The 72,089-nt window shown below is 38.2% G+C and overlaps 5 protein-coding genes across 5 annotated transcripts in view; 3 read left to right on the top strand and 2 right to left on the bottom strand.

Moving 5' to 3' along the window:
• Window positions 1-4,330: 4,330 nt before the first annotated feature.
• Window positions 4,331-5,357, bottom strand: LOC116521585 (60S ribosomal protein L32-like). Its single transcript, XM_032236242.1, is given in 3 exon segments — window positions 4,331-4,398; window positions 4,401-4,698; window positions 5,349-5,357. Coding segments are annotated over 3 exon segments (375 nt in total).
• Window positions 5,358-5,710: 353 nt separating this feature from the next.
• Window positions 5,711-10,391, top strand: LOC116521587 (vomeronasal type-2 receptor 26-like). The gene is made up of 2 exons (XM_032236244.1): window positions 5,711-5,867; window positions 9,490-10,391. Exons 1-2 carry the CDS (start codon window positions 5,711-5,713, stop codon window positions 10,389-10,391), a joined length of 1,059 nt encoding a protein of 352 aa, XP_032092135.1.
• A 4,366-nt stretch (window positions 10,392-14,757) lies between these two features.
• On the top strand, window positions 14,758-30,116 carry LOC116521588 (vomeronasal type-2 receptor 26-like). The gene is made up of 6 exons (XM_032236245.1): window positions 14,758-14,933; window positions 16,335-16,626; window positions 17,545-18,384; window positions 24,111-24,338; window positions 28,066-28,192; window positions 29,218-30,116. Exons 1-6 carry the CDS (start codon window positions 14,758-14,760, stop codon window positions 30,114-30,116), a joined length of 2,562 nt encoding a protein of 853 aa, XP_032092136.1.
• Window positions 30,117-38,007: 7,891 nt separating this feature from the next.
• On the top strand, window positions 38,008-58,789 carry LOC116521589 (serine protease 27-like). The gene is made up of 8 exons (XM_032236246.1): window positions 38,008-38,104; window positions 47,863-47,995; window positions 48,659-48,783; window positions 50,845-50,871; window positions 51,625-51,787; window positions 57,031-57,302; window positions 57,954-58,123; window positions 58,502-58,789. The coding sequence occupies exons 1-8, from the start codon at window positions 38,008-38,010 to the stop codon at window positions 58,787-58,789; spliced, it is 1,275 nt and encodes a 424-aa protein (XP_032092137.1).
• A 6,883-nt stretch (window positions 58,790-65,672) lies between these two features.
• Window positions 65,673-72,089, bottom strand: part of LOC116520396 (serine protease 33-like) — a 7,739-nt gene continuing 1,322 nt past the window's right edge. Inside the window, exons 2-4 of the mRNA XM_032234564.1 lie at window positions 71,994-72,089; window positions 68,789-68,958; window positions 65,673-67,778 (exon numbers count right to left, since the gene is read on the bottom strand). The exon at window positions 71,994-72,089 is cut by the window's right edge and continues 176 nt beyond it. Coding sequence (XP_032090455.1) covers window positions 67,494-67,778; window positions 68,789-68,958; window positions 71,994-72,089 — 551 coding nt within the window. The 3' untranslated portion in view covers window positions 65,673-67,493. The remainder of the gene's footprint in view (window positions 67,779-68,788; window positions 68,959-71,993) is intronic.

Below are 72,089 nucleotides of genomic sequence, written 5' to 3' on the forward strand. Positions count from 1 at the left end.
TGGACTGAATTGTTCATGACTCCATACATTTTATTCCCATGAAAGGAACAATGCTTTCTATTTTCACTAAAGTGACCCCACATTTACATAAAATGGAGTTCTGGCCATGCTGATTTCTTTGATCATCCAAAGTTGTCACCTATTATCAAAATGGCAGCTGCAAAACATATCTTCAAATTAGTTTACGAAGTTCTGAAGCAGATCTCTTGGCATCACCACTATCAAACTTTCCTTAAAATATTAATGACATTTTACCACTCAAATATTCCCGTTCCTGATCCTTGCCAAATGTCGTACTTCCTATAATAATAATAGGAGAGAAAACGAAATAGTTATATACAAAAAATGGTTTCTTCGGGACTTCTCTACGGAACTGAATTCTGACTTAATAATTACCTTCTTGTTTGTATATCTAAATTGCTATTTTTCAATTCTGCTCCGGCTTGAAATACCACTAAATTTCAGGCTCCTTTAGGAAAAGAAAGACTGATGTAACATGTTGACTCTCCCCCCTTTCTCTTAAAATATCAATAATATTTAAAGTAAGAGAGAGATATGGCAGGCTTATGGATAGGTAAGGATAGCCAAGTCTAATCTTTGAAGAGCTTCAATTCATGGTAGACACTGTTGACTACTAATGATCATGATGTACAAATAATTAAAGCCTCTGTGAAATCTGTCCTTTTGATGTGGGTGGCAACTCTACTAGTCTGGCTGCTAGTGCTGCTCCCTCACATGGGGTGCAAAACTCACATATGCAGCATTCTTCATCTATATCCACCATCTCACAAGTCTCATCAGCCAGGAGATCTTATGGTGGGAGCCATTTCTTCTCAACTTGCTCCCATCTCGGATGAAGTCACCTTCGAAGAATACCCCCCACCAGTGCTACAGCATTTGTAAGGAACAAATTACTGCTATTGTTTTATATTTTATACATTTCTAATGTCTGAAATAATCCATCATATCACTGTCATCAAAGAATAATAGATGATTGACTGGAGTTAATATCAGTAGATGCTAACAAACATGCTCTTTTCTCAACCACGAGACATAATTTGTGGACTTATGGTGAATGGAGAAGCCCATCTATGTGGTGATGCTCAATGTTTAAATCACACTTCCCAAATCAGGGCATTGTCACATGGATGGGATTCCAATCTTCCATTATTCTCCACTATTGCCATCTGATTGGAGAGCACTTTGTGCTGACAAACACTCAGCTAAGGATTACACAGATTGAGGAATGTTGATTTAAAGTTCTTTTGTTTTTTTTTTCATTGTCTTCCTGAATAAGCAAGTTCATTGTTGCCTTATATCTAAACAATAACCCATCAAATTCTAATCCATAACACAGTCATTGCCTGACTCAAAAGGAAAATTATTCAAAGAATGTCAAACAAAGGGCCTGACTCTTTGCCAAATATCTGACTATATTTCTTTTGGGAAGACAAAAAACATACATGATATATGTGGATTCCAGATATTCACTATGCCCTGTGTTTGAAATTCTTTGCACAAGTTTCCTTTTGAAATGTCTGTGTTATGCATATATTAATTCAGATACAGAAGGGACATCATTTATACTAACAGAGATATGAGACAACTTGATGAAACTACCTACTGAATTTATTTATTTGTATAACTACTGATTAGAATATAAGAACTGGTAAAATATACTTCTGACAGGGAACTCTCGTTGTAGTGGTGTTCCAAAGAATTACCAGCACATCCTGGCTTTGGCATTTGCAGTAAAGGAAATCAATGAAAACACACAAATCCTATCCAATCTCACCCTGGGCTTCAATATTTATGATAGTTATAACAATGCTCAAAAAACCTATCACACCACTATGCTACTACTATCAGCAATTGAGAGACTGGTCTCCAACTATCTATGTAACATCCGGAATGTCATAAGTATTATTGGAGGACTGGATGCACAAATCTCCTTTTTTGTGGCTACTATTGTAGATATCTATAAGATTCCACAGGTAAGATATCCATATAAATTTCATGCTAGTTTTATTGTCCTATTTTCACAAGACAATTTAATATTGCAATTTTAAGTATACTCAAGTAGCACAGATGAAAAAAAACTTCTGAAAATTCTAGAATCAAATATTGAGAAAGTGATCCATTTGTTACACAACATTACATCATTTATATGGAACTAAATCCCTTGAACCTAGCAGAATGTACTGTATATAACAAGACATATGAGTTTTCTTATTACTTCTCTAACTTCTGTAGGATTCCAAAATTCAATCCAAAATTGTTGGGTGGTTCTAAACAACCGCCTTTCTGGGACTAAAATGCTATATAATGAACTACATATAATGTAGTTCAGTGACTTGTCCAAAACTCAGACTTTACTTTAAGCAAAATAAATAGCCTAAATCATGCGTTATATTTAGCAATAATATAGTTCATATTTATGGATGTAACATGTTTATAAACTTTGTAACTGGGATTTGTTAATCCGAATTTACCTTTAAGTATGTAGCATAAACTCAGCAATGAGATAAAAGTGAAATCAGTATGAGACATAACTCTCAAAAATTTATGATTCACTATTACCAAAGCAACCAATTTGCAAATTAATGTACATTGATATTAGCATGGTTTTCATTGATAAATTCTAAGATAAATTCAACCACCTATCTTGTTTACCTTAATCTAGATGAATCAAACCACTAAATATAGATATAATTTCACTACACTCATACCATTACGAGAAACTATTGTTGCAGAAAAAATGTATAACTATAAATTTTAATTATATATTAATAACCAACAATCCTCAATTACATATAAAATTTACAAAATAGTAACAACTGTTTGTGAACTGATTTCCAAATGTCCCTTCATATAGAAATTAAACAATGATATTACCCATCCCCTAGCAGCTACTGCTTCATTTAAATGAGGTCATAATTCTATAATATTCTATTAGAAATTCCTCCTGATTAATAGCAACACTGAAATGCAATTCAACAAACTTCCAACAACTTCCATTCCATTGTGATTTCTAGAATTACAAATTTCAGGAATAGAAATTCAAAGAATTTTTCAATATGGCAAGCAAAATTCTTTTAAAGCATTGGTAGAAGATGAATAATGAAATATATGTTGATTACTATGAACACTTAAATGTGTTATCTAGATGCTGCTCTTATCTTTTTTCTTCTGCTTCTCTCTAGCTCATTTATGGCTCTGCTCCAATAATGAATGATAAAACTCCAGGCCTTTCCTTTTATCAGATGGTTCCTCCAGACGAACTTCAGCATAATGGGATTATCTCTCTGCTGCTGCATTTTAACTGGACATGGATTGGAATCCTTATTGTGGACAATGAGCACAGTGAAAAATTTCTAAAAACAGCTATTCCTCTTTTTTCCAAAAATGGTATTTGCATCTCTTTCATTGGACATTTTCTCAGAGTAACAGAGGTCATTAAGATTGATGGGGTGCTTCAACAGGGGGCAAAAATGTATGATCAAATTATGGATAGTAAGGCAAATGCAGTGGTGTATAATGGAGAATCTTTTGCAATGGGAAATTTGTTATGGCTTCAGTATATTCCAAATCTAGAAGAGGTGAAAAGTAAACCAAAAGGTATTGTTTGGATTATGACTGCACAGATGGAGTTCAGTTTCATCCCTGTTCAACGTGCTTTTGATCTCAAAATAATAGATGGTGCCCTTTCCTTCACCATGCATTCCACTCCTTTACCAGAGTTCAGATCATTTGCTGAAAAACAAAATCCCTTTGGCACAAAGAAAGATGGATTTCTCAGACAGTTCTGGCAAGAAGCCTTTGACTGTGCATTCGCAGATCCAACTCTGACTAATGAGCATGAAAATATTTGCAATGGAAAAGAGAATTTAGGGAGCCTTCCTGGGACCTTTTTTGAAATGGAGATGACTGGCCACAGCTACAGTGTCTACAATGCCATTTATGCCATAGCTCATGCTTCACATGCTCTGTTCTCCTCTAGAAATACTGAGAGATCAATGGTGACTAGAATAGGAAGGAAGATTCCTCATCAAGACTTCTGGCAGGTAATAGCCTCACTAGGCAGAATAATATGACTCTAAGGTTGATGGGAAACCTGAATCATTATTTGGGTTGACTTCCCACACGGAGTTTCTGGTGCTTTTTGAGATTGGTTGTTTTCTGGCAGGAGTTTCATTATCCAGTTAGGTAACATCATCAATGCTAAAAGGAGTGGGATCTAACAGAAAGCTATTCCCCATGAATATCTGTTTTCCTATGTCTTTTTTCCCAAAAAATTTATACTTTATTAAATATACTTGCCCAAAACAAACTATTCATTTTCTTCACTGCGCAGTCTGGCATTTGTACTGGTAACATTGATAGCAAGTTGAGCTCCCCAATTATCATCCTGTTATTTGATAAAATGTTATGAGCAATTTCTGTGCAAAATGACTTGTTGCTCATCTTTAGCACCTCCAGTTTATTGACATTATGAACAAGAAACTTCTGGAATCCCAAGGACAACATGTGTTCTGTTTTCTTATTGCTCCTATAGCCAATATTGGGCATCAACATCTGGCCTTTAAATCTTCTGCGAACTCTGTTGTCAATACTTCTTGATTTGTGCCAGTTATGCTTGATTTTGACATAGCAATCAGATTGATGACCAATGAACTTCTTGGTCCTCTTTTTGAGGACCTATATCTTTTTAACTAGCTTACTTGTGAACATCTTTAATTTGGTAAAGATTTTTTCCATTAAGCAATATATTGAGGGGGAGGTATCAATTCCTTTCATTTATTTCATTTTTCACCAAAAAATAATCTCCTCTTACTGATTATTTTAATTCGTATCCTTGGTTCCAATTTTCTCTTTAATTGAAATACTGTCAGTAAAAAAAATGCATAGAATGCAAAAGTCTGATTTTCTGATCTAAATATTATCACCAGGGGGGCTAGCAATTTAGTCTCCCTAAAGTGTTTCCTTTTCCTTTCAATTTAGCTCCACTACTTTCTGAGAAATGTTGCTTTTAACAATGGTGCTGAGGAACAGGTCTCCTTTGATCAGAATGGGATTGTAGCTGCTGGCTTTGATATTATCAACTTGATGACTTTCCCAAACAATTCATTTCTTCATGTGAAAGTTGGAAATGTGGACCATTCAGCTCCTCCAGATAAAATATTAACCATCAACGATGAGATGATTACCTGGCATAGCTGGTTTAACCAGGTAGAGTTTAATTATTGTCCTTGATTCTGAATAAAGCAGGCTTTCTCTAATTTGATATGTAAGTTCATCATATTGGAAAAAAGGACATTATTACATAAAGTTATCTCCCTGTAACTAACCAGCAGCATATTATCATATCTGAATATTTGTAAGCATTAACAGTTTTTAAGTAAAAGTGGGGCATCATTACTTCATCATATAATATAGTTATATAATAAAACATTTAAGCAATATTTGTCTCAGCTCACCATAGGCCTATGATAAACTTATTATTCAGTCCAGATTTTTCTTTCTTTTCTGATCTCATGATTTCACTTGTTTCTTTTAAAACATTTATTTTTAACATATTTAATTGAGATTTATATTATTGCTTTTACAATGTAAACCTCTTTCCCAAATTATTGTTTCTATTCCTAAACTGGAAAGATGCCCATGCCATATTTGTATCACTTCAAATGTGGACACTTGACCAAAAGCATCCATGTGCATAAGTTTCATCTTTAATTACCAGGTGATACCTGTTTCTGTCTGCAGTGAGAGCTGTTATCCTGGTTATAACAAAAAAGTGAAGGAGGGAGAGCCATTTTGCTGTTATGACTGCCTCCCATGCCCAATGGGGAGGGTTTCAACTGAGAATGGTAAGAGATATTCATCTACTAATTAACATATTTTCATTAAATTCAACATGGTGTGGGATGAATCATTTCTGCTTTCTGGAATATTCTGGCATAAATTTATCCTTACTTTTGATAGTAATGATGAAGAAATTAAGTTATCAGATCTTTGTTGACACCTGTAAGAGATTTCATGTTGCAAAGAAGGATGAAGAAGAATGAAACAAGGCAGGGGGTGTGGAGCCACATCCCTTTATTAACCTTCTTTCCAACTCTATTCTCCACTGCATATGTAGGACAACAAAAACAGTCTGTGGGACTTTAGTAAAAAAAATAGTTCAGATTTTCCAACCTCTCTGGATCGGGAGGCACTTCATACGGTCACTCATGCCCTCGTCACCTCAAGACTTGACTACTGTAATGCACTCTACATGGGGCTGCCCCTGAAAAGAGTTTGGAGACTACAATTAGTCCAGAATGCAGCCGTGCAAGCGATACTGGGTATACCAAGGTACAGCCACATTACACCTATTCTCTGCGAGCTGCACTGGCTCCCTATTGGTCTCTGAGCGCGATTCAAGGTGCTGGTTATTACCTTTAAAGCCCTACATGGCCTAGGACCCGGATATCTGCGAGACCATCTTCTGACGCATACCTCCCAACGACGATAAGATCACACAGGGTGGGCCTTCTCCAGGTGCCGTCAGCCGGACAATGTCGGCTGGCGGCTCCCCGGGGGAGGGCCTTCTCTGTAGCCGCTCCAAACCTATGAAATGAACTACCCCCAGAGATCCGGACCCTGCCCACTCTCATGGCCTTCCGAAAGGCTATCAAAACCTGGCTATGCCGGCAGGCCTGGGGCTGTTGACCTCATGACCGAGGTCCAGCCCCGATTAGACTGGGTTCATGATGTAGCTTTTTAATCTGTTTTTCCTCCGTTTTTAACTTTACACTTTTTAAAATTTATTCTCTGTAAGCTGCCTGGAGTCCTTCGGGATTGGGCAGCCTATAAATTCATTAAATCAAATCAAATCACAAAACAAAAATATCTCACAAAGTTGGAAGGTCCGAACTATTTTTTTTTACTGTGGTCCCACAGACTACTGGTATTTTTCTTGCCCTGCATGTGGCAGTGGAGAACAGAGCTGGAAAGTGAAGAGATGTGGCATGTGTGTGGAGAGAGAGAAAGAGCACACATCACCACCAGCCATGGATAACCTGGGTAACGAGATTAGATCAGATATCACGCGCAAACGCATGCACACATGCACACACATACACACCTGCTTTCCAGCTCCATTCTCAGCTGCACAGGCAGAGCAAAAAAACTACCATTAGTCTGTGGGACTACAGTAAAAAAAAATAGTTCAGACCTTCCAACTTCTCATGAAAAAAAAAAGATCTTGCGAACTTAGAAGGTCTGGTTTTTTTACCATAGTCCCACAGATTACCAGTACTTTTCTTGCCCTATATGTGGCAGCAGAAAACAGAGCCATTAAGCAGGTTAGTGAAGGGATGTGGCTGCCCTTGTGGGGTGAGGACATGAGGTAGCGTTGATCCTATGTGCACTCACTGCCTCTTGCGCTGGTCACGCCCATCCTCCAGCCTTATATTCAGGGTAGGGCTTATTTTCAGGATGGGTCTTATTTTTGGGGAAGCATGGTACTGATTTTTTTCTAAAGAAAACTATACAATAATTAATACATTTTGATTCAATTCAACATGATTTGGATATGGAGAACATGCTTTCCAAATCTGAAGATTAATCATTTCTGCTCTCTGGAATTGTCAATACAAACTGATCATTAATTTTCAGTAATAATGATGACTTAATTAAGTTATCAAATCTTCATTTACACCAGGGGTGGGTTGCTGCCGGTTTTACTACTGGTTCGTAACCTGCAAGTGCATTAGATGCGCGCTGCATGCGCTGTTCAATGTAAATTGTTCTTTGTACATATGTAGAACAATTTACAATGAACTGCACATGCGCAGTCACTAAAAACCAAAATGCAGGCGGCCCAGAAGCAGCGAGGGAACCACTTTGGGAGTGTGGCAGGCCTGGGTAGCTGCCAGTTCTGAGATCCAGGCCTGAATTCCACTACCAGTTCAGCCAAACTGGGCCAAATCATGACCAACCCACCTCTGATTTACACTCTAAAAACTATTATCAAGTCATCTATGAAGCATTATTGAAATAATGTATCTATTATGAACACTATTAAACCTTTTTCCCCTTCTTTTACTGTCCAGTTCTGTTAGGGTACAATTCCTGTCATATCCATTTAATATAAAATAAATAAATAACTGAAGTCCAATAGCTCTGGAGTATAAGAAAGTTCAAGAGGAGCTATCACAGAACTTTAGTCATTTTGCTCCTACAACTTTCAGTCAACTAATTTAGAAAACAAGCTAGAAGAAGTGTACAGTGCATGCTTTTACACTTTTTTCCATTTTTTTTCTGAAAATAGTTCCAAGTCAGAAGACATGGGCAAGGAGTTATCCTTATTCTGGCTGGCTTCCCCACTGCATTTTCCTTAGTAGTGAATTGAATGAGTTTATAGCCTAATCCCCAGTCCCTTTTTAAACTGGATCTTCCTTTTTGTATCTTCTATCTTCACACCAAAATGAGACTCATTTTGTGGAGTTTTCAGATATATATCTTGCTCAGGACAGGAGCAAAGAACCCTGAGTTCTTTTCTTTGGTTTTTTTCTTCTCCTAATCACTTTCCATTGGATTTGAAAGAATTAAAAGAAAAATATTTTAAAAGTTTCCTTTTGTTTTGACTTACATATAGAATTTTTCAGAAGTAACTTGTACCATGAAGTGTTTTATAATCAAACAACAACTGTTTATCACAAATAAATGAGAATTATTCATACCTATGTAGGAAGGGTGAAAGAATAAGACCTAACATTTTTAAACTGGTGAGAGTTCAGGAGAGAAAACACAAAGTATTTCATATGGTTCCCAAGCTCTATGTAACTTAAATTTATTTAAGTAAAAACGATGTTATTTTAAAATGTATTAAAATAAATATACAATATATATCTAGTCTATTAAAGTCCCTATTTTAGGTGATATAGTCTATCTTGGCCACCTTTATCATGTATTGTTTACTTGGTATCAGTAATATGTTTTCTTTTGGTATTTGTTGGCTTTGACATTTCTTCTTTCTTTTATGTCACCAAGACTGTCATAGCTTCAGAATAGTAGCCATCATTAAATAAAGAAATATAAATATTGGCAAATGGGTCAGAGCACATGAACATCTATCATTGCTTCAGATTATAAACTTTTAATATCCACAGACTACCTGGAGAAAGGAGGGAGGGAGGGAGGGAGGGAAAGATAGACAGACAGACGGACAGATAGGTAGGTAGGTAGATAAATAGATGGTAGGTAGGTAGATAGGTAGATAGATAATATTGTTAATTTAAACAAAGTAATTACTATTAAATGAAATAAAACTTGCATGCCAATTAAATTTAGCAGGAATCATGGTAATTATATAAAGATTATAAAAAATCTAATCTTTCTAACTTTATAATCATAAATTAGATTTATTGCTGTAATATGATGAAAAGGTCATACTCAACAGATTTACATAACCTATATGAGAATAACATCATCTTTTTTTTCCAGATAGAAATGAATGTTCCAGATGTGAAGACAAATTCTATCCAAACAAGAAACGTGATTTTTGTATTCCCAAAACTATTACATTCCTGACTTATAGAGAACCATTAGGGATCACTTTAGCCTGTCTTGCTCTTTCTTTTTCTTTGTCTACTCTTCTTGTGCTTGGAGCATTTATGAGGCACCACAACACTCCCATCGTTATAGCCAACAACCGGGACCTCTCCTATACACTCCTCATTGCTCTCCTGCTCTGCTTCCTTTTGGCACTGCTCTTCATTGGCCAACCAGGAAGATTTACCTGCCTCCTCCGACAAACAACTTTTGGTGTGGTTTTCTCAGTGGCTGTTTCTTCAATCTTGGCAAAGACCATCACAGTGATTCTGGCTTTTATGGCCACCAAACCAGGATCCAGAATGAGAAAATGGGTGGGGAAAAAATTAACTAATTCCATTGTTGTTAGCTGTTCCCTGATCCAAGCAGGCATTTGTACTCTCTGGCTATCAATTAACCCTCCATTTGCAGATGTTGATATGTTTTCAATTACTGAAGAAATTATCCTGCAGTGTAATGAAGGCTCTGTGACCATGTTTTATTCTGTTCTTGGCTACATGGGTTTCCTGGCTCTTATCAGTTTCATCACAGCTTTTCTTGCCAGGAAATTACCTGACAGTTTCAATGAAGCTAAGTTCATCACCTTCAGCATGTTGGTCTTTTGCAGTGTTTGGTTGTCCTTTCTCCCAGCATACTTGAGCTCCAAGGGAAAATACATGGTAGCTGTGGAGATCTTTTCTATCTTAGCTTCAGGTGCTGGACTTTTGGGTTGCATCTTTTCCCCCAAATATTATATCATTGTGTTTCGGCCAGACCTGAACAACAAGGAACAACTAATGAGAAGAAAGGACTGATCAATATAATCACTCTTTTATTCTCTTTCAAAATTTAATATAGATGTTTCATTGCTATACAATATAGAATATTCATTGAAAAAGGTTTCAAAAGGTTTAATTTTAAATTCTACTCTATCATTTCTACTAATTCTGTAAGAATCAACTATAAAGTACAGCTAGCATGCCTAAAATATAATAAAGATAGGCAATCTCATGGTGTTTCTCCTTGTCTCAGTGATAGCTAGACAGCTGTGCAATGCCTCAGCAGCAACACTAGGTCTCCATTTCATAGGCAGTAATTTAAAGGAACTGGCATCTTGTTCTCAATTCAAAGAGGCTGCCAATCATTATCATTCAGATAGCTATCCACCATTGCTACAACCTCAAACAGTTATGCAAATGGGCCTCTTGTCTACAATTCAGCATCATCTGGCTGTACAGATAGATCAAAATCATCCACTTGTATAAAGCAAGCTGCACTTGCAACTAAGGGAGCTGCAATATGGGACATTAACTACTGTTCCTTAAGAGTTCAATATTAGCCTTTATTTTAATAAATTGTATTGATTGGTTGCTAATCATATTTTTATTTCTGGGCTCCCCTAATTATATATCTCCTTAAAAATCCATGTCATTTGATGCTATTTGTACTGTCACTGTAAAAGACCTTAATTCATTCCTGAAATGAGGAATGGTGAATAATACATTTTTTGAAATACATTTCCATTCTCACATGAAGTTGGAAATTGACTGACATGAGTGGAATGTCAACTTTGATTACAATCATGGAAATCACTAAAACGATAAGTAAAGCCAGGCAACAAAAACTAACACACCAAGGCATTTGTCTATAATTGATTGCCAAGCAGTGTCCCCCCTTCCATCCATGAGACATTTCACATATCTGGTAGAATTAGAAATATATTGGGTAGTAATCAAAATCAGCAAGCAACAGGACCACCAAAGGGTTAACAGATAAAGAAATGGAAACTTTTTTATTAGCTATGTCCTAAGCGGAGATAGGATGTCTAAGTTGGATAGAATGGCTAAAATACAACGAACAAAAACTATGTCTCTATGGAACTCATACAATTGATGACATTGTCCAAGTGACACAAAAGTAGCCACAAGTGCCCCCTCCAGCTCTAAATGATAGATTACCACGCTGCCCAGTCCAATTGCTGGGTACTGGTAGAGTTCTCCCATTTTGTTATGTTGAAGGGGTTCATCACAACTTCCCCTGTTTAATTATTCTGATTTATCCAAGATTCTATGATCACAAACAACCACAGACATACCAAACTAATCAAGGGCCTTACTGTGATGCTTCCCCAGATACTTGGAGAACAAGGAAGTGCCAGCTCCAGGAACTTCAGAGGGAGGAAAGGAGGAGCATCAGGAAGATAACAAGTCCTCCAAGGCAGGAGTAGAAGGGATAGAGGAAGAAGTGAGGCTGGAAGCCTTGAAAGAGGCCTCAGAAGAACAAGCATCTGGCTGGAGAGGAAAGGGGTGAAATGCAGATGGTTTGGTTAGAACAGGGTGTCAAATTCATATCATCACAGTGGTGTCACATGACATATCATGACTTTTTTCCCTTTGCTAAACTGGGCATGGGTGTGGCCAGTGTGTGATGCTGGGAATTTGATACCCCTGGGTTAGATGTTCAAGTTGAACAATCATAGCTGCAACTGGTCAACAGGTCTAAGGAGGAATTGCCTCCTTCAATGGATCTCAGAACATAGAGCTGAATGGAGGGAGGTGCAATGGAGGTCAATGAGGGTACACGCAAGGGGGCAACCTTGCCCCTCCTGATGAGTTTCATCAATACATGCCTACTTAGCCTGACACATAGAGCAACACAATGTTGCTCCCATTTTCTCTGCCATGTGTGCGCTCCAACTCCATGACTCTGATTATCATGACTTTGTACATGTGCTTTATGTGACATCATGTTTGGATTTTGGACCTACATCTTGGACTTTGGACCTCTACCTTGGCTTGGATTTACTATTATGGACTCTAATCTGTGTCTGGATTTTGGACTGTATGTGTAGACTTGTAAACTTGTGCCTTTAGCTGTGGACTTTGCAACTCTGTGCCTAGGCTGAACAGACATGGATACAGTAGCTGATGTGAGTGGAACCTGGAGAATACTAAAGAGGACTTGTGGTTCTTAATAAAGTCTTTAAAGCTCCCCATGTGTGTGGACTGGAACAGGACACCTACACATGTCAGAGGACACACACAATATCTAATTTATCTCCATGCCCTATGTTAATGAACTTCACCCATTCACATGCAGATCTGAAATCAGAATGGCCTCTCTAATTCACTGCTATCATTTGATTTGAGGTCAAGGAGATGAGATAAAGCAATCTAGATAAAGCAATCACTTGAAGATTTGTACAAGTGCATGTATGAGAAGACAGTGATAATAACACTAGCAAAAATAAATATTTTGCACTCTTATTGCATTGACTGAATGCCACTCAGCTGTCTTTCTTAAGGTGATTGTCTCCTTAAAATAAGGATGTTCAAAAAAAATCACAATGCCAAGAAGAATTCTCAAAGATTTGGTGGACAAAACCATTCAGTTTCATGAGAATCTCAACTTTAGACAGACAGCAGCAATGGAGATGATTGGAGTCTCATCTAATAAAATGAATTTAGAATATTTTGAATCTTTGGGTTCCAAGGAAATGGCTAGCAACCTCCTCAATTTTTTATTTATATATTGTTTAATTAAATGGATTTGTTTCTCTACCCAGCTCATAGATGCAACACATTAAAAAATAGAATATGAACAATTGAAAGCTATGATAAACAACCCCAAAAAAACTTTTCTTCTAGATATGCTAACAGGTCAGTGATGGATAGAATAGAAAGGAAAATTCATAATCAAGATTTCTGGCAGGTAATAGATCAAGAAAATCTTCATTCTTCTGGTTTTAATATATTATTATATATTATAATGTAGATGTAATATATTATAATGTAGATCGTATATTTTGTGTATGTAAATGCACTGTATATCATTTAATGAAAAGAAGGACTAGGAGTAAGATAATAGCAATATTCCAATATCTAAGGGGCTGCAACAAAAAAGACAGGGTTTCCTGCCTGATCAGGGGGTTGGACTAGAAGACCTCCAAGGACATTTCCAGCTGTGTTATTCTGTATATTCTATCTATATCTCTACTTCCTTCCCTCCTGAATCCCCTGTGGAAATATATCTATGTATGATTGTATGATTATCTGACTCCAAAAGTCGGAAAATGTCCAATCATTTTTTTTATAATAACTATGATTAAAAGTTACTGGGGGAAATGCACAGTAGTGGAATTCATTCTGTCCATCTCTTTTGAACCAACAGTATTTTGGTTTCTTCTACTAATCTTTTAACATGTGTCTCACTTCCTCTTTAATTTCATATGGATGACTTAATGACCCATTGGGTCATTCTTTTTTCATATTATATAACCTTGTGCCAGTTCCTCTATCTTCACAACTCTCAAAAAATCCCCAGTGAAGAGTTCTCATCCTCCCTCTCCTCAGCTGATCCATTGAACTGCTTTCCATTTTGCTAGGAGAAAAGAAAGCTATGGGAACCAAAAATCATGAGGAAAATTACATTTCCATTCCCCAATTGAGCATATCCCCAGAGGCCCCTTCCCCTAGAGAAAAAGAGGACTCACCCAGCAACAACAGGAAGTCCAGCTGTATCTCACCAGCATTCTCACAGGAGTCATGGGTCTAAGCATTCTGTACATTAACCTATCTGAGTTACCTTGGTTCAATAATATTTGTTGCACACTTTCAAATTTTTCCCAGTTGAATGTTACAAACAAAGAAACACAGGGTTTTAGTAATATGTAGATATAAGAAAAAGAAAATTGCTTAGAAGACAAGTTAAGTTAAACTGAACAGAAACTGATCAAATACTTTTGTTTGATGATTAGAGGCAATTTCACTTGTGACAAATCCCTGTTAATTTTCAATTGTCCTGTAGAGAAATTGAAATTATGGATTGCTGATTTTCTCGGTCTGTAATTATCTAAGGACAAGTAATTTTCTTGCTTCTCCAAACCTCTACTGAATTTCAGTAAACAATATCAAAATTACAAAGAAAAATAAGGATGTTATTAATATAACCCACACAGTTTACAGTTGGAATGATTATGAAAGTGCTCTTGTATGTTGCTCTTACTATGATTAATTGTATTTTTCAGTCCTCTGAGTAATAGAGATTTGACTGATATAAGCCTGCAGACAAAACTAAGAGTATTGCAGATGAAAATAGATGGATATGTGTATTGAAAGAGGATTTGTATTTGTATTGAGGATGTTAATTTTAGTGATTTTGATAGTGGGTTGTTTTCCAAATATGGTAGGCAGAGCTCACAATTTAAAATGCAATATCCATGATCTTCACCCTCCACTCCATAAATATCATAAGCAAGGAGATCTTATCATTGGTGGTGTACCTACTCTTTCTGGCTTGCTCCCAGTGTCAATAGGCTTCAGAAAACTACCACCTGTGGCATTGTCTGAAGAAATTCTGTAAGGATTTAAAATTTTGAATATGTTTATTTGGCTTTCTTATGTCCTTGGAAGAATCCATTTTAGAGCTCCAAATAAATACTAGAGCTGAAAAACATCCCATGCAAGATATGTCCCTAAAAGTTATATTCGTCAGATTTGGCTATTTTGACTCAGGATGCAAATCATGTTTTTAGTATTGAAGTAATATTGAAAAGGAGGAAAGAAACACTCAAGAAAACGTATTTCAGCCCATTTGTGTAACTTGTAACTGAATAGTCTTCAGTTTGTTTCTTTCAGTACTTCATTCTTTGACATCACAATCTTCCATTTTGTCCGCTCCACTCATCTTGTAACTCATTTTTTTTGACTGCATTGAACAATTCGTATTATCAGCTGTTTCCATTATAAATAATGTCACACAAGCATTATTTTCTCTTCAGAGTCACGGGAGTGTTTCCTATGAACATAGCTCCTATGTACTGTCATACTGAAATATAATCTATTGATGTTCTTTGCGAAATCTATGAAATTAAGTCTACTTAATTTTCTGGACATTTTAGAATTTTTTAAAAGAATAAGATAGTTGGACTGGACCATGCTCAGGCAGGAAACCCTATGCTATTTCAGACAAAGTGTTGTCCATCCTCTTCCTTAAAATGCCCAGTGTTATAGCATTCACAACTTCTGGAAACAAGACTTCTGGTGGATAATTTTGAGTTTATTGATGCCAGATAGCAAAGTTGCCAATAGTTTTTTTTTTTAAAACTGCCTATTTCTCCATTTATACTCATATTTTCTTACCTAAGTACACCTTGAAGTAAGGAGTTTCTTCATATCTTCCCTTGAGATGGAATGAAATTATAGGAAATCAAGAATAGGGAAGATGTTCAGGAGATAAGATGTTCTGCACATTCACCCTCTTAGCCTAAAGCAAAATAAGAGCTTCCCACAGCCTTGAGAAAATCTTCCTAATTTTCTTCTACTTTGAAGAACAAAACATTTTCTAGCAACTACATTGGCATTTAAAAAAAACAACCCACATAATTTTGTGAGAAAGAAATTGTATTTGATGAAAATATGTTATGGTTTTATATGGAATTACTACAAACTGCAAAGATCAATTATTCATGGGAACTCTTCTCCAAATCCTGAGACTAAGGCTCTACTTAAAGATCACTTATCTTGATCATGCATATGCATAACATGCCCTCTTTTGATTTTGAGGAGATGGTAGTTATAATTCTAATTTTGTTTCTTTCCTCATTGCCTCAGAAAAGATAACAACACTGTAATAATATCCAAATCTCACTGACAATCATAGAAACAAGCAATACAAACAATTTAATATATATGGTATGCATAGGATTTTCCTGTAAATGCTAGTCATCGTTCTGATATCAAATACAACTCCTGTTATAGGCTGATACCTAAGAATTACCAGCACATCCTGGCCTTGGTATTTGCAGTAAAGGAGATCAATGAAAACCCACTGATTTTATCCAATTTCACCTTGGGGTTCCATATCTATGACAGCTATGACAATGCCCAGAGGACTTATCAGGCCACCATGCTATTTCTATCATCAGAAGATAGGTTGATTCCCAACTATACATGTGACAACCAACACAATCTGGTAGCAGTTATTGGGGGTCTTGATTCCACTGTGTCTCGTTATATAGCAACTATTTTGGATATCTATAAAATTCCACAGGTAAGATAATTATTCATTTTTTCATACCACTATTTTATAACATAACCATGTATATTTCCAAATTTGCTCATTTTATTTGTATTATATCAGAAGCAACAATGCACAATTAATTCTTAACTGAGGTCAGAGTTCATGATATCAATAGAGGAATATCTTTGAGGAATTTTTTTAAGCCTTCTGCTATTTACTATACACAGACCCTACCATCCCATTCTAACCTACCAGAGGCATAACACAAATCATTTAAGTGTTTTAAAGTCTTTATCCAATGGAATTTATAACCATTGGATTTTTTGGACTGACAAGAATTCAACATATCATCCTATATTCTCTAGAACTTGCTTAAGAAATTCAACATTGTGGTCTTAATAATTCTTACCCAGTACTGCCTATATACTTTATTTTGGGACTTACAATATTTCAGCATCTGTACATAAACTTTATGTGCTCTATTTAATATCTACCTCAAACACATGACAGTGAAAAGAATTCATTTTCCCATACTGAATATTCAAGATAATTAAACATTTAAATTTAAAATTGTGTCTATATTCTAGATGAAAGTTGTATCAGTAACTTTTTCTTCTCTACCAAATAATTTGGTGAAGCCCATTTATATTCCATTTTTTTCAGAAACAGGAAATGGTAATTCAGGTTTTCCCAAAGATGCTTTTTCAAGAGGCAGCTGGACGTTATTGTTTTTCTTTGAAGATGTTTTGCTTTTTATTCAAGAACTTCAGCCACCTACATTCCACTGAAAGTTAAAAAACAATATCCTGGTATTTACTAGGAAAAAACTATTAATAACATCTCATGTTATGTACATTAATTTTAGGAAGAGTAGTGCAGAATTTCTGACATGACTGATTAGGATATATAGATTTATTGTTTTCTTTACCAATTGTTATTTCTCCTTAGCTCACCTATGGCTCTGCTCCAGTCATGAATGACAAAACTCCAGGCCTTTTCTTTTATCAGACCACTCCTCATGAATCTCTCCAATACCCAGGAATTGTCTCTTTGCTGCTGCATTTCAAGTGGTTTTGGGTTGGAGTCATTGCTATTGATAACGATAATGGAGAAAGATTTTTGCAAGCAATCTCACTGATTTTTTCTCAGAGTGATATCTGCTTGGACTTCATAGAAAGGGTATTTATTTATTTCCTTCACATCAGTTACATGCTGCTACAGGGAACAAAAATATATTATAAACTGATGGGCAGCAGAGCTAATGTAGTAATAGTTCATGGAGAATCCTATTCTATGGCTCTTTATGGTTGGCTTCCATATTTTTATGAATCAGAGACAGAAAGGGTTAAAGGTAAAGTATGGATAGCAACAACTCAGCTAGAGTTTCTATCACTTGCTTTGCAAAGAAATTGGGAAGCAGAAGTGTTTCACGGGGCATTATCATTCAAAATTCACTCCAATGATATATCAGGATTCAGGTGGTTTCTTGAAAGCATAAGTCCTTTCAACTCAAAAGATGGCTTCATTGGTGACTTTTGGCGACAAGTTTTCTCTTGTGCACTCCCAAACTCCATGGAAGAAGATATGAGTATTTGCACTGGGAAAGAGAAGTTGGAGACCCTTCCTGGAGCATTTTTTGAAATGGCCATGACTACCCCCAGCTACAGCATCTACAATGCTGTTCAAGCAGTGGCCCATGCTATCCATGACATGACATTCTCTAACATCAAATTCAGAGCAAAGAGGGATGCTAAAGGACAGAAGTTGCAAAGTCAAGAACACTGGCAGGTAATGTTCCAAAAGTCTTTATAAAACAGTGAACTAGAGTTTTTTTTTTAGTTTACTTTATTGTCATTGCACCTCGTACAATGAAATTAAATGGCATCTTCAGTGAACCTCATACATAAGAAAACTATAAAAATAAAACCTCGTACAATGAAATTTAATGACATCTTCAGTGAACATCATACATAAGAAAACTATAAAAATAAAACACAAACACACACCTTTCACATTCTATACAATTGAATTGAAAACCCCTGATACTGCATTAATATTGCACTATACAGTAGAATTCAATATAGTTACTGCTCTGGGATAGAAGCTGTTTTTCAGCCTATTTGTCCTTGTTTTTATTGTCCTGTACCATCTGCCAGATGGTAATAGTTCAAAAAAAAGGGTGCCCAGAATGAGTTGGACCTTTAAGAATGTTCCTAACTTTCTTAAAGCAGCAGGAGCTATAAAGCTCTTCCAAAGATGCGGGCAACCAATGATCCTCTGGGCAATAACATTAACCCTCCGAAGCTTTCCTATCTGCCAATGTGCAATTAGCAAACCATACACAGGTACAGTAAGTTAAAATACTCTCTTTAGTGCAATGGTAGAGGGTCACCAGCAATTTTCCATTCAGTTGTTGTTTCCTGAGAAGTCTCAGGTAGTATAACATCTGCTGGGCCCTTTTGACCAGTGCTGCAATATTTGTATTTGTATTTGTATTTATTGTCACTTATAGGCCGCCCTTTTCCCTGAGGGGACTCAGGGCGGCTTACAACTCATGGGAAGGGAGTGCAAGACAGAACGTAAAATAATATGTGGGTACAAATAAAAATAGCAATAAAACACAACATTCATTCAACATTCGGGTGGGGTGTATGAAGATCTTATCCCCAGGCCTGACGGGATAGCCAGATCTTAAGGGCTGTGCGGAAGCTCTGGACTGTGGTGAGGGTGCGAATCTCTACGGGGAGATCGTTCCAAAGGGTCGGAGCTGCTACTGAGAAGGCTCTCCTCCGCGTAGTCGCCAGTCGGCACTGACTGGCGGATGGAACTCGGAGGAGGCCCACTCTGTGCGATCTGATGGGACGAAGGGAGGTAATCGGCAGAAGGCGGTCTCTCAAGTACTCAGATCCACTACCATGGAGGGCTTAATGAATGGTAAGTAGCACCTTGAAGTGCACCCGGAGATCAACAGGTAGCCAGCGCAGCTCGCGGAGGATGGGTGTTATGTGGCCGTACCGAGGTGCGCCCACTATCACTCGCGCGGCCGCATTCTGGACTAGCTGAAGTCGCCGGATGCTCTTCAAGGGCAGCCCCATGTAGAGCACATTGCAGTATTCCAGCCTAGAGATCACAAGGGCTCTAGTGACTGTTGTGAGAGCCTCCCGGTTCAGGTAGGGTCGCAACTGGCGTACCAGGCGAACCTGGGCAAATGCCCCCCTGGTCACAGCCGACAGATGATGGTCAAAAGTCAGCTGTGGGTCCAGGAGGACTCCCAAGTTGCGAACCCTATCTGAGGGGTGTAGAATTTGACCCCCCAGCCTGAGCGATGGAACACTGGCCAAATTATTGGGAGGGAAACACAACAGCCATTCGGTCTTGTCCGGGTTGAGTACCAGTTTGTTAGCTCTCATCCAGTTCTTAACAGCCTCAAGACCCTGGTTCATCACGTCCACCGCTTCATTGAGTTGGCACGGGGCGGACAGATACAACTGCGTATCGTCCGCGTATTGATGGTATTTTATCCCGTGCCTCCGAATGATCTCGCCCAGCGGTTTCATGTAGATGTTAAATAGTAGGGGGGATAAGACCGAACCCTGTGGCACCCCACAAGTTAGGGGCCTCAGGGACGATCTCTGCCCCCCAACCAACACCGACTGCGACCTGTCCGAGAGGTAGGAGGAGAACCACCACAAAACAGTGCCTACCACTCCCACCTCCCGCAGTCGTTGCAGAAGGATACCATGGTCGATGGTATCGAAAGCCGCCGAGAGGTCAAGGAGAACCAGGATGGACGCATGGCCTCCATCCCTGGCTCTCCAGAGATCATCGGTCAACGCGACCAAAGCGGTTTCTGTGCTGTAACCAGGTCTGAAGCCGGACTGGAAGGGGTCAAGATAACTTGCTTCCTCCAAGGTCCGTTGGAGCTGGAAGGCCACCACCTTCTCAACAACCTTCCCAAGAAAGGGGAGGTTGGAGACTGGACGGTAATTGTTAAGAACAGCTGGATCCAAAGATGGTTTCTTCAGGAGGGGTCTCACCACCGCCGCTTTAAGTGCGGCGGGGAAGTGCCCCTCCCGAAGGGAGGCGGTTACAACCGCCTGGATCCAGCCTCGTGTCACCTCACTGCTGTTGGCAACCAGCCAGGAGGGACACGGGTCCAGTATACAGGTGGAGGCACTCACAGCTCGTATGGCCTTGTCCACATCCCCAGAGGCAACATCCTGAAACTCAACCCAGAGATGGTCTGCCAAGCTCTCCCCCTGTGTCTCGGCTGGATCTGCAGAGATGGAGTCCAAGTCCGACCGAAACCGAGCAATTTTGTCCGCCAAGAATTGGACATATTCCTCAGCCTTACCCTGTAGGGGTTCACCCGCATCCCTCCTATTTAGGAGGGAGCGGGTTATCTTAAACAGGGCGGCTGGGCGTGACTCGGCGGACGCAACCAAGGTGGCAATATGTGATCTTTTAGCTGTCCTTAACGCCCTGATATATTCCTTGGTGCATGTTGTCAGGAGTGCTCGGTTCGATTCGGACTTATCGGACCTCCATAGGTGCTCTAGGCGTCTCCTCCGGCGCTTCTTCTCCCAGAGCTCCTCGGTGAACCAAGGAGGTCTCCGGGATCCGCTGACCCGGAGGGGCCATAGTGGCGCAATTCGGTCAAGGGACTCCGATGCCGCCAAGTGCCAGGCAGCAGCCAGAGTCTCCGCCGAACTGTGGGTGAGAGTATCAGGAATAACCCCAAGCTCTGTCTGGAACCTTAAGGGGTCCATAAGACGCCTGGGGCGGAACCACCTGGTCGGTTCCTCCTCCCTACAGTGGGGGTTTGGCCTCCAGAAGTCTAGCCTCAGTAGGCAGTGGTCTGACCACGACAGGGGTATGATCTCACTACCCCTCAGACCAATGTGAGCACCCCAGTTCAGGTCCTCTTTTATGATAACATCCAAAAACCTAAAACTGGCCACTTGCTCCTCTTGGTCTTCATTGATAACCAAGGACTGGATGTCTGATCTATTCCTTCTGTAGTCCACTATAAGCTCTTTGGTCTTATTGATGTTAAGGACCAAGTTATTGTCTCCATGTCACAAAAACAACCAGTTCACATCTTGATAGGCAGACTTATTTCCCGCGGAGATGAGTCCCACCACTGTTGTATTATCTGCAAATTTAATAATAGTATTACTGGCATGAGTGGGAATGCAGTCATGTACATAAAGAATATAGAGTGAGGGACTCAACATGCAACCCTGTGGTGTACCTGTGTTAAGAATAAGGGCCAATGAGGTATGATTACCTAATCTGACCCTCTGAGAGCGGCCAGACAGGAAATCCATAATCCAAAGGCAGATTGAATAAGAAAACCCAAGCTCCATAAGTTTAGACACTAATCTAAGTGGAAGAATTGTGTTAAATGCAGAACTAAAATCTACAAAAAGTATCCTCACATAGCCCCACCTGCTGTTCCAGATAAGTCACAGCAGCATGAAGAGTGATGGCTACAGCATCCTCTGTAGATCTATTTGTTCTGTATGCAAACTGATGTTTATCAAATATATATCAAATATAACTATACTGTAGCTTGTATCCCATAAAACATGTGCATATAACTATCACGACTTTTTCATTATCTCATATTTGTTCACCATCTTCTCTACCAGTTAAATGAAACATCCTGTATTTCATTTGTTTCCTGCTCTCCTCTGGATATCGGTGGCCTTCATTTAGACAAAAAGTGGGGTTACTATCATTTATACCTCTATTAATTTTTAGAGAGCACTAGAAGCTCTGATGATTAAAATAAACAAAACCAAACAATAATAAAGAGAAAAAGAGAAAAGAATAAAGCAAAATAGCACAGAATTTACAAAATCAAAGGATTTCTGTTGTGCCATAGTTTGTAAGGCACTTCTGCTGGTTTTGGCTCCAAGTACTATGTTATAATATAAAAAAATGTTGGGCTATTGGTTACAGTATGTAGAGTTTCTATTGCTCTATCATTATGTTCTTGATGACCATGAACATTTCTATCGCATTGCACTCATGTCAGAAGCAAGAAGATGCTTCCTGTTTGAAGGATTAGCCAATGGCATCACTGTTTCCCAGGGAATACCCGGTTGAGGCTCCTTTGATGTCCATGGCAGTAGTGGAATCAATGGTGGGATTCAAAAAATGTTACTACCAGTTCTGTGGGTTGTGTGGGGCTTGGTGGTCAGGTCTTGGTGGGCATGGTAGGGAAAGGATGTTACAAAATCCTCATTCCTTCCCCACTCCTGGGGGAAGGATACTGTAAAATCTCCCTTCCCTTCCCACCCCACTCCAGGGGAAGGATACTGCAAAATCTCGATTTCCACCTCACTCCAGTGGAAGGATACTGTAAAATCCCCATTCCCACCCCACTAACCTGCTTTCCAGCTCTGTTCTCCTGTGAAGGGCAACAGAAGAAGACCAAGCCGATCAGCTGGCATTCAGGAAGCAGTGAATAGATGGGGGCAGAGCCAGCCAGAGGTGGTGTTTGCCGGTTCTCCAAACTACTCAATATTTCTGCTACCGGTTCGCCAGAACCGGTCAGAACTGCCTGAATACCAATTCTGAGTGGAACTCAGGACAAGAGCTCACCCTGCCCCATGGCAGCACTCAGGTTTCAAACAAGGATTTCTGAACCTCCAATCCAGTGTCCTAACCATATGAGTCACCATGCTTCTATTATTCCTATGATTCACTTGTGAGATCATTTCCAAAGCAAAGGACTGTACAATGAGTAACTATTAGGAATGGGCAGTCAATCTCAATTTGGAAGCAAAAAGGGGCTCAGACGTATGTGCAGTACTTATGGCAAACAAAAAATACTGCTGGCTTTTGTTGTATGGTAGACAACAGCTTTTTATTCAGTCAGTCAGTCAATCAATTTCTATGGTCACCATCTCAGTCAATGATTCTGAGCAGCTTACAGTTAAAACAATATGTAATAGAATTAAAAAACATTAAAAGCCATTTTAATATCTTATTTTAAAACCAATAAAAACAGTAAAATCAATTTTAAAAACCATCCAAATTAAATATACTTAGAAGAAATATACTTGGCCAGTTAGCAATATAGCCAGGAAATGGGGTCCTTGACACATTCAATGCCCCAGGCTCAGGGACAGGGGTGGCTTCCAACAGTCACTACTGCTGGTTCACTCGTGGGTATGCCGCACATGTATGCACAGTACAAAAAATGTTCTGCGCATGCGCAGAAGCAAAAAACAAGACACAGCACCTATGGCACTGCCTGGAGAACCGGTTCAGGGCATGGCAGGCCTGGTTTGTTGCCAGTTCCAGCGACCCAGGCCTCTAAACCACTAATGGTTCAACCGAACCAGTCCGAACTGGTAGGAACCCACCACTGTTCAGGGATATAGCCAAGGTTCATATGCTTCTCCCTCCCTAACAGCATCAAATGCCATTATTTTGCTCCAACCATCAGAATGTAAAATTTCACTTTTTTCTTAAATGCCACATTTCTGTTTCTAATGTAGCTCCACCACTTTCTGAGATGTGTCTCATTCAACAATACTGCTGAAGATAGGATCACCTTCAACCAGAGAGGAGAGCTGGTGACTGGATTTGATATCTTCAACTGGATTATTTTTTCCAACCTCTCTTTACAGAGAGTGAAAGTTGGGAGTGTAGATCCCCTGGCACCTCCAGATCAAAGGTTCACCATTAATGATGATGCCATTACCTGGCACAGCTGGTTTAACCAGGTAGGAAACAACAGCAGATGGGTACAGTGCAGTGGTGGGATTCAAAAAAAATTACTAACAGTTCTGTGGGTGTGACTTGGTGGGCGTGATGTGGCTCGGTGGAGGTGGCTTGGTGGGCATGGCAGGGGAAGGATACTGTAAAATCTCCATTCCCTCACCACTCCAGGGAAAAGTTACTGCAAAATCCTCATTCCCTCCCAATTAGCTGGAACTCGGGAGGCAGAGAATAGATGGGGGTGGGGCCAGTCAGAGGTGGTATTTGCCGGGTCTCCAAACTTTAAAATTTCCACTACCAGTTCTCCAGAACTAGTCAGAACCTGCTGAATACCACCTCTAGTGTACAGTGATTAATACTGAATTCTAGAATGAATTCCACTGGAGAATTTCATATTTTTTAAAAAAAATTCTAAAAGTACATAGGAATGTGAGCATGCATATATATATATAGATGGATACAGATACAGTCCTCGACTTACGACCACAATTGAACCCAACATTTATATTGCTAAGTTAGTTTTGTCCTGTTTTACAACCTTTCTTGCCACAATTGTTAATTGAGTCACTGCAGTTGTTAAGTTAACAACATGATTGTTAAGCTTCCCCATTGACTTTGCTTGTCAGAAGGTTGTAAAAGGTGATCACGTGACACTGTAACCATCATAAATATGTGTCATTTGCCAAGCATCTGAATTTTGATCACGTGACTATAGGGATGCTGCAACAGTCATTGTGAAAAATTGTCATAAGTCACTTTTTTACATGCCATTGTAGCTTTGAATTGTCACCAAATGGAAGGAAGGGAGGGAGGGAGGGAGGGAGGGAGATACTGACAGAGTGGGGGAAATCAAAGTAAGCAGGAACTAATGCCATTTAGAGATCCTTTGGGCCAGAAATGTTCATAACAAGCCAAAATGATGCCAAAGGGACAATATATGACATCATGAGTTTTCTTAGCAATGATAATATCCTAAGAGCCAAACTACTTAAAATTACTTTACATTATGTCTAATATTCTGCTGTCAAGCAGCTCCCAAATGGAGATATCTTAATTCCACCTACCTACCCCATATATTACACAGGTCTGCGACTAAAAAGCTGTTTGATTATTTTCATCTAATTTCCATGTATTTTGGTGTGCTGAAAACAAATAAAATATTGAAAAAACTCCTAGATGTCATGATTTGCCACAACATGCAAAATTGTCTTCAAATTTATCAATTATTTTTAATTTTTTACATTTTTTTATATTATGGGTTTTTAACCAAATTTAAAGTCCAAATTACTATTAATTAATTCACATAAGTGCATTTAAGATATAAAATGCCAAAAAAACCTTAAAAGGTTTGTCCGAGTTATGTAAAAAAAATATAGCACTGTAAATCTGATGGTCAGCAATATATACATAAGCTAAGCAAGTTTTAAGTCTGTGCTTCTAATGGTAGAAGGGGTTAATCTTTCCTGAAGAATCCAGTGGAAGGGAAACACAGGGCAGATAGCAGCATCTCCGGTCAGTGCAGGGGGTGTGGCCAGCACTGTGACGTCTCGTGTACAGACACAGAGCTGCTCTCTCCTGCATGCCACACTTGTGCATGAATCATCATCAGGTTCTTGGTTCTAGGCTGTTCACACTTTTTCATCGCAATTCATGTTAGTTCATCTTTCTTCAACCTCTATGTTATGGCTCCGCGAAAGTGTATTAATTTTCCAGAGAGTTTCTGTTTCATCTGAGGTGAATATACAGTGTTGAAGCAACAGCAGAATATTACAGACTTTGTGAAAAAAGTATACTTTGCATACTTTGGACTAAAAATTGGAGATCAAGATAAAGTTTGGGCACCTCATAAAGTGTGCAAATGGTGTGTTGAGGACCTCCGAAACTGATTCAAGCGTAAGAGAAAATATTTCCGTTATGGGATTCCTATGGTATGGAGAGAGCAAAAGTACCATAGTGATGACTGTTACTCTTGTTCATGCAATATGAAAGGGTTTAATTCCAAATAGAAGCATTCCATTTCATACCCCAATCTTCACTCAGCAAATTCATCCCATCCCCCATGGCACAGATATACCAGTACCCAAGCCCCCTGCTACCTTGGAAGAGATACCTAGCTCCAATGAAGGTGAAGTCATACCTGAACCAGATGACAAATCAAGTTCTGACTTTGAAGATGATACAAGACCAAAATTGTTTTCTCAGAAGGAGATGAATGATTTGGTAAGAAACTTGAATCTTCCCAAAGATGCCACTGAGTTACTCGGATCAAGGCTGAAAAGCAGGAATTTATTGTTGCCAGGAGTGTCATCTTCATGGTTCAGACATCATGAAAAGGAGTTCATTCCTTACTTCGCCCAGGAAGACAAATTGGTTTATTGTATCGATGTCAAAGGTCTGATGGGTCAATTTAAAATCCAATATGATTCAGAGCAATGGCGTCTTTTTATAGATTCTTCAAAAACAAGTCTCAAAGCAGTTTTACTCCACAACAGTTTTTACACTTCCATACCTGTAGGTCATTCCGTAGACTTGAAGGAAACCTACGAGAACTTGGAATTGGTTCTTCATAAACTTAAATATGAAGATCATGGTTGGCAAGTGTGTGTGGACCATTGTTGGCAAGTGTGTGGGGTTGGCAAGTGTGCTCAGGCAACAAGCTGGATATACCAAATACCCTTGTTTTCTGTGTCTATGGGACAGTCAAGACCGACAAAATCACTGGACCAAGAAGAGCTGGCAGCCGAGGGTGCTAACAGTCGGTGAAAAAAATGTCCTCCGAGAAACTTTGGTACCTTCCCATAAAGTTCTTCTACCACTTCTCCACATGAAATTGGGATTGATGAAGCAATTCATAAAATCACTTCCAAGAGATGGAGAATGCTTCAAATACTTGGTCACCAAGTTTCCATGCCTGTCGGAGGCAAAATTGAAGGAAGGCGTGTTCGTCGGACCAGACATTAGAAGGCTTATAGTTGATCAAGAGTTTGTCAATACCATTACAGATCCTCAAAAAGAAGGGTGGATTGCATTTAAAGAAGTCGTACAGAAATTTTTAGGCAATAACAAAGATCCTCACTACAAAAAGATTGTCGGAAGAATGCTGAAAGCATTTCAAGCTTTAGGTTGCCTGATGAGCTTGAAAGTACATTTTCTCCAGTCCCACCTTGAGTACTTTCCTGAAAATTTGGGAGCTGTGAGTGAGGAACAAGGTAAACGATTCCACCAAGACATTAAAGAGATGGAAAGGAGATACCAGGGGAAATAGAGCATTATAATGATGGCAGACTACTGTTGGATGCCTCAGAAAGACATTCCAGATGCTACAAGCGTAAATGCACCAAGAGTAGCCTCACAAGGAAAAAAAATCGAGTTTAGTGTATGTAGATGAGATCATTTCAGTTCAAAAAAGGATTTTCATGAAAATATTGTAATAAAATTTTAATTTTATAAGTCTATTTCCATTTATTTTGAGGTATTGCCTTATTTAACATAGTTACCTAAATTGTCAGGAAACGTGATGTCCTATGACAAAATGGAGGTCATTTTCAGATTCAGCGCACCAAAAAACATAAAGATTACATGGAATAACCAAAACAGCTCTCAGAAAAAACTTTTTTTGCAGACCTGTGATTATTGAAACATGTTTTACCAGTTTAATAACATACAGAAAAACCCAGGAACTAATCTTTTCTGTCTTATTTTCAGTATGAATGTCCTTCTCTTTTATTTTAGACTCGGCCTTTATCACTATGTAGTGATCCCTGCCATCCTGGCTCTAGTAAAAAAGTGAGGGAATGGAAGCCATTTTGTTGTTATGACTGTGTCCTGTGTCCGAAATGGAAAATTTCAGACAAAGAAGGTAAGAAATACTAGTTTGCAGATAGGAGATAGATGACTTCATTTTGAGAGTCAAGTTAGATTGCATGAAATGGTCAGATGTGCTCCAAGCTTATCTTGGATTTTATTTATATAGTTAGTCAGTTTCTCAAAAATGTATGAGATACAGTAGCAGGTATAAGTATAAACATGGACATGAACACAGGAAATTGGTATGAATAAATGGGGACAATAGGTCAGGGATGGTAGGCATGTTGGTGCGCTTATGCACATCCCCTACAGACTTCTTAGGAAAGGGGTGAGACCCAGGGGTGGGTTTCAACATTTTTTACTACTGGTTTGGTGGACGTGGCTAGGTTGGGGAGCATGTGACTGAGTGGGCATGGTCAACTTGACATCACTCATGCACACACCCACTCAGTCACAGCCCCCCCCCTTAGCCATACCCACTGAACCGTGTGAAAAGTTCTATTTTGCCAGCTGGGAGGATGGCAACGAAGCCTCACTTTCCCTGCCACAATGGCTGCTTCTACCTCAGCGCCCAACGGTCCGCGCCCTTCCCCAAGACTTAGGGAGGTGAATCAACTCAGCTGTCTGAGAGAAACACAGGTGATCCTTAGCTTACAACAGTTCATTTAGTGACCTTTCAAAGATACAAGGACACTGAAAAAAAAGGCTTATGATTTTTCACAATCTTTGTAGCATCCCCATGGTCATGTGATCAAAAGTCAGATGCTTGGCAACTGGTTTATATTTATGATGGTTGCAGTGTCTTGGGGTCATGGGATCCCCTTTTGAAACCTTCTTACAAGCAAAGTCAATGGGAAGCAAGATTTACTTAACAACAGTATTACTAACTTAATGATTGCAATGATTCTCTTAACAACTATGGCAAGAAAGGTTGTAAAATAAGGCAAAACTTACCAAATGTTTAATTTAGCAACATAAATTTTAGGCGATGATTGTAACTGGAGGACTACCTTTAATTAAGGCAGAGAATTATGACAACTACAGAAGTTAAACACTGTCTTGTCTTTTCTTTTTCAGATACGAATGAATGTAAGACATGTTCAGACAAAGAATATGCAAATAAGAATCAAGATTCCTGTTACCCTAAGATGATAACTTTTCTGACTTACAAAGAACCTTTGGGAATCACTTTTACCTTCCTGGCTTTTTTCTTTTTTTCACTGACAGCTTTAGTGCTTGGCATATTTGTGACACATCATCACACTCCCATTGTCAGAGCCAACAACCAGAGTCTTACCTACACTCTTCTTATCTCCCTCATGCTCTGCTTCCTTTGCACATTGCTATTCATTGGCAAACCAGGAAACGTGGTCTGTCTTCTCCAGCAAACAGCATTGGGCATCATTTTTTCAGTGGCTGTTTCTTGTGTGCTGGCCAAAACCATCACAGTCGTTCTGGCTTTCATGGCCACCAAACCAGGATCTAGGATGAGGAAGTGGGTGGGGAAAAGACTTGCCAGCTCCATTGTTCTTTCCTGCTTCCTTGTTCAAGCAGGCATTTGTGTTGGGTGGTTGACAATTTCTCCCCCATTTCCAAGCATGGATATGTATTCAGTGACTGGAGAAATTGTACTGCAATGTAGTGCAGGTTCTACGGTTATGTTTTACTCTGTATTGGGATATCTGGGCTTCCTGGCCATTATCAGTTTTGCTGTGGCTTTCCTTGCCAGGACATTACCAGACACTTTTAATGAAGCCAAGTTTATCACTTTTAGCATGTTGGTCTTTTGTAGTGTTTGGATCTCTTTTGTTCCAACCTACCTGAGTTCCAAGGGAAAATATACAATTGCTGTGGAGATGTTTTCTATCTTAGCCTCTGGTGCTGGACTCCTAGGATGTATCTTTTTTCCAAAATGCTATATCATTGTGTTAAGGCCTAAATTGAACAAAGTGCAAATAATGAGAAAAAAATGTTGAAGCATTTAATCCTATCCCTTCTCAGAAGCCACCCTTCTTTTTAGTCTTGAACTGTCTCAGTGGTTTCTTAAAATATTCTCAAGTGGACACTTCTAGGACTTCCAGTATCTTCTCTAGTCAAAAAACTGAATAAAGGCTTGCCAAAAGAAAACAAAGACAGGAATTTTCTCCCTGATTATTTTCAGAAACTCTTAATAAATCTCATATGCTATTGTTCTTCTAATTTTTGGCATTGAGTTCTTCTAGCTGGATTATTGTGGACAAAGAAAGACCAATTGTTGAAAACATATATGCGATAGCACACTTATTTAAGGACAAGCAGCAAATATACCTTCTTTCACAAGAACAAACTTGGGTGTAACAAGTTCCTTTTATGCTACTCACTGTCCACAGTATAAAGAGAATGATCTATTGAACTATTAATTTAAAGTCATGGCATTTCTTTCAAACAGGATCTGTCTGAAATCACTGTATCAGAAAACTTCTGTAAGATAAATTGAACTGAATAATTGTTCTAAGGTAACCTGGAGATATTCTGCAGGTGGTAATAGATATAAATCTACATTTCCATGATTTTAGACCTACAGATGTATTATTAAGATTCTGACAAGTTTTAATGAGTGATTCAGTTTGACAGTTCCAATCCCTCTCCCTCTCTCCCTCTCCCTCCCTCCCTCCCTCCCTCCCTCCCTCCCTCCCTCTCTCTCTCTCTCTCTCTCTCTCTCTCTCTCTCGGAGGGAGAGATAGATATCCATATATGGAGAAAAATGGAGGTACTGAGTGACAGCCACACTAACACTGACATGAGCAGTCCACCAATAAGAGTTATAATCTCACCTTATGTAACAGATCTCTTTGAGTGAAGCAAGACTAATGTAATTTTGGGTTTTATTTATTGTCATTTTTAAAAGTATATATATGTCCAGCTATGAGCCTTACCTTTCTCTTGTGTTAACATTCTACACTGGAGTAGCCCACACAGCTGGAAGAAAAACACAGCTCTCAACACTCTATATATCTGTTGAAAGTCAAATGGCCATTTTCCAGAATATCATAACTTTAAGATATTCAAAGCCATATGAATTAACACAGCTCTCCCTCTCTTCCTATTACAGCATGTCAAATACTAAATAAATGCCGAGTACTGGGACAACAGTTTCACATCAAAATGTATTGAGTACCAAATTTGACAAGTTTTGAAGAAGTTGTGTACTGAGGTACCACTGTACAGGAATAATATTGGGAGACAGATGAAACAGCCACAGCCAGTGGAATGGTTAGATAAGAACCAATTTAGCCAAACCAGAAATGAGGGCAGGGCAAATGTCTCAGAAGGGATTCCCTTATCTTCTTGGGCTGTAAAAGCAACAGGAGAGAAATGTACTTTCAGATTTGCAAGATTCTGCTAATGTAAACTTACAATAAAGTAGAATTAATTTATCTGGTAATGCTTCTTCTGGATGGCCTCGTAAGGCTGACAAGATGGGATTAAATGGTATTAATTTTCTTCAGTTTATCAGAGGAATAATCCAGTATTGAGAAACTAAGACAGAGAAAGATGGATCCTATAAAAAAATGCTGTTCTAAGCATAGCATATTTATCTGCAGTTTCTTTGCCACTGATTAATTTGATTTTTGCATTAAAAATGTCACTGACAAAATATTGAGAGTTATATTCCTCCATGGCCTTTGCTAATTATACCATTGTTTGTGCCACAATTCATGCAGAAAGAAGTCATTCAATGTTTCTTCATAATTTGTGTCACTTTTTTTATTCATATGCCTTACCTAACTGTAAGCAATTCAACTGCTAGAGGGCAATGTTTATTTAAAAGTCTGAAGAGAATGCTATGCTTAATCTAGATAAATACTCAAGATTAAATAAAGAACGCATTTCCAATCACAATTGCCTAATTCAGCCAAGAGAAGCGTGCAGTTCCAAATATAAAGGAAAAATATAAGATTTCTTCAAAATGTTTACAGTTCTAAAAGCTGGGAAGAAAACCAGATTCTTGAGTTCACACAATTCACCTTAAATAACCTCCCATTGACATCACTGGCAATAAAAGTGTAGCAATTGCAATATGCAGCTATTGGCAGATAAACATACCGAGTTTCTTTTTTAAGGCAGAGTTGTAAAATACAAATTATTGTTTATTTTAAAAAAGAAAAGGTATAGAAGTCTATTTGCATAGCGGAAAAAATTGTTCGCACAGAGAGGGGGGAGGGAGGGATAGATATATATATACACATATATACATATATACATATATATATATATATATATATATATATATATATATATATGTATGTATGTATGTATGTATGTATGTATGTAGGTAGGTAGGTAGGTAGGTAGGTAGGTAGGTAGGTAGGTAGGTAGGTAGGTAGGTAGGTAGGCAGGCAGGCAGGCAGGCAGGCAGGCAGGCAGGCAGGCAGGCAGGCAGGCAAGTAAGTAGGTAGGTATGATAGATAGATAGATGATAGATAGATAGATAGATAGATAGATAGATAGGTAGGTAGGTAGGTAGGTAGGTAGGTAGGTAGGTAGGTAGGTAGGTAGGTAGGTAAGTAGGTAGGTATGATAGATAGATGATAGATGATAGATAGATAGATAGATAGATAGATAGATAGATAGATAGATAGATAGATAGATAGATAGATAGATAGATAGATAGATAAGCAGGCAGGCAGGCATATGTACAAACATGCATATACATGTAGATATAGATCTACATACACACACAACCATACACAGAGAGAAAGAGAGAGAATATAAAGTGTGATGACCTCATGACTTTGTAGGGGGAGTGTGTGTGTGTGTGTGTGTGTGTGTGTGTGTGTGTGTGTGTGTGTATCATATACTCTGTCCTGTACATAGCTGCTGTCTAGGTGGGATGTGCAATATGAAGGAACCGAACAAATGCCTGAGGGAAGACCTTCAAATGACCAAGGGGCCCTTGATTCAGGTGGCCTCCTTAATAGTTTGCATTTGTCGATGCTGGCTGACAAATTATCAACACTTCTACTTTAAATAGGAACCAGGAAGGAGGAACCACAGAATCCTTCGGTGAAACTTCCTGTTCAGTGGGCAGAACTTTGTGGTCTGTCCCAAGAGCTGTTCAAATAAACTTGGCTCAAGCACAATTGTACGTGATCACCACGTATAGATTGAGTCATGCCGAATTCTTCTTCATCATTCAGATAATAAATCATTTCATAAATGTAATAAATAAAATCCAATTGCATCAATCATAGTATGGTTTCTTTCATGATTTGGTATGAAGAGATAGCATTTTTACATGTGCCACCTATAGTTAAATCCCTTTCTCCTTATTCTACCTGCACAGATAGAACCTTAAAAGGCCCTTTGCATATGCTCAGTTTCAATTGTCTCATGTGAACAATTCATGGTTTAATCCTCTTTGCTTTGAAAGGAAGGTTTATCTGGTCCATAAAATTTATATGAATACCATGCTTTAAGTAATTGTGCAATCAGATATGAGTTGCTTTCAAAAATTGGAACATTTAGGAATTAGAAAATGCAAAAATCATTTGTTTAAACTTAAACTGTTTCTAGCCCAGCATGACATGCTTTTATTTATGCATTTAGTCAAATTGTCTTAAATGATGAAGTTACACTAGGCAATATGCCACAGATTATAACAATTAAAACAAGGCCAGAGAAAATATAAACCATACCAAAATCCATATTATATTGGGAAGGAATATACCATAAATACTGAGAGAATAATATCTCAGTGAGACCCTGTTTGATGTAGTGGTTAAGGCTTCAGGCTAGAAACTGGGAGATTCTAGTACTGTCTTAGGCACAAAGCCAGCTGGATAATCTTGGACCAGTCACTTTCTGTCAGCAATGGCAATGCACTTCTGAAAAACCTTGCCAAGAAAACTTCAGGACTTGTCTGGGCAGTCTGCAAGATCTGACACGATTGAAGAGAAGAAGCAAAAAAATCTCAACATTAGTGTATTCAGGTTCACAAAACACCTTGTTCCTTTTTTGTAAGCCTTTCCTGAATGAGATCAGCCATGCAGTTATGGGGACAGATGCAATTCTGAACAGCAGGCAGACATACCATAAGTATACAGTATGTTTCCTAGATGGCTGAGTACTCCTAGTTGGCTGAATCAAGCCAACAATCTGAGGACTCAGATTGTTGTTGGCAATATGCTAACTCTATAAACTGCTTAGAGAGGGCTATAAAGCACTGTGAAGAGTATATAAGTCTAAGTGCTACTGCTATTGCTATCTTTTCCATTGTCAACAATATTCTTGGCTTGGTGTCAATGTAGGCTTTGCATGAAATTTAAAAGGAGATAAGTCAAAGCCTTCCAACATTGTTGGAAGGCCCTTTGTCACCAGGCTTGACTTTATATAAAGTTAATATAAAGTTAATATTAACTTTATGTAAAGTTATAAAGTTAAACTTGGTGACAAAGGTCATTCCAATAACCAACAAATAAAAAGTGATGTTGTGATTTAGTGGGACTAAGAAGTTTCAGATTCCCAATCCTTTGCAGGTGTCACTGAGTGTCTTGGGGTGAGTCACTCCCTTTCATCCAACCTACCTCATAAAGATATTATTATAAAACTAAAAGGAGGGGTAAACATCATGTATGCATTTGAGCTCCTTAAACAAACCAGAATAGAAATGTAAGAAATTCAATTAATAGGTAAAACTGTTTGTTTCCGCTCAAAACTGGTTCCACTAACTATCCACTTTCTGATGTAAGGCTTTCTCTCATCCGGATGGTATGGAAATCTCAAAAAAAAATTGAAAATGACATTTCCCAGGATACCACAGTTCTGAGCATAACAAGGCAGAAAACAAAGCAATAAAAGTGCCAGAGAAGATTCAATTGAGGTGTGGCCGCTTTGTACACAAAGTCACTGGTCCAACCCATGTCATTTTTTTATTAAGTCTAGGACAGAAATTTCCCTGCAAAAGCAGCACTGCCAATTCATGCCAAAGTAGGTGAGTCACTCTCTAAAAGGCAAGTTTTAGCAATTTTCTTGAACCTGAGCTCTCTAAGTACAAGTTATAGTGACAATGTCTAGCCTGTGAATTTTGGGAGAACTAAATTGTCAGATTGGAGAAGTCTCTGTCCAACTCCTTTTTTTCCACTCACTATCACTTTTATACAATCCAAAACTATCTTGATTTCTGGCTTTCTTGTTTTCTTTCTGCCGTGTCCTTGTCCTTCTTCCTTTATTTCTCTTCTTCCTTGACCCATTAGTAGATAAAATCAATGAAACCAGGCAGGCATAGATACTTATTTCAATATTCATGAACTTTATTCAAGTAACAGAAAGCAAATGCTACCCCATCTGTGTTGTTTTACTGCCTCCCAATGGCCAGGTCATTAAACAATAAGCCTATTTAAAATATTTTCAGTTAAAAGCCCACACTCAAGTTTAGCAATCTGCTGATGTTCAAAGATGCCAGCTGAATTGTAGTTCAACCACAGTGAGTTTTGTTGCTACTTCCTTGACATTTGCATGCAGTAGTCACACAGTATAACTCTAAATAACTCTGCAAAATACTTCTTGCCAGAATTCATTGGTTGATTTCAAACAACCAAATAAACAACCCTTATGGTTATGTTGTTTGTACTTCAACATATTGTGAAAGTTCAGCCAACGTGTGAACCAGACATCACATGTGATCAGATGTTTTGTTAGGCTGGGTTTAGCATTTATCATGCTGTGTAATTTTAGCCATAACTGAATAAGAATTTGCTTATATCAGATAGAATAATACATCCAATTGAAATGCCCCTAATTTAGATGGACTCGGTGGTTTTAAAAGGAGATTGTTAGTTTTATTAATACTCATGGTGTGCTGTCAAACCAAAGACAATATTTGTTAAATAATTGCTACTTGGAGGCAACAGTTGTTACAGGTAGGCATTATGCAGGGGGTCCTGCCTGAACAGGAGGTTGGACTGGAAGACCTCCTAGGTCCCTTTCAACTCTGTCATTCTATTCTATCTTCCCGATTATTCTTTGTAAGCTTCCTCAAAACATTCAGTGGCCCATTGTGTGGCACAAAATGATGGATCAGATGAACTGCTGACCTGATTCAGCAGTCTTTGCTTGTGTTTTTCTACACGAGACTAAAGGCCATATTCAACCTGACAGGTCATCAACTGCAACAAAAAGAACAAAAAAATGAGATAAAACATTGATATTGTGGTGAATACATATACCTAAGAAGGGTATGACATTCTCTGAACCTGCTTTGAGGGTTGCAAACATTTTATTACTTTACAGATATTAGCATTAGTACTATATTATCTGCTACAAGATATCAGTTTTGGCATGACTTCAAAATTCCTGCATTGATAATATTAGCTAGTAGATATTGAGATGCCTGCAAGACGCAAAACCAGGTATGAGAACTCAATGTTTTTCATTTAAAAAGGTAAACTAATGTGTTCCAATGTAATGTTAAAGGGGAGGGGGGAATTCAATATTATGATTTTCTCCACACAGTCAGATTTTTTAGCTTATTGATTTCAATGGATGAAAAATAGAAGAAAAAAAAACATTGGCACATGTAACAGTAAAAAAATGTATTCAAGGCATTTATTAGTTTGGGGGGCCACATAGAAAATGCAGAAAGTAAGGAAGATGGCCATGAAGAAAAGATACAGAAACAGTTCCAAAGCCAATAGGTAAAAACATATATTTAAGTCCAGAGCAATGCAATAACGTATAGAAGCAACTCAAGCAGATGCCTTCCTAGTTCATGGCATTGAAGTAGCAATAGCAATAAGAGTTAGACTTATATCTCACTTCATAATGCTTTACAAACATCTCTAAGAAATTTACAAAGTCAGCATATTCCCCACCCCCAAAATCTGCTTTCTCATTTTACCGACCTCGGAAGGATGGAAAGCTGAATCAATCTTAAGCCAGTCAGAATCGAACTCCTGGCAGTGAATAGAGTTAGCCTGCAATACTGTGTTCTAACCACTGAATCACCACAGCTCTCAAGTACAGCCAATCAAACTTGCAAGATTCTGCTATTATAGCACATGGTCTGGTCTATGTAGTGAGGCTGACAGAGGGTTACAAAGGCGGGGTCCATTTTGAGGAGAGGCTTCTAGCATTATGAAACACAAAATGGATCACTTAAGCTATGCAGGTATTTAAAATACCTGCTGAGATTAAGGCATCCATGTGCTCCTAACCCCTGCAACAATACAAAATTGGGCCCATACTTTTGAGTCCATTCTGAGGATGAGGGGTCTGGGGACCACATAATAATTCAAATGAGCTACTGATCCTTTTACTACTGGCAAAGATAAGTAGGGAGGGAACCAGTGAGCCTTCTCATCCCTGGGTTGAGTCTTGAGATATTCTTAAAACAGCTTATGAAAAAAAATTCCCAGAATGGGATTCCTGTCTTACAACACTGTATATACAATCCCATGTCCATCAGTAGCCTATATTGGGGTTTGGGGATTTTTCTAACCCTAAAGTCAAAGAATAGGGATGTGGTGGCTCAGTGGCTAAGATGCTAAGCTTGTCGATCAGAAAGGTCAGTAGTTTGGTGGTTCAAATCCCTAGTGCCACGTAACAGAGTGAGCTCCCATTACTTGTCCCAGCTTCTGCCAACCTAGCAGTTTGAAAGCATGCTAAAATTCAAGTAGAAAAATAGGGACCACTTTGGTGGGAAGAGGTAACAGTGTTCTGTGCACCTTCGGCGTTTAGTCATGCTGCCCACATAACCATGGAGACGTCTTCGGACAGTGCTGGCTCTTCGGCTTTGAAACGGAGATGAGCACCGCCACCTAGAATCAGGAACGACTAGCACATACGTGCGAGGGGAACCTTTACCTTTAAAGTCAAAGAAACACGTACATGAAGATGGAAGTGAGCATTAATCACAAATTGTTTTCTATCACTCAGCAAGTATTTGTTTCTGCATTTGTCATTCAGCCAAGACAAGGAAATTCAGGTTAGGAAATCAAGACTGAGAAAATAACAATAAATGACACAATTGGCATACCACAGGAAATGGAAAGCAATGAAATGACTAGTCAAAGACAATTAAGTGACAAAGAGAGGAAAATGGATGTACACGCACCCACACTGATTATATATATCCACATGCGGTCTGGAAAAAGCTGCAAAAAGATTATTCATAATGAAGGTAACAGGATTCTTTGTCTGGGTTATACACAAGGAAATAATGTATTATTCTTTATTGTCTCATTCTGGAAATTATTTCCTATCTTTACACAATAGATGGCAGAAATTTACTAACAGGAATCTGAAACTGTTCTTGAGTTCATCCATTTCTTACTTTTCTAATTTGGTTTGACTCTGATCAAAATATATACAGTAGATGTTTATATGTGTTTCTCCAAGTACATCTTATTTCTAATATATACATTGGCTGTGTGTAATTTTGCCTTCAGTGTGTGTTCGGTACACTTCTTTGCATCAACATTCTGATATTTTTATATATGTCGTGCAAATACCAACACATTTATTATAATCATGTTTATTTAAGGAATACATTGGCTGAGATATATATTTGAAAGTATAAATGAGAGAGATCTGAATTAAAAATTCTTCGCAAGCAGTAATTTTGACATCTCAACAATAATTGGATGTAGGCAGTGTCCTTTAAACCTATAACTCGGTGTTTTTCTTGATAACGGTGAACATAATTACAAATTGGGAAGAAACTATTTGTTTATTTGTTTATTTGTTTATTTGTTTATTTATGAGATATCATATAGCAACAGATAAACTATTCATTCTATTTTAAAATTCTTTTAAGAAACCACCCAGAAACAAATACTGTAAAGGGAAGTCCTGATTTGATGGCATATAAAAAATGCTAGTTTTTTTTTAAATTAATAAAAATGTTTTAAAATTTTTAATTTCAGTTTTAGATCAGGACAATAGAGAGAATTCCTAAAAATCATTGAGTGTTATTTTGTTCTTCCCTGTAATGTTAGAGTTGAATGGGTTCCCCCCCCCCCCCCGAGTGAACAACAGATGAACCAAATTGCTTATGTGTAATTTCACTTAGTGTTGCAGTATAAGTTTCTGGCTTCAGTCGCTATAGGGTTTTTTTCTTTTTTTTTTTTTTCTTTTAAAAAAAATCAGAACAAGACATTGTGTGTGTGTGTGTGTGTGTGTGTGTGTGTGTGTGTGTGTGTGAAGGGGGGAGGGGAGTGATTCACAAAACAGTTGACATTACATTTGTTCCAGTTATGTACAAGTAAGTAGCTCTATTCCAGTAGTAGATGTTTCTTTCTTTCAATCATCCACCATTGCTTACTGGAGGAGAGTAACAAGAAAATTATTCTTAATACATTTCCACACCCAAATTTTTGTACACTCATCTCTATCCATGTACCATTTCCGAGCTAAGTAAGTGGAAATAGTCTAAATATGAATGAGTAATCCAAAACTGAGTAATCTGGCTGGCATTATTGTTATTTTGTTTTTTTTCTTTCTGATAGAAAAACAAAAACTCAAACAAGATACTGAAAAGTTTCCTCAGGTGTTTTTGTATTATTTTTATCATTTATTACACAATCAAATGCATGTTTACTTTAAAATGCCCCATGACATCTTATATGAAGTACTGTACTTAGAATGTTTGACTGAATGAATGTTAAATATTAAAATAGCTGTTCTGCCCTAGCAAAATTCTATTATGACAGTTACTTTGAGGCAAGAAACATTTCATTGTTTAGTGGAGATGTCTTTACATGGAGAGACAATGGACTTTTTGACAAAAATCTTTCCATGCTCTGGAATAGTAGATAATTAATAGCAAAATATATCAGCCTCACGTGTTAATAACGGGCCCCATCTTTCCTACCTCAAACATATGGATCTGTTACATCCAGATTCTGAATATTCCCCCTGCTCCTTCCACCCTATCTTTTTTTAATATTTAACTTGTTAGTTTGGTTTATTAAAAACCAGTATGATCTGCCTTTTCAAATAAACATCAAGGCTGAGAGTTAAAATTATGTCTAATTGAAAAATCAGAAGTATCTTTTAGAACCCAGGAAGTCTGGATAAAGACACATGCCTGTACTAAATCAACATTTGTTTTAGGACAAAACCTCATTCTTATGGCTTCCAACCATACAGCTATCTATTATCAAAAATACAACAATTAAACAGCATGATATAGGGGGAGCTGAATGTTTTGAAAATGAATTGGATGATGTATCTTACAAGCCCTCTCTGCTATTTGTTAAAACAGCTCAATATTTTCCAAGCTTCTATTGAAGTATGCAACCTTGAAAGAAAAATGATGATGCTGCTTTAAGAAATCCACTTGTTAAACCTGGTTCTATTGATCTTCCTCTGTCTCTTCCTCCCAGGACAGCTGCTTGCCCTTCCTCTCTCTGATCTACATAATCCTTATCTAAACCATGGTCTTTCCTCTTTGCTCCAATCCAAAACTTTCTGAAGTCCATCTGGCACCAGATTTGGAAGCAATGTGCAAAGATACACTGTACAGGACAATTGTGTTGTTTTAATATAGAGATTCATTCAATATAGAAGGAAGATGCATTAGATGATGATCTACATACTACATACTAATGTTGGGTCCAAAATTCATATTGTCCATGACTGCTATAAAAACATAAAAGCTCTGCTGGATCTGTCATCAGCTTCTCTAGTCCTTACTTTACTGCCACAAAATGGCCAACTTGATTCATCTCAGAAACTCATAACTGGAAGATAATGGCCTCATTCTAATGCTACCTCTTAGGAACCAGAATTTAAGGCATACCACTATGGTCTAGGACAGGAATGTCAAACTCAAGGCCCAGGGGACGAATGCGAGCCACAAGGTGCTTAGAACTGGCCCATAGGGCCAACGAAAGGACCAGCCTATGGTGCTTCTGCCTATGAGAACGGAGCTCCATTTTTACTGGCAGGGGGCTGCAGGAGGCCGTTGCAGCTGAAAATGTTCAGGAGCCCATTTTCACTGACACAGCATAAGAGCCACCACAGGTGCCCCCAACACAAGTGAAGTCAATCTGGCCATGCCCATCCCAGCCACACCTACCCTGACCCCAAGGTCAAACACAACCCTGATGTGGCCCCCAATGAAATCAAGTTTGATACCCCTAGTCTAGGAAGTAATAAACAGCCATCAATATTAGCAGCAAATGATAATCTGATCCTCCATGAACTGATTGGTCCACTTTTCAAAACTTCTACATCAGTTGTTTTTGGCAGAACTGCTAACACCAATATATTGTGTGAAAATCTCATCATCTAAATTTCCTTATCTTTATTTTATTAACTTTTGCTCTACCAAGAATCCTACAATAATTGCAAAAAATAAAATACAAACTATAAAGCATAGGAATAAAATCAGTGTCTGTTAGAATCAAACTCTGAAATAATGATTCAAGGAATGACATAAATTTATTGCATTATTTCTGCCATGCACATGGATGTCCTTGGGAGAGGCAAGAGGAACTAATGACAAAATGTACGTCACAGCATCACATTGCAAATTTCACTCTTTTGGTCGTGCCACAATGTTGTAAACAAGTACATAAGGGAGAAGCTTATAGCATGATATCATGTTATGTCTTTCTTCATTTTAACATCTCGGCTTGCCACAAATGCCCCTAATCATGCATAATTCTTACTTTTCTATCATGTCTCCCCCCTTTCCTCTTTCAGGTTAACCTACCTCAACATTCTTGTAAAAAAATATTACAAATTATTTATTATATACTTTATTCATTAAACATGAAACTCATCCATGTGAACATTCAAAAATGCATTACAAATACCAGTGGCTGGTGTTAATGGTTGATATGGTTTGCTGCCAGCATCCTAGGTATCAACCAAGTACCTTCTTAAAATATAAGGTGTTCTGAGTAGCGCAGTTTTTTGCAGTTCTGCTGGTGTTATTGCAGGAAGCTGCAATTTGTTGATGTATCTTGTAAAATTCTTGGACATGGTGCCATGTGCCCCGATGACAATGGGTATCACTGTTACATGCTTCATCCATAGCTGTGTAGTTTCATTGGCCAGGTCACAATATTTCATTATTTTTTCTAGTTCTTTTTCTTCGACTCTGGCATCTCCAGGAACAGCGATATCAATAAACTGTACACTTTGGCTCTTTACAACCATGATATCTGGCGTGTTGTGCTCCAAATGATGATGATGATGATGATGATGATGATGATGATGATGATGATGATGATAATCTTTGGTGGGATTCACAGCCTTTGGGGCTGGTTGGTAGCTCAGCAGCTTGAGTCCTAACCAAGGACCTAGGAACTGTTAAGGTAACGTCAAAGAATATAAGCTGTTCCAATAAGGTTGCTTTTTTTTAGAATCAGAATGTTCAAGTCTGATAAATTTAGAATTTCCAAATAGCAAGGTAGCCCTTTAGGTATTGCTCCAAGGGCTCCAATTACAATTGGGACAATACACAATTTCTTTTTCCACAGTCGCTCAACTTCAATTGGCAAGTCTGGATACTTTGTGATTTTTTTCTTGCTGTTTATCTTCAATTCGTGCATCTCCAGGTATTGCAATGTCAATGAACCATATTTTTTTCTTTTCAACTATTGTTATGTCAGGTGTGTTGTGGGCCAAGTGCCTGTCAGTCTGAATTCTGAAGTCCCACAAGATCTCGACTTTCTCATTCTCTAAAACCTTCTCAACATGATGTTCCCAGTGGTTTTTGTTGTACTCAAATCCAAACTTTTGGCACAATTTCCAGTGAATGGTCTTAGCAACGCAGTCATAGCATTGTAGGTAGTCAGTTTGTGAAATGTTGCTGCATCAAGTGGTCAACTGTCTCATCTTTCTCATTACAGAGGCGACATTTGCTGTTGGTGGAAACATGTTGAATTTTTGCCTTCATGCAGTTTGTGGCTAAGGCTTGTTCTTGAGCTGCCAAAATAAATCCTTCTGTTTCTTTTTTCAGTGCTCCTGATCTTAACCAGTTCCAAGTTTGCTTTTGGTCAGCTTTGCCTTCAATACTTTTCAAGTATTGGCTATGCATAGCTTGGTTTTTCCAATTTTCAGCTTGCTTCTCAATTACTTCTTTCTTATATTCAGCATTTGACTTAGTTGTCTTTAAAAGGCCTCCTTTATTTACTTCCTCAATCATTGGTTCTTCACTTTTCTGAATGTAATCATTCAGGCTGTTGTTGTTGTTGTTGTTGTTGTTGTTATAACAGTTTATCATACAGTCAGCCTGACATCTGTTTACTGCATTTGGCATTTTTATTCTTATTATATTATATTCAAAACAATAAGAAATTACAATTGCCAGTTCTTTAGCTCATGTGGACCTTCATGTGCAGATCCAAGCAGTATGGCCTTTTGTAACTAACAGAAGGAAATGTTGTCAATGAGCAGATTTTCTAAGTACTATTGAATATTTGGGGGAGGTGTGTCATTAACCAGTGGTACTACCATTGCAGGTTTTTGCCATAATCTTTCAGCTTGAATTTTCAGATCTTGATATTTTCTGAACTTCTCTCTTTATCTTCTATTGTATTATCTCTTGGCATTATCACATCAATCATCCACACATTTTCTTTTCAGCCATAGTTAAATATAATATATGCAAAGATTTTATTGGTTTATATTTGAAAATCCACCATATTTTAATCCGCTCATTTTCATCTAGTTTTTCAACTACTGTTTCCCTGAAAATAAGACCTCCCTGGATAATAAGCCCAATCAGGCTTTTGAGTGCATGTGCTAACATAAGCCCTCCTCCAAAAATAAGCCCTCCCCAAAAATATTGCAATATAGCAGCAGTCATGAGGTGACATGCTCACCTACTCCTGCACCTCAAAAATAATAAGATCTCTGCGAAAATAAGGTCAAGTTCTTATTTCAAAAGAAAATAAAACCCTGTCTTATTTTTGGGGGAACACAGTATATGTTCCTACCAATTTTTCATCATTGTCACATAATAATGTTTATAGATATTCTACTGAATTATTTTGGCAAAGGCATTATATCAATTTGTATTATCTTTTTTGCATTAGGTAAGTATATGATATACTGTTTCTTTGCTTCTTTGCATAGACTGCACTTTGAATCATTTGATGATTTTTCTATTCCAGCCTTGATTCCATTAGTTCGAATAGCTTGCTCTTGAGCAGCCAAAATCAAGTCTTCCATTTCTTTCTTAACGTTCCATTTGTAAGTATTGTCAAGTTTTGTCTATATTCATTTCCCCCCCAATCTTTTATAAAAAATTGAACATGTAATGTTTTCCTTACCAGCATTTTATTTGTATTTTTATCACATTTTTATATTTGTGTTTTTTTTCATGTACATTCATTGCATTCTATTTTTTAACCAGCATCAATGTTTGTTCTTAACTGCCTTTTATGTAATCAGCTAATCCCTTCTTTGACAGTTTGTTTGACTTGACGTGAGCCTCTACCTCCATTTCTATGGGGCAAGAATAGTCTATGTAGTGCATAGTAAACAGCCATACGTTTTCTTGTTTTCCACTGTTTAATTTTGTCTTCAGCAATTTTCCCACTTTTTGGGTGGGAATATTTCTTTAATAATCATATTTTAACTTATCCTTGCTTGATGTTAGCCAACTGTAAAATGAACAAATACTTGTAGGCTTCATCCTGATGACTCCTGATAGTATGACCATCAATGTATGAGTAATCTACTTTTAGATTCTCAGTCTGATACTGGTGGAAACTTAATAATTCAAATCCTAACCAAGGATGTAAAAATTATTATGGCAGTGTTTAAAAATATAGGCAGTTACAACCAGGCAATTAAAAAAGAAGAAGAAATTGGGCATTCTGGTCTGATAAATTCAATATTTCCAGAATCAAGAGAGTCCTTTACTATTGCTCCAAGAGCTCCCAACAGGATAGTATCATCACATATATTTTTTTTCTACAGGTATTTAATTTAACAGAACAGAATAACCAAGCTGGAAGAGACCTTAAAGGCCTTCCAGTCCAGCCCCCTGCTCAAGCAGGAAACACTACTCCATTTCAGTCAAGTGGTTGTCCAATCTCTTCTTTAAAACATGCAGAGTTGGAGCGCCCACAACTTCTGGAGGCAAGTCATTCTACTGATTAATATTAAGAAATGGTGGATGATCACAAACCACAGTGAAATTTCTCTCTGAAAGTCCCAGTATTTTGTAGTTTGTTTTCCAATTGTTTTTCCTTAGGCCTACCATTACGCAGAATAGCAACATTAGTGAAGTAGACAGCCTTCTTTATAATTACTGTTACATCAGGCATGTTATAAACAAGATGGCTGGCTATACCTTAGTCCCACAAATCCTTAACCTGCTCATTTTCCAAAACCTTCTCAACTAAACTATCCTCCCAGTAGGTTTTCCTACATTTGTCTCCAACAAATACTTTTGGCAACTTGATCATGATGCTGCTTATAGTTAGTTTAACAAATTTTGTTGCAGCCACTCATCATTCCTTTCACTTCAAAAGTGACGTTTGCAATTGTTTGCTACAAGTTCACCTTCATGCAGTCAGTTGGCAAGGCTTTTGTTTTTGAGACAATAAAGCCTTCAGTTTCTTCCTTTAACACTCCATGTAGGATTTATCATTTTTTCCTTCTACATTGTTCAAGTATTGACCATGCATTGGCTTATTCTTCCAATTAAGATATTAGTTTTGATGTGTTTATTTTTTATATTCAGCCTTCAGCCTATTGTCTTCAAGAGCTTTTCTAGGCTGATTTCCTTTAACAAAGATTCCTAGGTTTTTTTAATGCAGACTTATATACAGCTTTACAGTGCTAACCAGTTTACAGTCAGCATATTGCCCCCAACAATTTGGGTCCTCAATTTACCCACCTCAAAAGGATTGAAAGCTGAGTAAACCATACAGATGATACTAGGGGTATGTAAACAAGGCAAAATCCTGTTCAGATCATTTATTTGGTTTAGAGAATCATCCTAATTCACATATTCAGATCAAATCTTTGAATTAATTTACTAAAAGACATTAAATTAGGTAAGCAATCATCCCGTCCACGGGGCCTGAGATTGAAAAGGTTCTTTATTCACTAAAGCTCAAGTGATGTAGATAACCACAGATGATATGGTATTGATTAGCAGAGCTGAAAACTGCAGACAAGTAATCACTATTTTGTTTTTAAACCACTTGTCCCATCATTTATTCCACATATTGAAAGCAGCTTATAAAGATTTGTTTAACAGAACATTCACATATATGTCCTAGATTTTGCTTTGAAGTGAAGTCTACTAGAATTCAATGTGACCTTCTCCAGTATACCTTTATATAAGATTACAATTATTAGTAAAGTCATTACTGAGGCCATGGAATACAGTAGTTTATATATATATAAACCCAACATTTTTACTGTTGCCTTTGTTATATTTGTGTGTTTTTTTATTTGTGCTGATAAATAAATAAAGGGAGACTAGTATAGATCTATTTCAAGCTATTTAGCTCTCATCAGCTAGCCATACCCTTACTGGAATTTGAACCTGGGCTATATTACATTCTAGGCAAACTTCTTAGCCATTATTAATCAGCACAAATAAAAAAACACACAAATATAACAAAGGCAACAGTAAAAATGTTGGGTTTCTGTCGTGATGGACTCTTGTGACGAGCCGATAGACAGATGATGGAAGCAGTTAGCTTCCTCCCATAATTGGGGCTTACCAGGGGTTGTAAAAAATCTAATAGATACCTTTCACCCTGGCTTCGCTGATAACGGATAAGAGCCTGTGGCCTAATGGCTAAGAAGTTTGCCTAGGATGTAATATAGCCCAGGTTCAAATCCCAGTAAGGGTATGGCTAGCTGATGAGAGCTAAATAGCTTGAAATAGATCTATACTAGTCTCCCTTTATTTATTTATCAGCACAAATAAAAAAACACACAAATATAACAAAGGCAACAGTAAAAATGTTGGGTTTCTGTCGTGATGGACTCTTGTGATGAGCCGATAGACAGATGATGATGATGGAAGCAGTTAGCTTCCTCCCATAATTGGGGCTTACCAGGGGTTGTAAAAAATCTTATATATATATATATATATATATATATATATATATATATATATATATATATATATATATATATATATATATATATATATTCTGTATTGTTTTTTTATAGATTGTGTTTATCAATTTCTTAACAAAATAAATGATCATCCAGAACCCATCTCAGCTATTTTTCAAATAATTTGAATTCTACTCTAATGGTAATACTAGAGCCATGAAAGCTTTGGAATAAAAAGAAGATTGGACAAGCTGAAAAGATGACTGGTGAAGTTGATAATTAACTGACTGGTTAGTTATCCTGTAAAAGCCAAAAAAAAATAAAAAATAGAGGAACTCTTAGCTGCAGGGAGGGGGGAAACATACACATATAGATTACACTGTATATTGATCAGATTTGAGCTTAAGAAGGGTCATGTTATGGGTCATATGGAAGATGATTGGCACATAAAAAATCCCAGTAGTTGTACTGACTTGATGGAACAATACGCCTGGAAATGGGTAGCTTGAAAGGAAGGAAGCAATAGCAAGGTACATTTACTCAGCAGGTTTCGTAACTATCCCAGCAGGGAAATACCAAGAACTGGCAGGATTCCTCGGATGAATACGCCCTTCTGGGGTGTGTGTATGTGTGTGCGTGCGTATATATAAGCATCCAGAGTCTGAATAGCTTAAATTAATCTTCTTATTTTGTAAGAGTACCACATCTTTTTTGTGTATGAGGAAAACAAAGGAAGGAAACAAAGAAATCAGCAGTGGTGTTATGGCCCACCACCAGCAAGGGCTAGAGAGAAGATTGTTACTACTGGTGCTCCTGCAAATGATAACAAGTAAGTATTGATGGACTTCCTGCACAAACAAATGATTTTCATTAATGAGAGATGGGACAGACACAGCAATATGCAATATCCTAGATTAAATGCCAAAATTCCACCAGGGCACAATCTTCTCCTCTCCTTTTCTTTCATTCGAAAGATGCTTTTTTTTTTTCCCAAGAGGCTGGTTTTTCTTTCCCTCTCTCCTCCCCCTGGCAAAATGCAGTACTAAGCTTCTGAAAGGATTTACTAAATTTTCAATGGCAGTAATATGAAACATATTTAAAAACAAGGTGTACAATTTCTTTTCTCTGTTTTGGGAAAATGATGGGGAAATTTGGCTGGCAAGCTTGGGTAATTGAGATGAGCAGCACAACAGCTAAATTTTATTTCATTACAGTTACTTTTGTACTTAATGAAATGGTCGTGTTGGACTTATAATTACTCTTTGGGCATGTTCTAATCCTTCTTTTAATTGTCATAGTCAACACTAATTAAAATTGACTTCAGGAATTCCAGGCCAAACTTTTAAGGGCAATTAGGGGAACTCAAAGCTTCCTACTGTCACCATCATGACTAAATAAGGAGGGAGCCTAATTTAGGAGATAGCCATCAAACAGCACCACCATTATAAGAGCAAGCTCAACAATTTGAGAATTGTTGATCTTCCTCTTATAGAAACTTTGAAATTGGTAGAAAGAAACTTTGTCTGGGAGGAGCAGATTTTGGATCATGCAAGGACAGGCTTAGGGCACAAATGAGGTATTACTGGGTAATGTTGTCTGTTGGGTTAGGTTTGCCAGGTATGTCAATGTTCTACTATCTGCTGTCCAAAAAGTGATAACTTTAAAAAGAAGGTGTTTCACCCCGTGAGTCAGCCTGGCTCTCAGTTAATGAATTTGTGTCAACATTTGTTGACCTTATTGTTCTGAACTATTTTATTTTCATTGTCATTGACAAAACCACATATGAACCATCTAAAATCCAAACTTCCTGGTAGCTCTGATTTAAGCTTCTGTGTGAAAGCATCCATCAATGTAGAATGAAGTATGCTGATAATATCTAATTATACATCTCTGCCCCTGGAGAACTAACCAATGCTGTGATACCCTCTCTTAATACCTGAAGACTATGAGAGCCTGGCTGGAGAACAGCAATTTTCAGCTCAACCCTGGCAAGACTAAATAACATGTGTTTGGGAGCCTTCCAGATCTGAGAGTTTGCCATATTTTTAACTGGATGGATTTACACATCCCCAAACAGACATTATGAGCAATCTGGGGATATTTCTGGACTAACAATTTTTGCTTAAAGATGGCTTGGAGGGCTTTTGCACAACTTTGTGTTGGTCACCAGTTGTGCCAGTTCCTGTAGGCTCTAGAGCAGCAGTTCTCAACCTGTGGGTAGGGACCCCTTTGGGGGTTGAACGATCCTTTCACAGGGGTTGTCTAAGACCATTGAAAAACACATATTTTCAAAAAATAATACAGAAAACATAAAATAATTTTATTGTTCGGGGGGGTCACCACAACATGAGGAACTGTATTAAAGGGTCGCAGCATTAGGAAGGTTAAGAACCACTGAGCTAGAGATAATCCTTGACTTATAACTGATCACTTAGCAACTATTCAAAGTTACGATAGACTTCTCCAGGGCTACTTGTGATTTGGATTCAAAGTTCCAATGGCTAGACATCTCCTGTGATCACATGATTGCATTTGGGGCACTTAATAATCAACCCACATTAATGACCGTTCGTGATTTACAACATTTTTTGCTGGAAACTGGTGTTTATTTCCAGTTTCCAGCAAAAATCCTGTTTGCGGACAATGGATCCATTTAATGATCATGGAATTTGCTTAACAAGCAAAAAATGATGATGACCAGCAAGATTTACAATAGTAATTCTGGGCTCAATTGTGGTCATAAGTCAAGGACTACCTTTACTCTCAGTTATTCATGCTGTGTGACCAGTTATACGTGCTCCTCAGTGGACATTAAATTTCTGTTCCATGGCCGGCATCAGTTGCTAGTGTGCTTCTGGGTTCAATTCAAGATAGTGATTTTGACCTTTAAATCTCTGTGTGGCATGGTTATTTGAGGGATTACTTCTCTGCAGTTACATACACCCATTGCATCAATTCCAGCTGAATGGGAATATTAGGGGTTCTTTATGTTATGAAGTTTCATTTGATGGGACCCATAAGGCAAGCCTTTTCTGCCATTGCACTCACCCTTTGAATTCCCCCTCCCCCAACCCCTGGTAAAATTGACCCTGACCCATTGACTTTCTGGAAATCTCTTAAAACCTGGTTTTGATGACCCACAGGGATGGGTGACCCATAGAAATAGGAACTTTGTGAAATGTATTGAAGATCTTGAATTTATACTATTTATTTACTACTATACTCATGTACAAGATAACAGGAATAAAAATAAACATGAATAAGAACGCAAGAAATGGGTACAAATAAATGGGAATAGTAGGACAGTGATGTTAGGCATGCTGGTGCATGCCCCTACTAACCTCTTAGGAATGGGGTGAGGTCAACAGTAGGCAGTTTAAGGTTAAGTTATGGGGGTTTGAGGATGTCCCATGGTTGTCCCATGGTGTTGTTTATATTTATGTTTTAATGAGTTTTTAATGTTTTTTAAACTCTGCTTTTTTGTTTTAGTTGTACATCATCCAAAATTACATTTGTGAGATGGTCAGTTAGATAAATGTGATAAATAAATGAAATAAATAATATAAGTAGGTTAAATATAAGTGACACTTAGACGGCAGTTTCCAAATTACTTCTATTGTATTAAAATAGCAATCTAAGCTGTAACTCTCATGATTTTATATATCTCTTTCTTTTTAGATGTTGAACCAAGCTATGCCACCAGAGGTGAGCATCAGTTATATCTGCTTGCATATTGACTTGTTAGCATGCTATTGATTAGAAAGATTATCCTACTAAATACTGAAATATAGGGAATGTGAACAAATATAATGTTCTGTGAAGAGTAGCCATCTATACTACTCTACAAACTATATGATAGAAATCATGGCAGTGCTGTACTTCAGTTAAAGCTGAAAAAATATTGAATATTGCCTTACTAGCATCCAAGTCATTTATGGAAAGTTGTTAGTCATGGGTTTCACATGCACCCCAATCGGTCATCACCAGGCTTAAGAGGTACATGAAAAAATTTCCAAAAATGCATTAAAAAGTTGGAGGTACCTAAAGGATTCTTTAAGAAATGTGAAGGAGGCTGGATAAGGAACAAGATTGGAAGAGGAAGCCTAGTTCCTGGATTGGCAATGTGGAATATGAAGAATAAGTGGACGGGTGGACAAATAAAAAACAGGCTAGGAATAAAGGTCTTTGTCTAAACGTAGTTAGAGGAGAGGGTCTAAAGAGGAAGTAAAAATTAAAGCAGAAAAAAGAATGGAAATATGGAGTAAGGAGAAATGGGGCTTATGGTCAGGTTGGCCACAGGGCAGCAAAACACTTAAGAATTTATAGATTCATACTTTTTAAATTTTAGATTTTTTCACAATTCCAAGATGATAGAAGAGCAAAAATCTAAAATCCAGATAACTAGCAAATACCATGTAATTCTACAGGAACAGTAAATCTTTCCCTTTTTTTGCTCAGTTTGTGGAAAACAGGGCTATCTGAACCGGATTGTAGGGGGTACAGATTCCCGGGATGGAGAGTGGCCTTGGCAAGTGAGCATCAAGCTGAATGGACATCATCACTGTGGCGGTTCTCTTGTCACAAATCAGTGGATCATCACAGCCTCACATTGTTTTAGTCTGTAAGTATGCACTCTACAATCTGCTGACCATCTTTATACTCTGTTTCTTGGGGAAACAAAATTCTTGGCAGAGTTTCAAAGCAGCCTTCCAAAGTCTCCTGATGCCTTCCCAGCAAGGGTGGGTTTCAAAATTTTTACTACCAGTTCTGTGGGCGTGGCTTATTTTGTGGGTGCCTTGGCAAATTTATGTTTCACATTGGAGATAGGAAATAAAATATGCTGTAAAACTTTTTTTTAAAGGCCAAAGAAAGCAGCAACCTGAGCTGCACTGAACTGAACACAGGAGAACTGGAGGGTCCGAAGAGTGTGTGGTTTTGTTCGCTGCTATTAGCTTTGGGGGTCAGCAGCTGAGCAAGCAAGCCAGCAATCTGCCAGCTGCCAAGCACCCTGCTCTTGAGTAAACTTGCCAATGAGTAAACTGCAGATTAGAAGCAGCTGGCAGATCCTGCCCCCCTCCCCCCTGAACTCACAGGCAGCAAACGAAACTGCCGCCTCCTGTGTCCTTGCATTGAGGAGGCAGGGAGGCTCAATCCCATTTAGGAGGTGGTGGTTGCAAAGCCTTGGGGCTCCCTGAGCAGCCCATGCTGCTTACCTGTGCATAGGCACTAGGAGGCAATTGTATGGATGCACGTGGTGAAGACAAGGCAGGGCGAGCTTCAGAGTGAGTCAGTTTGGGGGCATGGCCAGCCAGCCATCACTACCAGTTTGGCGACCCATGTCCAATTACCACTACCCGAACAGATCCAAACCGGGAGCAACCCACCTCTGCTTCCCAACCTTTGTGGGAATTCACAGGCAGTCTTCTAAACCAGACTCCTTATTTAATAATGGCTGTAAGTCGTATATGGTAGTCTAGACTAAGAAACAGACACCATGTAGATCTACTTTTTATTAGAACAACTATGCTAGCCGAATGTTACCAGTTTTGAATTTGCTCCATTTCCTCCCTCTTTTACCTTCAGGTAAATGATGGGAGCTATATGAGCCATTTTCATAACCCCCCTTTTTTTCCTGGGCTCAAGCTTCTTTATCTGATCACTGCATTGATAACAGAACTTTTCTCTGTTCTTTTTTTTTAATAAATTTTTTATTTTTAATTTAAAACAAACACAACATCCTTTTTTACATGCTCTAGAAAGTGTATCAGTGGTTACAAAAAAACTTCCATGCATCTCTTCTATAGTCAACAAACATAATTCATATTAACTCAAGCATTTTAACTCAAATATTTATACATCATCATATCTCCCTTTTCATTTGACTATAATTGTTTAAGCATCCTTCATCATAAAATATACCAAAATTTAATACATAACCGCATACTGGCCTTTCAATTACTATTTCTAAAATCCTCCACTAATACTAAATTCTTATGTCCTATTCTAGCTAAACATCCATAATATTTAATAACAAAGTTTTCTAATCCTCCTTTCCAAATCATTGTTTAAAATTTACATCCAGTTTCCTTATGTTATACCCATATCTATATTCTTATTTTATACCCATATCTTGTTATTCTTATCCCTCCTTTATTTGACTATATTCTGTAGCATAACATTTTCCCCCTAATAATCAAAACTTTAACTGTATCTAACTTGGTTCTTTTTTTTTATTAACCTTTATATATAATCCAAAGGGATTTCTAATCTTCTTTACATGGGTACCATTCCATATTCATACCCAATCATACTCATCATAACACTACACACTGTATACATTAGTAACATTATCAATTATTTATTTAAACTATATCTATTGTCAATAAATTTCACTAAATTAAACTAGTTTTAAATTATATTCTTCCATCTATCAACCTGTATCTTTCCAATAGCAAAACAGTCTCATATCTTCTGCCATTTGTGGTGCCAGTCCTCTAATCATCTCCTTCATCAACTTTGTATGGACTCCTCTTAGGAACTCCTTGCTTATAAGATATCTCATGTAATCTTGTAATCTGTTTCCTTAGTCAGTTTATCTTTGATTGTCAGTAGTGTTATCAATGTTATTGCTAATAAAGTTTCTCTCTTTGAATCCATAGATTCTTTGGTTTTTTCTTCTTCTGTATCTTGCCCTCTGGGATAAATTTCCCCTCCATTTAATTCCTCTTTCAATATTCCACTCTTTCCATTTTCAGAGACAAACCAATCATCATAAATATAAGCAAATGTAATCTCTTTATATTCATTTTCCACTTCGATTTTTTGGGTTTTAACCACCATATTTTCCATTTGATAATCATCCTCATATTCATCATATTTTGCTATTATATGCTCTAAGTCTTCCAGCTTCTTCTCTATCCTCTCATATTTATTTGATAATTTCTGAAAATATCTTTTGCAAACTTAAAATTTTTGTTTGCTTTTGAAATTGTGCCATTATTTCCAGCTAACAAACACAGCTGCTCTAGCTTGGAAGGTTAATAAAATTAAGCATAGATTCACAAAAACATTTTGTTTTCACTTTTCTCTGGTAAGTAAGTAAGTAAGTAAGTAAATCTTTATTATGGTCAAAGACCAGCAATATACATTAGTTTTTACATTATATTAAAAAATACTGACATTAAGATATAATTAAAAAATATTGACGTTAAAAGTGGGAAATAACATACGTTTTCTCAGATTGTTCAGGTCACTCCCTGGTTTACCTGGGTGCAATGCTGTTAAGTATAGGAATAAATACAATGGTCCAAAGATTGTTAGAGAAATGTCCAGATAATTAGTACAAGATGACAACTATACTTCTGTAGCCAATTTTTTTCTTATGGATATTGCAGCAGCACAGAATTTTGCCACTGCATATGTGATAATCGGGTTAGTGTCCTGGAGGAAAAAGGCTAGATAAAAATTGTCTGACCTCCCTGGCAATCTCTCTAATAAGGGGAGAATATGTGCAGACCTACAAGCTCTGTATAGCTCGCAGTGTAATAGAACATGTAAATTATCTTCCACTTCTCTTTTATCACATATACAAACCCATTCTGCTATAGGTGTTCTCTTATACCTGCCCTGGAGGAGTGCTGAAGGAAGAATGTTAAACCTGGCTCTGAAGAAAGCTGTTCTTTGTTTTGGGAAGATCAGGTCATTTAGATATCTTGCCGATTTGCACCCTATTTGATTCTGTCCCTACTGTGGAGAGGCAACCTATTTGGTTCTTCTTGGAACTCCATGTCCTTCATTCTATTAATTGCTTTGCTTGATCAAAGCCTAGGGACATTAAGAATAACAATGAGAGCCCATAAGAGTCCAGCTTATGATCAATTGCCTGTTTCCAGGGGGAGCGGAATTTCTCTGGTTAGAGATAAACTTCAAAGGGACATCTGTATGCTTCCCTTCTTATCACTCTCTATAATCAAGCAGTGAGACCTTGTAGTGCCAAGCCAAAACAATCAGTGAAGAAAAAACAAGGGTTCCATTTCCAATACACAAACCTTCCAGCCTCCGAGTAGCAGTGTTGTTGTTGCAAATTTCCTTATTTCTTTTTGTAACTTTTTTGTATTTCAAATTATAAAAAAGAGTCCAATTTTTAAATGGGTTAGAAGAACACCCACAGTAATGAAAGAGGAAAATTTTAGACCATAGGTTACAGAGAATAATAAAAGAAAAATTAGAATAAGAAAACTTAATCCATTCATTTTAAAAGGCTTGCATAAATTCCATCCATGAAGATAGCATTTAAAAAGTAAGATAACCACTGTCCAAAACCATTCCAAATTTAATTCCGCCGTTTGATTCTTCTGTTCTCCAATTTAAATTAACATTAAGTTTTTTATAGGCAGTCTTTTTTAAAAACAGTAAAAGTTCCTCAGCAGCTGGAAACACTTCCTCTTTCCGTATCCTTCCATTTTGGAGCCGCCCCGACTTCGTCAGCCTTAGCTGGATGTTTTGTCACCAGCTCGAAGAATTTCTCTTGCGGAACTTTTCTCTGTTCTTAAAGACCATCCTTCATGTTAATTACAATTGCAGCCATTAAGGAAAACAAAGGCTGCAAGTCAGTCTTCACACTTAGTGAGTGCCTAGACAAGTTCTTGCATTTTTCATATATTATAAGAGCAATAATATTAACTATAAAGATAAAAATGCCCTCGAACTGAACTTATTTCCTGCAGGTTTAGGAAACTCTAAATAAGTGGTTAGCCATTGTTGTCTCCTGACTTTTTTTAACTTCTCAGAATAATCTGAGATTTCATATAGTCTTCTATCCAAGAACCATTAATCAACCCTCATCCTGTCTGGCTTCTAAGCCCAGAAAAATTCAGCCACATGGTAAACTTGCAAAATTAAATGACTTGATTTCAACTTGCATTTGAATCAGTTTGAGATGAAACTGAAAATTTTATCATGACTAATTTAGCCTTCAGAGTTGAAGAAACAACTCAATAAAAACTTTTACTTCTTATTTTTGCAATCTTTTGCTTATCTTTCAAAGAACATTTTCATTTTCCCCACTGATTTTGTTGTTCCTTTTTATTTTTTCCATACAACTAGGATGTCCTAAAAATTAAGAAAAGATATTAATTATAAAAGCATAAATCCTGTTGATAAATAGTAGAAACTTTCTTCAGGATATTTGGAAGGTTATTAAATGTATACTTCATGCAAGAACAGTATTTTTGTTTTGATGGTTGCATGTATTTTCATATATGTTCATTTTTAAACATGTAAATGTAATTCTATCTTGATATATCTGTATATGTTTATGTGTGCATTACGCACACAGGCACGCACACACACACACACAGAGGGGTGAGAGAGAGAGAGAGATCGTCCTCTTGTGCCAGTATAGACTAGTTCCCCATTTGATACATCCTTCTGCCTCAGCCATTCTTCGTGCTACACTAGCAGAGTGTATGTATCTTGTGTTTCCCAATACATGCCCTTCTCTCCCAATGGTATGTTCTGTTTTTCTTCCTTTTCTAGCTATTGTTCATTCATTCTGGTCAAAGCTGCAGAATTGGCAGATATAGAGAAAGCATCAGCCAACTGAGTCAGAAAGAGTAAGCCGTGTGTGTGTGAGAGAGGGGGGGAGAGACAGAGAGACAGAGAGAGACAGAGACAGAGAGAGAGAAAGACAGAGAGACAGAGACAGATACAGAGAGAGACAGAGAAAGATTAAAAAACAATGAATCTCTTGGACTTTGGTTCAGTGATCCATCATCTCATGATCTCACATATCATCATGTTTTGCTTCAAAAATAATTCCATTTGTCATACATAGTCCTTTTTTTCTTGCTTTGTGCCTCTCAGGATCAAAAATCCTTCTAATTTTACTGTACTAGTTGGAGCACTGAAGCTTTCGGACCCAGGGCCTCAGTCAATCATAGCCTCTGTGAAGCATATTATTCTCAATCCCAGCTATGAAGGAGATTCGAGGATTGGAGACATTGCCCTCGTCCAACTGGAGCAGCGACTGCCCCTCAGCCAACAGATCAGCCCCATCTGTGTCCCCAATGCCAATGTCAACTTCCTCCCAGGACAGAAGTGTTGGGTCACTGGCTGGGGGAACATTCTAAGCAAAGGTAGGTATGGAAAGACAAGTGAACCTACAGAACTTCAACTACCAATATATTTAATACTAGCTGATAACCCACATTACCCGGGTATTTATTTATAGGGGGGAAATGTCCGCATCCAACATAATTTCTAATGTTGGATGTTCCACCTTACCAGAGGGAACCCATTGTGGAGTACTATAAAGCTGTTACCATGGCAACTCCACTGCACTGTACAGTAGAAGCCATTTTATGGCACAACAGGCTGTATCGTAACAGAACACACTCCGAGAGGTGTTAGGGGTGTCTTACCCCCATAGTATTTGTTTCCAGAGAGTAAGTCATCTGTGTACCAAGTTTGGTTGAAATTGCTTGAAGCGTTCCAGAGTTACGCTGTAACATATACACATACAAACACACAGCCATATATTTTTATATATATATATATATATATATATATATATATATATATATATATATATATATATATATATATATACACACACACACACACACACACACACACACACACACACACACACATATAAATATATATATATATATATATATATATATATATATATATATATATATATATATATCATCATCATCACCTGTAGTCTCCCCAGTCTCCATGGTTCAAAAGTAGTTAAGTCTAACAATTTACTCTCTTTGCAGAAGGACGACAGAATTCTGATATACTACAAAAACTAGAAGTTCCCATAATCAGCACAAAAAAATGCAACTCTCTCTACCGCCAAGACTCTAGACAGCGCAGGTCCTCAAGAGAAATTAAAGAAGATATGATATGTGCTGGCTTTGCTGCTGGACAACGGGATGCTTGCCAGGTAAGATTTTGCTGGGTTTTATGCAGTAAATTAATTAGAATGTACATTTACAGTTCATGAAGTTTGGGCACCTTCTTCATTTGCTGTCGATGTTTAATTCCAGAATAATTCTAGTAAGGATAGTTGGGCTGCAAAATTCTGTATAATCACCATACAATAGCCAAGAGTTAGCATTATCTTAGCTGTCTTCAGATAATTATCCCAGATATGGTATCTTTATGCCTTGTATTCTGAAAGGCACGTACACACATATGCAAATATAAAAAGAAAATTCTCATTTCACTCTTATACTGTATGTTACACGTGCAGCGTTAATAATAAGCATTTGATTCCATCATTGCCAATGTTTTTTCCTTAAATGCTGCTCCTTCTGCACAGGGTGATTCAGGTGGTCCACTGGCCTGCCGGATGGAAGATTTTTGGTTTATTGCAGGAGTAGTGAGCTGGGGAGATGGATGTGCCCAGAAGAATCGTCCTGGAGTTTATGCAAAAGTGGCATACTACCAGAAATGGATCCACAGTCAAATACCAGAGCTTAGAGACACCCATGGGTCAAGAGTAAACAACAGTAGTATCAGTCACAGTGCCTCTACTGGCAGTTTCAGTTTCATCTCCCTCCTTGCTGCCACTATTGTTTTGCAGCTATTATCCCAGCAGACTTTTTAAAGAAGGGAAGGCAGTTCTTTCTCCTGTTTGTGTTAATTTTTTTACACTCCATTTTGAAAGAAAACCAAAATTGTCAGAACAGTCAATGGGGAAGCAAAGAATTTCATTTTTTTTCCTTCTTTACTGTGATGAAGAATTCACTTCAGCATGCCACCTTTGGTGTGATACTCGTGAAACTGACAGGTCTACAGGTCTATTTCTATACCCTCTTTGCTCTCACTACCTCCATTCATGGATTGAATTCCACTCCAGAAATAGTATTGAAAGTAGAGGATTGGAACAGAGGAACCCACAACTTTTCCAGTTCCTGGAACAGATTCTGTAGTAGGCATAGCAACATGTGTGGCATTCAATAGTCCCTGGTTATATTATGACTCATTTGCTTGGTATATATCCATCCAAGAACTGCATTTCATGCTTAGGCAACTTAATAAATGGTTTTGTTATCATAATTGCTGTAATTGCTGCAGGGAATGAGATCCAGCCTACGGCTCCTATTTTGTAGGGTACTTCAGGGTTTGGTTCTCTCTCCCGTTCAGTTTAACATTTACACGAGGCCACTGGGTATGGTGGTCTATCAGTTTAGGGGGGGGGTGAGATATCATCATTATGCAGGAGACATTCAGCTTTATATCTCTACCTCAAGCCCTTTGAGTGATGCATGGACATCCAATCTCAGTGTCTGGAAGTTTTTGAAAAATGGATGAGATAAAACAGACTCTTGACTCAACTCTAGCAGGTGGGCTGTAGGTACAACCCTCTGGAGAAAAAGTTCTTCCATTTTTAGTTTTGTATTACAGTAGTCCAGGCAGATCTGCAACCTGGGGACCCTCCTAAACTGTTGGCTCCTGTTCAAAGAGCAAGTGGTGGCCATGGCTAGAAGAGCCCTTGCACGCCTTCAGGTTGTGCACCAGTTGCAACCATTCTTAGATCAGGAGGCCCTGCTCACAATTACTCACGTCCTTATAATCTTTCATTTACACTATCACCATGCACTCTATGTGGAGTTCTCCCAAAGAGCATTCAGAAACTTCAACTGATGCAAAGTATGTTTGTGCAGGTACTAAATGGTACCAGGTATACGGCATACATAACATTGCTATTGTGTGAACTCCATTGGTTAGCAGTATTTTTCTGGGTGCCATTGAAGGTGCTAGTTGTCACCTTTAAAGCCCTATATGGCTTAGTACCAGGTTATCAGGGGGACAGCCTTTTTCCAAGGGTCTCTACCTATCCAATTCCATCTAGTAGATTCGGCTTGCTACAGATAACTGTCAGTCAGAAAATGTTGGCTGGCAGGGATTGGAAGATGGGCCTTTTCTGCAGTAGCCCCTTCCCTTGGAATTTAGAATGCCCCCAACCCTGTAGGACTTTTGTTAGGCTTTAAAAACCTGGTTGTACTCCCAAGCCTGGGGCACTGAATGTGTTAAGGTCACTGTTTCCTGGCTTAATTGTTAACTGACCAAATATCTCAGCTGCTGCACATACAGTATTTATTTTGGGTATGTTTTTTATTGTTGTTATTTTTTTAGAATGTTTTTATTATTTTAATTGTAGTATTTTTTTTAATTGTAAACCACCCAAAGCCATCGACTGAGATGGGAAATTTAAATAAACAAACAAATACTAGCCAGATTAATCGGTGGGGTATCACACTTGAAAACAGATGCATATATATTGCAACTCAAGAGGATCTGATATTTGAAGTAAGAAAAACAACCATCTTTTCCTCCACTGTTCTCTTTTGCACACCTTCTTCTCCTCCACTGTTCTCTTTTGCACACCTTCTTCTCACACCTAGACACTCTCCAACAGGCTAGATGGCCAGGCAAACTATAAGCATCATACACTTATTGTGGATCTTCTTGTGAGAGGTCCATAGCAGCACTCCTAACAGGAAGTAATAAAAGAGAACAAACGAGTTGTTCTTTATTATCTCTGAGTTTGTTTTTGTTTTTTTTTTGCAGATGATTCATTACCCAGACTAGGTAACATCATCAGTGCTAGAGATAGCACTGGTTAGGAGGTTAGGTGAGCCTTTGCACAAGAGGTGATATTCATCAGGTTCTAACCAGGTCTGGAGAACTGGTAGCAGAAATTTTGAGTAGTTCAGAAAACCAATAAATTCCACCATTGACTGGCCCCGCCCCATCCATTCTCTGCCTCTCGAGTCCCAGCTGATCAGGAGGGAATGGAGATTTTATGGTACCCTTTCCCTGCCATGCCCACCAAGCCATTCCACGTCCACCAAGCCACACCCACAGAACCAGTAGTAAAAAAAATTGAATCCCACCACTGCTTTGCACACTTACAGGTGGTGTGCCACTTGAACCAGGGGGCCTTGCTTACAGTGACTCGTGTCCTTATAACCTTTTCTTTAGACTACTTCAATACAGTCTGCCCCAAAGAGCATTCAACAGGAGATACTTCATTTCTCCTACTGGTAGAGATGGTTTTGCTTGGCAGTTGTGATAGTGAAATATGCTATCTCAGAGGTCAGCAAACTGTGACTCTGGAGCCGCATGTGGCTCTTTCCTCTCTCTGCTACAGCTCTGTCACCAGTCTGCACCACAATTTTGAGAGAAGCATGCGGTGGGTGGGGAGAGAAGCACAGTGTGCCAGGAGAAGACTCTATGGCAAGGGGAGGGTTTTCCAGTTGTCTCCACAATTGATAGGGCTTTTGGTTATAACAGGTAGAGTAAAAAGTAGGAGGAGACTCTATGGTGGGGGAATTGAACACCCAGCTCCAGAAATGAACAGGGGGCTTCCAGTTAGGAGCCGAGGTGGTGCAGTGGTTAGGGTGCAGTACTGCAGGCCACTTCAGCTAACTGTTATCTGCAGTTCAGCGGTTCTAATCTCACCGGCTCAAGGTTGACTCAGCCTTCCATCCTTCCGAGGTGGGTGAAATGAGGACCCGGATTGTTGTTGGGGGCAATATGCTGACTCTGTAAACCACTTAGAGAGGGCTGAAAGCCCTATGAAGCGGTATATAAGTCTAACTGCTATTGCTATTGCTATTAGGACCTTTGTGGCTCCAGCAGTTTTCTTTTTTGTGGGAAACAGGTCCAAATGGCTCTTTGAGTGTTTAAGTTTGCCGACCCCTGAGCTATCTTATTGCCAAAGGTGCTGCAGTACCTTTGTTTTCCTGTGAGGGTCACCCAACATTTTGGGGAGGAAATTTAGATCAGAAAGTAGATGCAGAAGAAAATCCAAGGCACCTTTGAGAATAGGAAAAATCCAACAGAAAATCCCATTCAGAAATTTCCCAACATTGTTAGTGACTTAAAACCTTACTAGGCAGAAGATTGGTCAACATCTATTAGTACAGGTAGCACACAGGTTTTTCTTTAATTATTAAATTATATTGCTGGAATCAAGACTGTTCAGAGTGAAACAGAAACACGATTTAATGTGTGAAAGGATTGATGTAAATGTGCTCAGGAAATTTTTATTGCAACATTTTATGCCAGATATGGCTATTCATTATGTTTTTCCACCTACCTCATTTTTGCACTTCCCAGAACCTTATGATGTTTCCATTAAAAAGCACTAGTAAAAAATACTGAATTCCAAATTTTCTTGGAGCTGTGTTTCTTGTGTATTAAATTAGAGGGAAAAGCAAGAAGTGAAGGCCTTACAAAATTTCTCAACCTTCGCAACTGGAAGGTGTGTGGACTTCAACTCCCAGAATTCCAAACACTCAGCAGGGCCAGTTGGAGAATTCTGAGAGTTGAAGTCCAGACATATTCAAGCTGCCAAGGTTGAGAAACACTGTTAGAACCTCAGAACAGAAGCATTGTTTTGCTGGATAGAATTCCTGGTCCATCTAATCCAACAGTCTGTTCTCGCTGTGGCCTTCGAATTGCACAAAGAAGCTCAGTAGTTTTCCACAGTTCTACCTTTCAAAGCAGTCCCACTGCCATCAAAAGCCACTGATCCCCACTCAGGAATTCATCCAACCCCTTTTTGAAGCAGCCAAGTTGACAGCCAGTATCACATCATATTCTTTCTTATTATGGAACAAAATTAATTGATGGAGTTTGGTTGGGTGCCCCCCCCCCAAAAAAAAAAATCCTGAGCAAATAACAAGGCACAGCTACTCCATTCCTTATCTTGAGCCTCCTAGCTACCATTATTGGGCATTACAATTCACACTTTGCTTAAATGACAGCCCTGCTTTAAATATGTATTTACTGTTCTCTACCTTTGAAAATGGATGGGGAGAGATTGCTTCTTTTAAAAGAAAATTGCTGCTGGCACAAGCACTCTTAGAAAAGTTATTTCATGAAATGAAGGTTTACTGAATGCAGAGCATGGTGCTACATATTTGAGACTTATTTATTGTTTGCAGTATAGAAGGTAGATGGGTTTTTCTGAGACATATATTGTTTCTCAGTAATGTTCCCTTCCCTCCTTCCTTTTCTTACCTATGAGTGGTGGGATTCAAAAAAAATTGCTACCAATTCTGTGGGTGTGGCTTGGTGGGCATGGCAGGGGAAGGATAATGTAAAATCCCCATTCCCTTCCAATCAGCTGAGACTTGGGAGGCAGAGAATAGGTGGAGGTGAGGCCAGTCAGAGGTTCTCCTAACTACTCAAAATTTCCACTACCAGTTCTCCAGAACTGGTCAGAACCTACTGAATACCACCTCTGCAGTGGTGGGTTCCGGATCCCGTTGCAACCAGTAAGGTGCAATGGCGCCTGGCGTCCCCCACATGCACGCATGCAGCATGCACACACACAGGCACATGCATCCTTACCTCCATGTTGCCTCAGTGATGCTCCAGTTGCTTGGTGGAGTGTCATGCAGGCGCCGTATGCTCCATGCACATGCGCAGAAGCGCTGAAGAGCTCAAATACAGGTAAGAAGCTCGGGCAGGTGGGTGGCCCTCCAGAGCACCATACCAAAACGGTACCCATTGGTTCCGGCAGGCACTGGTACACCTGTACTAGGGTGTATGTCCTGCAACCCACCACTGCACCTTTGTTACCTACCTACTTTTGTACCATCCTACTTCCTTCCCAAAAAAAATCCTTGAACTTGGACACCCAGATAGAACACGATTTCTCTATGATTTGAGACAACTCTTCTTTAGGGTGACCCAAAGATGTTGGAATGGGAATAATGCCATTCTGCTAGCTGTTATTACCTAATAGTTTCAAATGGTGAGAGATGAAAACAGGCTTTTGACAATCTCCTGGAAAATTGTTTGTTATTCTGTGTTTAAATATACAGAAAGTTAAGCTCATCACCATCCGCATAGCTTCAATACCCGCCCTTTCTCACTTCCTCACTCTTTCTCTCTTTCATTCAATTCAACTAGGGCCTTTTACAATCTTACAATAGGAGTCGTTAATCTTCAGTTTTGGGTCTGATGGCAGCTTCTGGGTGTAAATTTGAAACTGGTCTAACAGAATGAAACTCAATGGCTGTTCATGACTCTTCTGCCATTTTTCAATGCAAACCCACTAATCTGAAGCTGATGACTATTCTAGACTGGCTTAATGAATAGTATCTACCACTCTGCCATAATTTGCAGCCCTTGGAAAATGACACAAAATTTAAATCACCAATCTTTTCGCTTAAGGCCAGGCAATCATTTCACTCAGAGTTATTTCTTCCAGTCTCTGAGCAGTGGAAAGGAGATAATGATGGTATCATTATATTCTCCAAAGGAACAAAGCTGGAAGGTTTGGTTCTCTTTTGTGAAGCTTTTCTTTCAGATGTTTCATTACCAGACTAGGTAACATATTCAGTGCACTGAACATGAAAGATGTTACCTGATCTAGTAACAAAAAATCTATAAGCAAACAGAATAACAGAGTTGGAAGAGACTTTGGAGGTCTTCTAGTCCAACCCACTGCTCAGGCAGGAAACCCAATACTATTTCAAACAAATGATCATCCAATCTCTTCTTTAAAACTTGTAGTGTTGGAAAATTCACAACTTCTGGAGGCAAGTTGGTCCACTGATTAATTATTCTAGCATCAGGAAATTTCTTAGTTCTAGGTTGCTTTTATCCTTGATCAGGTTCCATCCATTGCTTCTTGCCCTGTCCTGCCCTGATAACACCCAAACTCAGACACCACCAAGACTCCACAGTTCAACTTTGAAAGACATATATACTCTTCTCTTGGTATTTTATCTTTTTATTATTGTTAATAAAATAATTTTGGGATTCAAGGAACGTTGTAAAATATCTATCAGAAGATTGGTATTTTCCTGCTGGGGTGGAGGGATTAAGTTCTACTGTCAAAATTTAGTGTTCTATCATAAATGTTAGCATTGCCACCTTCAGGATTCTGACACCAAGCAAAGAAATCCATCTACATTCATTATGTGTACTGCGAGCTATCCATTCCAGCCTTATATAGAGATTGAACTGATTTTTTTTTTTAGTTCAATTTACTTTATTTGTATGCCACCCTTTTCCCTGAAGGGACTCAGGGCGGCTCACAGTTCAAGGGGGGGGGGGGGGGGAGAACAGACAAGTTACAAACATGAAAACCATACACCATTAAAAAAGCACAACAGTCATACCATTCGAGTGGGGTTGCAAGTCTTTTAGCCCCAGGCCTGTCGGAACAGCCAGGTTTTAAGGGCTATGCGGAAGGTCTGGAGGGTGGTGAGGGTACGAATCTCCACGGGGAGTTCGTTCCAGAGGGTCGGAGCAGCCACCGAGAAGGCTCTCCTCCGGGTAGTTGCCAGACGACATTGGCCGGCAGATGGAATTCGGAGGAGGCCTAGTCTATGGGATCTTTTATTATCATTCCAGACATTTTTAGAGACAAAACAATGCTTTCAGTTGGAATCCTCTTCTGTCATAGGGTGTGTCTGCCTAAACCCAAACATCTAGTGAACAAATGTCCCTTTAGCCAAAAACTGAGGCTTAATGCTATCATTTCATCCCCAAATCACATTCTGGATTTGCAAATGCTGAAGTTTGTATCCTATAAATGCATTCAGTTACATTGTTTGGCTTGAATCTACTTACAGCCCAAATGACATACAGTTTACAGTTGTAAGCTTAAACTTTGGTTTAAAAACCTGCACATGATGGGGGAAATAAAATCTCAACACACTTTCATTTGTTTATCATATTTTGGGATTTAGCGTCTCTTGATCACTTGAAAACCTGCTTTGGAAGCCTTCCCATCTCCAGTTTTCTTGAGGAACATACACTGTTGTTCTAAAAAGGCAACCAATATATTGCTTGGAATTAGGGCTACCAGGAAGTCCGTAGTGTGTTGGGTAAAGTGGAAAGTTGAAAAGAAAGGAAGAAGGAAATAGCTAACCATTTCCATAACTCTGCCAAGAAAATTGCACATACCTAATTACAAATTATTTATTTTCTTCACAAAGAAATTGAAAACATAACTATACCATGAATGTACCAGGAACCTGGCAAAATCTCTATTCATCTGCATTTTGTCCTTAAAAGCATATTTTCTCATCAAAAGCATATTTTCTTTCCCATCAAACCCAACCTAGTGATAAGAAAACATACCTGAAATACTTAGCCCTATGTGTCAAAAATCCAATAAGATTTGGTTCTGTGGTTCTTTGCAGTATTTTCTCCAGTTATTATTTAAATTATTCCTAACAAGAATGCTATATAAAGAGGAGGTGAGGGAAAGTCTCTTCCAATAGATTTAAAAAGCATAGATTTTAAGAAGCATTCTTGGCCAAGCCTTCTTTCCAATTGATACACACCACATATTTTCCAATATTTCTAATACTCCCAGAGAGATGTCAATACGTTGTTAACTAAAAGCCACTATGGATCTATTTCATTTTTTTCTTCTTCTTAATGCATTATTTGGGGAAGAAATGTGGGAAGATAACCAAAAGCATTTCCCTGTCTGCATTTTCAAGTGATATGATCTACCTACCATTCTACAACTTTAAGATCCTACAATTTCATTCAACTGTATGGGTAGATCAAGTCTAAGGCTAAGTCTGAGGTAGATACTGTGGCAAAATGAGATTCCTCAGATGTGGAGCTCTAGTCTTCTAAAGGAACAAGGTTACATTTAGCTGTTTTACTATATCACTTCCCTCACCATTTCAAATTCAGAAAAAGGAACTGTTGGGTTAGAGCAGTGCCAGCCAAATACTATCCAGAAGCCTTGATGAAAATTCAAAATGACTTGAATAGGGTGGCTCTTCCATATTTCCTTTTCCTATTATCAGTGGAAAGAGCTAAAAATAATAGATAAAAAGTAGCCCTTTGGTAAGTGGGATGGTATGTATATATGTATGTGTCTGTATGCATGTGTGTGTGTGTGTGTGTGTGTGTGTGTGTGTGTGTGTGTATGTGTGTATGAAGTGACATGAATAACCCCTTTGGGAAACAAACCTGGGAGCTCTTGTTCTCCTTCAGAGAGTTAGATGAACAGAACAAAATGAAGAAATATGATTCTCTCACCAGTAAAATATCTCTCCACATCTCTAATGCCCTAAAAATCCATAATATTCTATGATAAAAAATAAACTTCACATTTCACAATCCATTCATTTGGGAGAAATGGACTTCTAATGCCACGTCAAGGATAGAAGCTGGTGGTGTTTCCATAAACTTCCATAAATGTCTTCTTTAGTGTAAGATGCTGCCATTCCAAGGAGACTTTGGTTAAGATTTATTTTTCCGTAAAAAATCAACTTGGTAAATAAAAGCACAGAATGTCTTATTCCCAATCGGTCTCAGAAAATGATGATAAAGCAGGAGATCAGAAGCTGGAGAACAAAATTGAAATTTTTGAGGACTTGGCTTGAGGCATGTTGAGGTGAAGAAACTCGGTAATAAGTGACATTCACAAGACCAAATTGCACCCCAGGAAAGTGATTCTGAATCCAGTCTTGATAAAAACTAACACTGGTGTAAACTCCTGGGCGGTTGGGAAGGCCACACATATCACCCCAGCTCACAATGCCTGCAACAAACCAAGCACCATTCTTTTGGCAGACTAATGGACCTCCGGAGTCACCCTGGTTGAGAAAAGTAAGCAGTAAGAGTCTATGTTATCCCTCTGTCCATAACAGATTATTTGTTTTCTATTATGCATAGCCTGGACCAGCATAAAAAAACACTGTAATGCTACAATTTTACCAACAAAATCCACCATCTTTCTAGTGGACTTTCTGCCAGGAGAAACTCACAAAGAGAATATTAAGGAACTTTTGCAATATTGCCTACAAGGATTTGAAGACTGCCCTCTCCTCAGCTCTGGAAAACCTACAATGATATACCTATTAGCAATCAAGGGAAAAGACCTAAAATAGGCTGAACTAAAATTCCTATTGAAGAATGCAATCAGAAAATTCTCGGTCTACTCTTAAATACACGTGCTAAAATGCCAGCTGTGATACTTCCTGCAGTAGTCATGTGTGGTTCACTGACAAATGTGCGCTCGACAAAAGCACGCCGATGAAACCACGATGAGAAAACTGTGAGTTCAAAATCGCACTGATGAATGAGTGCAGAAGCGCACCGACAACAGCGCGCTGACAAAAGCACGCTCTAAACCTAACCCTAAACCTAACCCTAACCCTAACCCTTATCCTTACCCTTACCCTAACCCTTACCTTAACCCTAATCACTCTTCTGTCAGCGCTCTTTTGTCGGCACGCCTTTGTAGGCGCGCTGTCGATGTTGCGGTTTTATCGCCACGGTTTTGTCGGCGTGCTGTTGTTGGGCACGAATTGGTCGGGTCACGGTCATGTGTCTCATAACATCACAGAGCCACACAGCCCTTCCAAGAAGTGCAGGAAAGAAGCAGCAATCTCTGTTGAGAATGCTATAGTGCTATGAAAATAGAAAGAAAAACCTTCAATCACCCTCAAGGGTAGGTGCATCCCTCTCTGCTCAAAAAGGATTTTATATCATGACAAATAGGACAACTTGGCTAGGCACTTTAGTTCACTCTTAGAATCTTTCCATCCTTGAGCGATCTTTGAAAATACTGTTTCATACTATGTCCATTAACATCCTCTCTTACCAAACAAGCATCCTTTTTTCCCTCTGCATAGCCAGCACAGAACATGTCATCCTTGATCTCTCTGTTGGTGGGACTGATATTCGTACCAATATGAAAGAGCGCATCACAGGTCATGGTGTCTATCAATGGCAACTGGACCTGCTGCAATGTTTTAGGACCTCCCAGATTGGCTTGAAGAAAAAAATACATCATTATTGTTAAGATTATTACTATCCTTTTCCTCTGCTCAGTCACGTTCAATGTTCAGAGACAGCCTGGACAAGTCCCTACAGTTCACCCAAAATGATTTGCTGTGACTGGCGCAAGATCACCCAGCTGGCTTAGTGCCTAAGGCAGAACTAGAATGCACAGTGTCCCCTTTTCTTAATTGATTGCTCCAATGGTTATTATTACAATTAAATATACCCTGCTTTGAGTATAACCAGCTTCACAAAGAGGTTTACATACAAATAAAAATGAAATAAATATCCATTCCATTTGGAAGGTTGGTGGCAATGACTCTTTGTGGGCATAGCTTATAATATAGCTGGGCAAGTTTCTTAATGAAAGGCATGTTTTCCATAGGATAAAAATAGCAATAACACTCAGACTTGTATACACTCCACAGTGCTTTATGGGCCCCTCTAAGTGGTTTACAGAGTCAGCATATTGCCCTCAACAATCTGGATCCTCATTTTATCAACCTCTGAAGGATCCAACTCTGAGTTAACTTTGGACTGGTGAGAATTGAACTGCTGGCAGTCAGCAGAATTAGCTTGCAATACTGCATTCTAGCCACTGCACCACCACAGCTCTGATAGAACAGAAGTAATCAAAAATAAGTATGAGAAATTAAGTAGTTCACAGTAAGTGATATACTACCAAGAAAGAATGTTATTTTCATTTCAAAAAATTAAAACTTTTTTTTACTCTCCCCAAACCAGGTCCTGACCACCACATCACCAAATTGCCACCTTTCTGAGCAAAAGCATCTACATGATCCACCACCTTCAGCAAAATGACAAAAGCCAAGATGCACATCATGATGAAAATTCTACCCCTTTTATTTATGTAGATGACATCATGACACATTCTACCACGTTGATGCAATGTTACTCTTGTTATTTGCCCTCCTGCAACCATTGTTTTAAATTCCTGCCACAATTTCACCTTTTTCATATGGAAGGAGCACAGGATCCCACTTTGTCTTTGAATATCAAGGGCACCATCCAGGCACAAAGCCACAAAAACAAAACAAAACCTCACTCATTTTAATGTAATATAGCTGCATTCTGGCTAGGGGATTCTGAGAATTGAAATCTACAACCCTGCCAAGGTTAGGGAATGCTGGATTAGACTAAGAAATGTCTATTGCTGCTTTGAAATGGACATGAATATGTCCATCTATTTTTTATTTTAGTTCATTGTTTAATATAGTGGGGAAAAAGAAGATACCTTTATCAAAACAAGCAGAAATGACAAAACACAATTAAGAGCAAAAATATACAATATATCATAACATAGCTTAAAAATTACATTTTTAAATGTGATATCTTAATGTTGAAATATTGGTTAGTTTTTCCATTACGTCAATAAAGAATTAGTTCATAAGCAGGATAATAACCACATATCACCAATCCAAGAATGTAAATCCAGGGTAACACAGTCTGTTACCCCAGGCTTTTTTAATCCATAGCTCTCCATACAGCGATAAATTTTAAATATGTGAGTCATAGTACATAATACTTTTTCAAAATCTATTAATAAAATTATGAATGTTAAGCTAATATAGAATCATTCCAAATTTCTTGCAAATAACTAATATCTATCTTAACAGTGCAGTACTCTTTAACTGTCAACAAAAAATGTTAAATTTAGTTTTTTCGCTGTCATTTGAGACATCTTGGTGGGCACATCTATCCCACCCACCAATGAGGCAGGGAATGTTGTGGGAGGTACACTTTGTGGGACCTGGATGAAGGGCCTTCTCTGTGGTGGCTCCCTCTTACTAGAACATATATTAGAATGGCCCTTACTCTAATACTCTTCTAGAAGATGCCGAAGATTTGGTTCTGCCATCAGGCTTGGTGAATCCAGAGCAGGATAGAGCCCATTAAATGGCTCGTGTGATCTGCTGTCGCCAGGGCAGGGGGATGGGGGTTGATTTTGTTATATTGTACTATATTAATTTATTTGATTCTTTTTCTTAGTTTTTATTGTTTTAAATATGCTTTGAGTCACCATGGGTGAATAGGAGGCAATAAAAACTCAATAAATAAATAAATAAATAAATAAATAAATAAATAAATAAATAAATAAATAAATAAATAAATAAATATAAATATATATAAATAAATAAATAAATAAATATTAAGTTAAATAAATAAATAAATAAATAAATATTCATTAAGTTCCTTAACCACTGATTGCAAAATGGGATGTCCCAACTCTTTCTTCCAAATTTCTTGCAAATAATTTCCCTCTTAACAGTACAGTTTCTTTAGCAGCCCACAAAAAAATTAAATTTAATATTACCCCAAATACATTACAGTGGCAATACAAATTCAAGCATTTTAGATGCAACTAATGTATTTGGTCCAAAATGTGAAATGAAAAGATCTGTTGACTATGCTGCCATTCTGAAGTTTTAGAAAACCTGAATTTCTCTTGCAACAACAGAATGGTTCAAAAACAGGATTGGGAATTAAATTATCTAAAATAACAATATTCTTATTAGCCCATTAAGTATTGACTGTGAACTGACTTCAATTTAAGAAGCCTTCACATTAAATATGATCAATGCCAATATCTATGTTTGTGTATTTGCCAAATTCCAGTAATGCCATGTTTGTGTGGCAATGGGATTACTATTTTTTTTAAAGCATACCTACATAAACTTTGTGTTGATTCCACTTTCTAAATATTGAAATCCTATTAAATTCATCTAAACCAAAAAACCTTTCTTCTTAATCACATGTTGCTTATGGTCTTATTTAACTAGCAACATTTCTGAATTGTTCTTTGAAATGCTGAGTGGTCTTGGTACAAAGGAAACACAAAAATGTTAAACTTTAGAAAGGCTCTTAGTTGTTTCCTAAATACCATGCAATGTAACCATTTTGTTCACATTTCCTTTCTTGGTTCATCTCATTGGAGTTAGACTCTCTGTGCTAAAGAAGAACCACTCTCTCTCTTCTTCAGGTCTTCATCCCACAATTTTCCTCACCTCCATATGCAGGTGAACCCCACCCTGTCACCCAGCAAAGGGTGCCGTTTGGGAACTGGATTTTGGCATGTGGGAGACAGGCTGGAAGGATGCCTT

Source organism: Thamnophis elegans, chromosome Z, assembly GCF_009769535.1.
Source record: "Thamnophis elegans isolate rThaEle1 chromosome Z, rThaEle1.pri, whole genome shotgun sequence".
Classification (NCBI taxonomy): Eukaryota; Metazoa; Chordata; class Lepidosauria; order Squamata; family Colubridae; genus Thamnophis; species Thamnophis elegans.

What these genes read in the sequence shown, in the direction of transcription:
- LOC116521588 (XM_032236245.1), top strand. Translation starts at nt 14,758, where the DNA reads ATGGTAGGCAGAGCTCACAATTTAAAATGCAATATCCATGATCTTCAC. An exon ending in ATATCTATAAAATTCCACAG is followed by an intron (nt 16,627 to 17,544) that starts GTAAGATAATTA and finishes ATTTCTCCTTAG; the next exon opens with CTCACCTATGGCTCTGCTCC. An exon ending in GAAAATTTCAGACAAAGAAG is followed by an intron (nt 28,193 to 29,217) that starts GTAAGAAATACT and finishes TTTCTTTTTCAG; the next exon opens with ATACGAATGAATGTAAGACA.
- LOC116521587 (XM_032236244.1), top strand. Translation starts at nt 5,711, where the DNA reads ATGTGCATAAGTTTCATCTTTAATTACCAGGTGATACCTGTTTCTGTC. An exon ending in GAGGGTTTCAACTGAGAATG is followed by an intron (nt 5,868 to 9,489) that starts GTAAGAGATATT and finishes TTTTTTTTCCAG; the next exon opens with ATAGAAATGAATGTTCCAGA.
- LOC116521589 (XM_032236246.1), top strand. Translation starts at nt 38,008, where the DNA reads ATGAAGATGGAAGTGAGCATTAATCACAAATTGTTTTCTATCACTCAG. An exon ending in GCCAAGACAAGGAAATTCAG is followed by an intron (nt 38,105 to 47,862) that starts GTTAGGAAATCA and finishes TTATTTTGTAAG; the next exon opens with AGTACCACATCTTTTTTGTG. An exon ending in GCCTCACATTGTTTTAGTCT is followed by an intron (nt 51,788 to 57,030) that starts GTAAGTATGCAC and finishes TGTGCCTCTCAG; the next exon opens with GATCAAAAATCCTTCTAATT.